This window comes from Mesoplodon bidens, assembly GCF_964165515.1.
Source record: "Mesoplodon bidens genome assembly, contig: HAP1_SCAFFOLD_1071, whole genome shotgun sequence".
Classification (NCBI taxonomy): Eukaryota; Metazoa; Chordata; class Mammalia; order Artiodactyla; family Ziphiidae; genus Mesoplodon; species Mesoplodon bidens.
This window is the reverse complement of record NW_027672450.1, coordinates 21,044-83,949: the sequence shown is the minus strand read 5'-3', so window position 1 is coordinate 83,949 and position 62,906 is coordinate 21,044. Positions and strand designations below refer to the sequence as shown.

The window sequence follows — 62,906 nt, the reverse complement described above, 5'->3', positions numbered from 1 at the left end:
GCAAGCTATGGGGAGGTCACCCTTACAAGGTTCACTGTATGGTTGTCTGATGGTATCTCCTCTCCTCTCCTCTCCTCTCCCCGTAGGAAGCGGTCTTGTACTGCCTGGAGAACAAGATTTGTGATGTGAACCACCGCGACAACGCGGGTTACTGTGCCCTGCACGAGGCTTGTGCAAGAGGTTGGCTCAACATCGTACGACAACTCCCTGAATATGGCGCCGATGTCAACTGCAGTGCCCAGGATGGAACCGGGTCAGTGGCGGTCTTGCTCTTGGCGTGGCCCTGCTGGGGCATAGGCAGTGGTTCTCAGGGTGTGCGGGGAATCCCAGAAGGAAAGATGGAGAGTGAGTGCCATGTAAGCACACTGATGGTGGAGTCCTCTAGAATGGAATCGGACAGATCTTTCTGGCAAATTTACATAGAACTTTAAAACTCTGTGACGCTCTTATGGACAGAAGTCCCTGAAAATGTTGAGCCTCCATGAATAATCAGGGTTGTTCTCTTTTAAGACCCTGGACTCTCCACCAGCGTCTGTTGAATCTCACTCTTGAACATATATGTGAGTTGAAAGTTGCAGGAGTACAGACAGGTCCAGTGGCAACTGGCTTGATAGGACCTGCCGTGTCCACCCACATCCCCGGGCCTGGCCCCCACTCTGTCCTTGACCTCGGTTTATTGGCCAGAGGCCCATGTCTGAGTCAGCCCAAACATCTTCCTGGTTGTACCTGGGATGCCACCACGAGGCAGGGCACTGGGGCTTTCCTGACGGTCATAAAATGAGCAAAACCGTAAGGTATTTGGTGGTTCGTGGTTTCCAAATCGCATCCTTTCTGGATGGGACTGCGGACAGTGTTCCTCACCCCAGCGGACACGGGCAGGAGGACTCTGTATCCTCCTGAGAACTCGCCCTGCCTGTCGACTGCTTCTGGGCGAGAGGGTTGATCACTCATCTCCAAATTGGTTTCCGGAGAGGTTCCACTTTGCCCCTAGTTTCTTTGACAAACTGCACTTTTTGGGTTTTGTTTGTAATGGTATAACAATGGCTTGTCGTATCTGCTTCCGTGATGCTGGGGTTCTTCCCCCCACCCCGCCGTATGTTACCTTCATACAGTCTGTCACTATTTAAGTTCATTGGAAACGTTTTCATCGTGGCCTGAGTTCCTCCTTGGGCCATGCATTAAGAGAGATTTGCATTGAAGAATGAGGCCTGAGATGGTCCCTTCACCTGTCCCGTAAAGGGTTATGTGTTGAAATAACAGAGTAATTTGTCGCAGCGACCGTACACTCACCTCCTCGGTGAAATAGCGCGCCTACGAGGCTTGGCCGCACACGCTCGATTTTGCCCCGTGTCCTTAGAAGCAAGCGTCGCGTGCACGGGTGTAATCCCCCGCACCTCTCCTAGGCCTCTCCACGATGCTGTCAAGAATGATCATCTCGAAATTGTCCGCTTGCTCCTCTCCTACGGTGCTGTTCCTACCCTGGCTACGTACTCAGGTAGAACCATCAAGAAAGTGAACCACAGCGAACTTCTGGAGAAGTTCTTAACAGGTACGGCAGAGGTCAAGACACGGTCTTGTTCAAGCATCTAGACGGTGACTTCACAGCCTTTCACCTGGGTTCCCCCTACCCCCACCCCCCATTTACTCTAAGTGACCCTTTACTGGGAAAAGCGGCCCAATGTTAGTCTGTCAAAGAAGAGATACATACTTTGAGTTTTGCGAGGTGGGGGGCTGGAAAACTCTTAGCTAGCCAGGCTAGCTTTTGTTTGGCAGGCTGGGGCGGTGAGGCGGGCAGTCCCTCAGGAAGGCGGGTGGACGCGTGGGGAGGTTTCAGTCAGATACCTGGAGGCGTGTGCAGTGGGACTTGTCAGGAGGTGACACCAGCCCCAGCGTGAGATGTTCCCGAACTCCAGCAGCATTTGCCTCTTACCAGCAGGCGTTATCCTGTTTCTCTCTCTCTCTCTCCCCCTCTCTCTCCACACTGTTGAAATAACCTGCAGGCTCCTGACAACGGTAACCCCGGTTGGTCTTCGGAGTTCTCTGGCAGCTCTGTGTGTGGTGAGCAGCCTTGTTCGTTTCAGTTGGGCTTGTGGGGGTGGGGGTAGGGGTGGGGGTGGTGCTGTGAGCATGGCTTGCTTGGGAAAGAATTTTTCCAGGGTCCTTTTTGGAGAACAGTTGGAATCTTGCTCCAGCTTACTGACCTCTCTCTTGTTTGCCCCCCCGGTTAGAACCAGATGATGAAAGTGGTTACGATGTTTTAGCAAATCCCCCAGGACCGGAGGACCAGGATGACAGCAACGAGGCCTATGGTAACCTATTGGAGTTTGAATTTTCCGAAGACCCCGTTTTGCCGTGTTATAACGTCCAGGTGTCCGTCGCTCAGGGGTGAGCGTGGCCAGCGTGTGGTCGAGAGCCAGCCCAGCTGCTCTGTGGGGTGGCAGGAGTTAGAAATCCCCTTCAGCAGATGAGGGTGGCTGGGTTGGGGGGTGAGTGAATTCCTCACCAAGTGTCCACCGACCTCACATAATGCAGTGGAACTTTTCCAGAAAAGTTTGGGGGGTGGGAGGGCTCCCCAGCCAACTGCCCTCATTGGAACACACCCCTAGAGCCCAAAGGACACGGGAGTCAGCGACTGCAATTGCACAGTTTCAGTCACTAAACTCTTGGGGAAGGGATCCTCCCCAAACGGCTACCATAGGGGCCTTCCAAGGCGCGTGAGGCCCACGGGACAATACTGATGTGTACCCTCTTCTCGTATAAGATTAGAGAAAGCCGTATGTGGCACCTGGGATCTTATGTGTCTTCAGATTTGCTTAGATCGAGTCTTGTCCCCACAGTCGGGCCACTGTGCCCCATGACCAACCCTTCGGAGTGAACACATCAGGAGACCTTGCTCTGCTGTGTGTTGACCCCGGTGCTTAAGGAGTAGCATCCTCCTTGGACTCTGAGGCTGGGACCGTGTCTGCCTTTGTGGTGACATTGTATTCGGGATAGAGATGATAAAGTGTGGCAGGGTATCAGGAAGGATTGTACCACCTCCCTTCTCGAAAAAGCCTCACTCCCGGCAGCATTGAGGGGCGGGTTGGAGGTGTGGGAAAGGCAAGGAAAGCCAGGTGACCTCGAGTGTTTCTCATGCTCTCTCCGTGAGGGCCGGAGGAGAGGAGAGGTCAAAGAGGTGTTTGCCATCTCCCTTGGGTTGGCATACAGACTGGTTTTCCCCAGTGACTAGAACGGGGTGCACTTACTTGGAGAGGGGTGACCTGAGTTGTGGCCAGAGCCAAGGCAGCACTGGGGTGGCCTGCAACGAGGCTGGTTCAGGGGCGCTGCTCCTGCTTTTGTCTAAGTTGGCTGATCCGCCCTAGGTGGTCTCTTAACACATGCACATGAGTCCAGAGTTCCCCCGCTAGAAGTAGATCTTCCGGGCTTCCCTGGTGGCACAGTGGTTAAGAATCCGCCTGCCAGTTCAGGGGACACAGGTTCGAGCCCTGGTCCGGAAGATCCCACATGCCACGGAGCAACTAAGACCGTGCGCCACAGCTACTGAGCCTGCACTCTAGAGCCTGCGAGCCACAACTAGAGAAAGCCCGTGCACAGCAACAGGCCCAATGCAGCCAAAAATAAATAAATAAATAAAATTAAAAAAGAAAAAGAAGAAGTAGATCTTCTAAGGACAGTGAGAAGTGGAGTGGGGGTGGGGTAATCAAAGTGGAAGTAGCAGGCCCTTTCCCCGCCAGGAGACCGGTAGTTCATAGTTGGGAGCGCCTCTCATTTTGCCGGAAACTCAAACCACTGTCCTTTCTCTGGTGTAGGCCTCGTAACTGGCTATTGCTTTCAGACCTGCTCAAGAAACTGCAAATGTCCTCCTGCATATTCCGCTGCAATTTTCCAAATGTGGAAATTGTCACCATCGCGGAGGCCGAGTTCTGCCGGCAAGTGTCAGCAAGTCTCTTATTCTCTTGCCCCAAAGACCTGGAGTCCTTTAATCCGGAAAGTAAGGAGCTCTTAGATGTGGTGGAGTTCACGAACGAGCTTCAGACTCTGCTGGGCTCATCCGTGGAGTGGATCCTCCCCAGAGACCTGGACTCAGACGACGCCTGGTGAGCTCGCCGGGGCCCGCCGTGTACAGTGTGTCATGGTGTTAATCCTTGTGCATATGTGTCATAATACGACTATTTCTGTAAAGAAAGGACACTATGAGACACGACTCCAGTCGGAAGGACTTCGAAACATGTTTTTTTCTTTTTAAACTTTTAAGTCAGTTTTTATGAAGTTGTTAATAAAGTTTCTTTACTTTTCAATGTACACATGCTTTGGAATATGTTTGTTTTTACTCGGAACAATTGTTTCTTTTCTTTTTTAAGGAGAAAAAAAAAAAAGGCAAAGGAGCTCCACACTTTGACTTAATTTCATACAAAGCGCCGACGACAGAGGCCATAACTGTTGAGAGTTGCTTTTGGGGCAAATTAAACCAGTAAAATTTTAAACTCTTCCTCCATATTAAAGGGATTGAATAAATTGGCCACTTTGGTGCACCTGTGTCCTGCGAATTGTCCAACTGGAGATGGAGGTTTAGAAAGTGAGTTTCAGTCTTGTTTAAGTCTCTTCCCATCAGACTGGTCTCGTGATTTCCTACACACCATGTTACTTCCTGTCTACCTTTCCTTGGTGTTGTTCATGCCTGGATTGTCTCCTGTACCTGCTCAAACCTTGGTCCATTCTCATTTGTACCATGGAAGTTTGTCATGCTGGATACTGTCAGAACTAATTTTACTTAAGTTTGCATTAAGGTGCAAAGCACACGTTTTGTATATTTTCTGTTTTTTGTGTTTGTGTATATTTTATGGTTTCGCTTCAAGAAATATTATGGGAAGGGAAATAGCAAGATGTAAAGAGCAAAAAAGTCATCATTCTCTTTCAATTGTTAGAACATCTATCTGCAATCATAATTATGATGCACTGTGGTATGTGTTAAAATAGTAAATACATGTAACGTCCCGTAGGAGCAGCAAACTCTGGTGTTGGTGAGGGTGTGTCATGGAAGTAATCACAAAGCAGGTGACTGTTGGTTGGGGTCCTGAAACATTAGTGTGCCTTCCCTGTGTCCAGTAGTGGTCTGGAGGGGTCAGGAAGCCTGCCTTTGAATTTGAGGGAACAGAGGGTTTGAGGTCCTCTCTCTTCTATTGCTCTAGTACACTGCATAGCAGCAGTATACTGGGTTTACAGTTGACGTTTAAATCGCTGATTGATCATTAAGATTGGGATGTATCTTTGGAAATGAAAATAGGAAGAATCGTATGCTTTTTCTTTTTTTTCTTTTTTTTCCTATATCTGAAAAGGTATGTAGTACTTTGCTGAGTGGTTGGGAATCAAGTTTGCAGTATTCAGTGTATTCAGTTTTAGTATCTAAATAGAATTAAACTGTTGCTGTAAAGTGGAATAGCACTTTGTTACTGACAAGTTTTAGAATGCATCTGTTCGTCAATTACCTGTTTGGGAAGATTGTAGTTAATGATTTTGAGAATGTGGCTATAAACCTCCAACTGACTCAGGAAAAGCAAATAAGTCAAGATTGACAAATGTATAGGCTCTTCATCTTTTGTGTGTGTGGGGTTTTTTTTTTCCTTTTAGTTATTTGTCAAGGTATAAAGAATTCTATCACACTTAAGACAAGTTAAGTAAACGTCACGGGGTGTATTCTGACATGGCATGGAGCAGATCCCATGGCCTAGATCTTAAAGGTGATTTTATGTTTAAACTTTCATGAAAACATATGTGATTGAAACACATTAATATATTGATACAGAGGGCAGTTAATTTTTGTCTTTTTGTGTGTGTGTGTGTGGTACTGTTGTGGCCTCTCCCGTTGTGGAGCACAGGCTCTGGACGCGCAGGCTCAGCGGCCATGGCTCACGGACCTAGCCGCTCCGCGGCATGTGGGATCTTCCCGGACCGGGGCACGAACCCATGTCCCCTGCATTGGCAGGCGGACTCTCAACCACTGCGCCACCAGGGAAGCCCTAATTTTTGCCTTTTGATACATGTGAGCGCAGCTTTCATTTTGCTGAAAGAATATGACCAGTTTTCAGTTTGGGATTCTACCATTTAGTAAAGATAGTCCACTTAATTTTAGAAATAAGAGATTTAATATATACTACCTAATAATACTTTTATGTATTATTTTACTGAAAACATTTATTGTAATACTGTGAAGAAACTATGCCATTCTAGTCTTCAAGACTTAAATGAATCAAGTGTTTATTAGCTGTTGTAGTTTTTAAACTAATAAAAGTCAGTACATCAGCAATTTGTAAATACAGTTTTTAAAATATGCCTTAACAACTTTACAGTGGTTATAATGACTGTATTTAGGCCTAAAGTTAGTTAATAATTTGACATGAAGGCTTTTTAATAGTTTGATGGTGCAGATCAGGGATAGGTAAACTCTGGCTGGTGGGCCAGATCCAGCCCGTCACCTGGCTTTGTAAAGGAAGTTTTTCTGGAACATAGTCGCACCCGTTGTTTACATGGTAGTTATGGCTCCTTTCACCCTACACCAGTGGGGCCGAGTAGTTGCAACAGTAACTGTACAGCCCAGAAATCTGGAAATGTTTAAATTTAGATTTTAAAAATTGAGAACTTCTTTGAGCCTATACAGGGCAAGTCCATTGACCCCTGAGGTAGAAAACAGTCAGGAACTTGGGTGCGGAAGCCAAATGGCCTAGGTTCAAATCCCCTTTCTCCCATTTCATAGCTAGTGACCATGGGCAAATCACTTAACCTCTATGCCTCCTTATGAGGTTTAAATGCACTTATTTGTATAAATAGTGCCTGGCACATACTAAGCGCTGTGTAAGTGATTGCTGTTGTTTCTGCTTGGAGTTTTAATAAGTTAATAGAAAAATGACACTAATGATTTTCCTTATAGAGTAACAAAGGCACTTTGAGTCTTTTACTTTTTCAGGAATGTAATAAGACTTTTTTCATTGACAGTCAGTGTTCCCTGTTACCAAAATTTACTTTATGAATATAAAGAATTGAATGTCTTCAAGACAGTACTTTTGCTTAAATGTCAAACTATTATTTTCCCAAGGCACATCAAACTGGCTCTGCATAGTCCAGGCCTCTAAAGCTTGTGTGCACACCCTAGGTAGCATGTGAGATACATTTTGTAAATATAGTTTTTTAAATAATGCTTGAGACTTCCCTGGCGGTCCAGCAGTTAACACTATGTGCTCCCAATGTAGGGGGCTTGGGTTCGATCCCTGCTCAAGGAACTAGATCCCACGTGCCTGCCATAACTAAGAGCCCACATGCCACAACTAAAAGATCCGGCATGCTGCAACTAAAGACCGGCACAGCCAAACAAACAAACAAACAAACAAATAAATAAATAAATCTTTATAAAAAATAAGTAAAATAAAATAATGCCTTAGGAGTTAGGAAAAGAAAATATTAGAACATTTTTACCTTTGTATTATTTTTAAAAATCTGTGTAGTTTATCATGTACATAAATTATAGGTATGGAACTTTGTGTATATAATTTGTTAATAAATAAGATGCATATTAAAAAGTTTTCTTATGGTTTGCCCAGTCAGGTGTTTGGAGGCCATTGGAGGACAGGATGATGAAATATAGGGCCTCAGCAAAGATAGAATTTAGAACCAATTCCCTGACTTAGAAGATAAGGAAAATAATTCATAGACTGTAATTGAGTTGTCCAACTTTGCATAAGTGTTCAGAAACAGGAAATGCAGTGGCTAGAATCTAATCACTGACCAAGCAGAATCTGGGTCACTGGACTCGTAAACCAGAAGTGACTGTTGGATTTCTCAGGTTGATGCTCCTGGCATATATGCTTGATCTGTGTGTATGTGTAAATCTCTGACATAATAAGCCATACTCAGGCACACCCTGTTTCCTTATTCAAGCATCTTAATTTCATCCCACTAAATCTTTGAAGTATCCGACTACCAGAAGGCATGAAGAAACCTGGGCTGAGAGTCTTCATTCCAGGAGACGTGATCTTGACTGCATGGCTGGTTTGAGGCGCATCACTCTGAACTGCAACCTGCTCATTGGTGACCTGGGTGCAAGTGCTTTGGCAGAATCTCTTAGTGAGGATTTATGGCTTAGAGGGAAATTCTAAAATTGAAAATATTGAATTTTTAATATGAAATATGCTTAGCTTTTGGCATGATACTATTGTGATAGGATTTTTTAAAGCCTCATTTTACTGATAGCTTTTATTTTGCTTTTCAACTTTCTCTCAGAGTTGCATATATCCTTTACAGAAAATAGAGAGTAACAAGAGAACCTATAATTTTAATACCCAGATATAATCACTGTTCATTTTGGCGTATATACTTTCAGTCTTTTTTTTCCTACAAATATATATGTACACTTAGGGATTACAAAAATAGAATTGTAGTATACTTGCTATTTCACATTCCTGCTTTTTTCACTTAATGATGTATCATGTAGTATTGCGTCGTATTGATGTCCCATAGTTTAATCAATTCTTTGCAATTCTATTTAGACAGTTTGCTTTTCCCTGTCAGATACAATGTGAATACGTTGTATATACATCTCTGTGTGCATCGGGATTACTTCTGTAGAATAAGGTACTACAAGTGGAATGACTTAAGTGTGACCTATTTTTAAGACATTTGATACACATGGCCAAATTACCACCCAGAAAGGCTATGCCAATTTGTAGTCCACCCCAACAGTAGATGTGAAGCCTGCCTCTCACAAACACTGGCCTGTAGCACTTGTAAAAAAATGTAAAACTACAAAAATGAGTACCTCTCCATTTTCTATGCAAGTGGGATTACTCCAAATTTTATAACTTTTTTCAATTAATTCAGTATGAGCATTTTAGCAAGTCAGTAAATTTGCATCTCCTACATCATTTTTTGTGATTGTTCAGTATTCCATTATATGAATATGCCACAGTGCACATAGCTTATCCATTCTTGTATATAAGCTTTGTCCAGTTTTTCAGTTACAAATAGTACTCTGATATATATCCTTACCTATATCTCTGACTATTTCTTTTGGTTAAATTCTTAGAAAGAGACTTGTTGGATCCAAAGGGTATAGACATTATTTAAAGGCTTTTCTTACAGAATCTTGGCTTCATCTGATAGGAGAATAACCACATTTTGTTTTATTTTGTATTCATTTGATTGACTGGTGAGGTTTACTGGCTGTTTGTATTAATTTGGCTATTTGGTTAATTATACCCTGTGTCCATTCTTCTGTAGTGAGAGTTTGTAAGGGTTGTATCATATCCTGTCAGATCCGTATGTCTGACTTGCTATTTCTGTGCGTCATGGGGGTGTTGAAAGACTCCAGTTATTTTAATGTGATGGTCCACACAACACTTAAACAAAAGACTCATGATAGTTTCCTTTCATGTAATATTTTTTAATCCCTGTGCTTTAGTGATGATCCCTTTGGTTTAAATGAGTAGGTTGTTCAGCCCCAGAACTACTAGAATTCATGATCAGTTTTTCTGGTTTTTGTCTGACCTTTTACTGCGAGGGTGCTTGACCATCATACTTTCATGATAGGTTTTTAGTATGTATTCTCTACTCACACATTGTTGAAAGTTTTTATTATTTGTATCCTCTTAGACTTGTCTTTTTTTCCTCTAAAACTAACAGTTATTACATTTCTTCTATTTTGTTTTCCCCTTTGAACTAGTTTCAAGTGTGATTTGGAGCTGAAGATCATGATCAAAAGAATGCAGTGCATTTCTGAGCTCCACCAGGTTTTGCTTGTGAGGTTTACATGCCCCTGCCGCCCTTGCTAATTATGAACTGAGATTCATTTTGTGATGCTTTTTGCTCATAGGTTATATACAGTTATTCTTCAGTTCTGTAATTGTAAAATATGTTGTCTGATTTATTGGTACTAAAGCCAGGGTTATCATTGCACATCCAAGAAGAGGTTTTTAAATTGGATTATGCATTATGTGTGTGCGTATATGTCTCTTTTTTTCCATAGCCAAAATTACAAACCTGCCATGACTTGTCCTGTGCAGGACTCTTCCACACGTGAGAAAACGAGAGTTGTCTATATGTTAAATCTGTAGAGTTAGCAAGTGACCTTTTGTCTTTCATCGAAAGCACTTGACCTGCAGCAGTGCGGCCTCACCAGTGAAGGAGCAAAGGCTTTACTAAAGGCCCTTGAAACCAACAGAACTCTGCTCGTTCTGGATATAAGAAAAAATCTGCTGGTTGGTATGTGGTCACTTTTTTTAAATTGATAAACACATAGCAAAACAAAAAGAATTTGTTCAGGTATTGACAGTTTTTTGAAACTTAATGTGTTTAACTTTCCTCATCATATCCAGTTGGCCCTTGAACAACGTGGGTTTAGGGGTGTCGACCCCTATGCAGTTGAAGATCTGGGTATAAGTTTATAGTCAGTGGTTTCACATCTGTGGATTCAACCAACCTTGGATCATGTAGGACGATAGTAACTATGTATTGAAAAGTATGCGTGTGTCAGTGGACCCACGAGGTTCAAACCCATGTTGTTCAAGCTTCAACTGTACTTTTCTAGTGTTGCACTTCCCTTATGTTTTTAGCAGCTAATGTACTAATTAAAGTGAATTATACTTGTCAATTTTTCTTATCTCTACTCTGAATAGAGGTGAACCTAGATACTAAGCCTGCTTCCAACAAGAGCATTCTTTCTTTCCTGTGCAACCTCTGAATTCTTGCCAGGAGTACTTTATTCATTTGTCAGACTCACAAGTAATTTTGTAATCATCTTCTGTGTGCCAGAGACGGGTTTAGGGACTAGGGATAAAGCAGTGAACCAGACAGACAAAAGTCTTGCCCTCATGGAGCTTACATTCTAGTGAAGGAGATCAGATAGAAATGAGTAAACAGATAAGTCATATAATTTTAGAGAGTAGGAAGTGCAAAAGTATCTTAATGTAAGGAGAGTGAGGGAGAGCAGGTAGGACTCCATTGGATAGGTTTGTTAGGGGACAGCTTCACTGGAGAAGTGGCATTTGAACGGAGACCTGAATGAAGAGAGGAGCAAGCCATGGAAAATGTAGAGTAAGCACATTCCAGGACAAGGAGGCAATGAGTATGTAGGCATGTAGGTGGGTGGAGTATTTAAGGAAAAGCAAGGAGGCCAATCTGGGCAGAGTACCGGGTGAAGAAGAGTGTGGTAGGACATGAGGTCAAGGAGCTAGCCAGGGGTCTGCTCTTGTAAAGTCTTGAAGGCCAGAGTAAAGATGTGGATTATTCTAAATGAGTAGAGGGGTTTGAACTGGAAAAAGGCATGATCCAAATCGTATCTGAATAAGGTGACCTGGTATAGAGAAGGGACCTGGGAGGATAAGTAAGAGGAACAGGGGGCTTCCCTGGTGGCGCAGCGGTTGAGAATCCACCTGCCGATGCAGGGGACGCGGGTTCGTGCCCCGGTCCAGGAAGATCCCACATGCCGCGGAGCGACTGGGCCCGTGAGCCATGGCTGCTGAGCCTGCGTGTCCGGAGCCTGTGCTCCGCAACGGGAGAGGCCACAACAATGAGAGGCCCGTGTACCGCAAAAAAAAAAAAAAAAAAAAAAAAAAAGAAGAGGAACAGGGAGACCAGTTAGGAGACTATCACAGTGCTCCAAATAAGAGATGTTTATGGCCTAGGTTAGGTTGGAAGTTTGCAGCAAGTGAAAAGTGGTTGAATTCAGGTTGTGTTTTGAGGGTGTAGCTCTCAAGACCTGCAGATAGATGTGAGGTATGAAGGAAATAGTAACAAGGAGACAAGTCGTTGATGATTATGTGTGCAACTCGGTAGTATCCCTTAGAAGAAGGGGGCGGATGGGAGGAGCAGCTTTTGAGGGAATATCAGGACTTGGTTTGTTATCTTGGATGCCCTGGTTTGATATCTTAGATGCTCTTTAGGTATCTAAGTGTCTGGACGGTGCTCAGACTGTACTTTGTATCCAAAGGTATCCAAAGCCACTTTAGATGCAAAATGTTTCAAGTTGACCTTTGCTGCTGCCAAAATAGTAGCCACTGTGGGCAGTCTGCAAGATGGCATCTTAGGTTTCTGAGGACGAAATTAGAATACACAAAGGGGGAAATAAGTGTATAATTATATAATGTAGATTTCATATTTAAATGTATGGGTAAAGCAATAATTAGTTGGCTTTGGGTTTTAAATGGAAATAGCCACTCATTGGAAAATAATTACTCTAATTTCAATTCATTTTACTTTAGATCATTCTGTGATGAAAACAGTTACCAAAAAAGTTCTCCAGATGGAAGGAGTGCCAAGTCAGAGGTATATAACATGTTTCAGTTCTTTCGGAAGAATTTCTCTTTAATGGCTTGGTTTTCTTTCTTTCTTAAAAGAAAATTATCAAGGTACTTTCTGCCATCTTAAAACTAAGATTTTAGTCAAATCAAATGGCTTTTCTGTTTTTGAAAATGTTGTGTGATGCTTTAATTTAGGTTCCCAGATATGCAGATTGAAAACCTTTTAACTTTTTATTTTCTGTAACATATTATCGTTAGTCACAAATAGTCTTTTTTTTTTTGGTGATAAGAATGAATAGTAGGAGCAGCATTTGTGAAACCAAATCTAACATGAAACTGACTCTTTCTTGTGAGTAAATTTGAATTTTGAAACAGCAAAACAATAAGGTTTAATAAAAAGCAAAATAAATTGTTTATGTTTATGATCTGCCAATTTCCCACAAAGAGTTTTGTGGTGACTTTAGTTATATACCAGATACATTAAAATCACCAGTGGACAACACATCTTTTATTCAGGTGCCCTCTGAAAGTTTTAAAACTTTGTTGACTTCATATCACTGAACGGTCCACTTTAAAATGGTTAAAATTATAAATTTTCTGTTTTGTGTCATTTACCACAATTTTAAAAAAATGTGTTGTTTGAAGGTTTTTGGGTTTTATAACGGTATTGTATTAGCATAAAAATGAAAAATTTAAAAGACCACCTCTAATCCCATTATCCTATCAAGCAATATTTACATTTTTATTTTCTCTTTCCTGCTGTCTATAAACATAATTCCACATAGCTTCAATATAATTTGCCATTCTTATCTTTTCATACTAAATTTAAATTCTGTGATTCATAGTTATACTTTTTACCATTGCATTCACAAGGTTTCATTGAGTAGGTTAATTTTTTAAATTGGTGAAAAATTGGAAATAACCTCAAATAAACTATTGTAAACATCTTCATAAATACAGCTTTTTTTTTTTCTACTTAAAGTTGTATGTTTTTGATTCTCTATTAATCAACTTGCTTGGACAATAGTATATTAAATAAGTTGTTAAGAGTGTTTATGAAGTCAAAAAAAAGCTTATGATCGTCTGCCCATTGTTATTTCAAGAGAGTGATATTTTAATAATCAAATAGTACATTCAAAGAAGTTAAGATTTGTGATATCACACTCATTAGATATTATTATTAAAAATTTATATCCTATGTAAAGCATTCTTAAAATAGCTACATTGACTTTTGCTATGATATTAGAAATGGAAATCTATATAAATAAAACATGTATATGTAAAACATATTAGGAATTCTGTAAAATTAGTACAGAATAATAGGGCATCATGGAATGAGAACAGTTAAACTTTTTTTTTTTAGTTAGCATGATTAAACAAAGTGGAAATGTAACTGAAGTATACAAGCTCATTGAGCTCTTTTAAGAGTAATTTTATTTCTTGGGCTTTTTTTTGTATTTGCCTCAGTTATTTGGAGACATAGAGGTAAGCCAAATCAGTATCTGGGTATATACCTAGATCCAGGTGAGTATAGGAGTGAAATAATGGTGTGAATTGTGTCACATTTATATTGTACTTATATATGCCTAATAAAAGATGGGAACTTTTATTAGAAATTTTTTAATCTCCTAACAAGAAAAGTGTAATTAAAAAAAATTTTAATACAAATGTATTTGCATTAGTTTCTGAAAGTAAAGGAAGGGTATACACATACATACCATATGCATACAAACATTTTTTTTGATGGCAATGAAGTTAAAAAACACAATAAAATATCACAAAATGAACTGAGCTCCTATATATTTTTAAGAGGCATGTAAATCACACAGGATCGTGTGGTGATTATCAATAAGCTACACTCTATGAAATATTTGTCCTATATTACCACATACACTCCCTTTTACCCTGCATCCTAATGCTGCTAAAATATAGTAGAAAGCAGCAGCATAGCACAGGGAGATCAGCTTGGTGCTTTGCGATGACCTAGAGGGGTGGGATAGGGAGGGTGGGAGGGAGGCTCAAGAGGGTGGGATATGGGGACATGTTTATGCATATGGCTGATTCGCTTTGTTGTGTAACAGAAACTAACAGAATTGTGAAGCAATTATACTCCAATCAAGATCTATTAAAATAAATAAATAAAATAACATAAAATACAGTAGCTTTGAAGGATAAATATAACCATTTTAACCTATGATGTTTGTTTTCAGTAAATTCAAATTAAATATTTAAATGTGAATTTTAATATATGGCTTGTTCTAAGTAAAATATTAACACGTAGGTCTAGTTTCTGCAACCAAATGTTTCCTATAAAGATACTTGCCTCTTTACTACTGAAATATAGGGTAAGTCTCCACATTTCACTCTTTCATCCAGTGGGTTTCATTTGGTTTTTTTTGTGTTTTCTATATGAAATCAAAGGAGCAGTGAAGGTTGACAGGCTTATAGGAGGGTAAAATTGACTCACCTACCCCTCAGCAACTTGCAGCCTTATAACTTGTATTGTTTTTACATAGAAAAATTCATCTTAAATTTAACTTTTGGTCTACTTCTGAAGATTCTGTTTGGCAGAAGTCATGGGTATATCTGTGTTCCTGTGTCCTTGAGACTCAGAAATGCCAAAGGTGTTCTACGATTCAGGAAACTTGAGTGTTTCTGCATGATACATAAAATGTATCATACTTTGGGATCTTTTTTTAAACTTTATTTTTGCATTTCTGCACATCTCAATACTTTTGTTTTAGTTAAAATAACTTGTTACTGTAGAGAACTTATATTTTTTTAAAATGCTGGCTTATGGAAAACCTTTGTACAAAACCGATCCTCTTTTTAATGGGCTTGGCATCATTGTCAAGTGCCTTTTTGATTCCTTTCGACGTGTGCACATGTGACAGTTGCTGTGTAGACCTTTGGTGCATCTTGATTCCTTGTTTTCATGCTTTGTCAAACGTAGTCTTTTGGCCGCAAAGAAGCCTGTAAGTAAAGGAAGGAAACACCCTGCTGGTAAAGAATGTTACCCTCCTGAAGCGCTACCACCTGGAGTGTCTGGTTTCCGGCCATTGTGTCCTGCAGAAAGTGCAAAAAGCAACAGGTAACCTGTTTGCATTCCCTGTCTTTTTCAGTCATTTAGAGTTCTTTATTTTGGAACTTGTATTATGTGGGTGGTCTCTGGTGCTTTGTGTAGAGGAAAAAAGGTAACTCACACATGGCTTCTGCCTAATAAGCCCTCTAAGGAAGAAAAATTAAAAGTAATTGGGAGTTTCAAGTTGTTTCTCAAGTGTCACAACAGAGGTAACTCCGTGGGAGTCTTGAGGAGACTAAAATGATCACCAATTGTGCATGTGAGGAAAGTTTGATTAAAGGCAGGTGTAGTTGAGCGAAGCCCTACAGCACAGAAGTAGGAATTTGGATACGTACGAATGGGAAAAAAGACATTTTAGGCATGGGAAATAGTTTAATGCAGAATGGATGAAAAATATGCATTAGACCTATTCTGAATCAACTGGCTTATTAACTCAGTAAATCAGATTTAGTGAGTCAAACTAGCATTACCTGATTTCTTATCCAGGGGATAGCTGTTCATAGTAATTTTTGTCACAGAACAGTAAATAAAATGGTTGAATTATAGCTTTAGGCTTGCTAAGTGAAATAGATGGCTCTAGATGATCTTCAGGTGACTTACTTGGTAGTAATCAGGAAATTGGGGATTAACAATTGCTTAAGAAAACAAAGAGAATTGACTTTAAATAGTACTTGAAGTAGTTCCTGTGTAAAATATCTGTTCAGTTGCTCATGTTAAATGGATGTTTCTAATCCCCACTGGACAACCGACTACTTTTTTGCAAATGGTAATGTGAATTGCTGTTGCATAAACTAGTGTTGAATCTCCAGTGTTTGCACTTGAGTTTCACAGCTCTGTGGTTTCCTGTCTTCTTCCTGAGACACTTAATCGCAGGTCCATCCTCCTCACACAGGGGGGTAAATTAGAGAACGATTAATATCACCATTTAAAGAAGAGAGACTGAAATCTCAACCATCCTGAACATAGGAGCTGAAGGGGCCTCTCAGCAGTTCCGAGAGTTATTACCAAGCCAGTAGGCTGAATTCTGTTCTGTTTTCTCCGTAGCAGAGCCCTCCAGGTCCTTGTTTTGAGCTTATTTACTTTTATACACAATTCTGTATGGATACTGTTCATACTACTAAATAGTTGTATTAACTGGGTTTAACTGGTGATGTATTTACATGAAGATCTAACTTCGTTTTGTTGCTATCTTTTTAGGGGCTTTCCATTCATCAAAGCTCGTGATGTACGTAATCAGTTGGTGGTGTGTAGCTATCATATTTATGATATATAGGGCTTGAATTGGGAAAGGTGGATGGTCATTCTTCTTGCTTTTTAAACTGACAGAGCCTTCCAAGAAGCATTTCCCTCTCTGAAATAAATCCATGTAAAACATGTTTGGTCGCTCTCCCAATGCAACTGTGTAGTTGTGTGGATTTGGCGCACAACTGGCAGCCTTGTGGTTATGTCTGTAAACAAGGAAGCCTGTTTTCCAGTCCGCAAATCAGCTGTTACCCAGTGAGACGAACTTGACTGCCATTTCTGACCCCTCACATGGAGCTGTCATACTCAAGAATATTCACATGTTTTCAAGAAACGTTGTTTGCGGGCTATATGTACAAATTCCTGATCTGAAAGCCAATATAAAGCAACATCTCCCAAACCTCTGCTCTCTCACCAAGGCCACACACATTCCCTCGCTTATGGCCTCGTGGCAAGCGAATACTGTCAGTATCAGACTCTCCTTCCCAGTGGTCTTGGGAGACTGCATAGTTGCTCTGTGAATGGCACCACTGCTGAGGTTGAGAGAAGAGCATTTTGGGTGTCAGTCCTGGCCTTGCATTCCCAGAGAGAGGGGTGTGCACCTCGTTCTCCTGTTAGGGTTTTCCTATGCTGCAGGGTTTGCTGCTTGTTGTCAAAATGATGTCCTAGTGACTTGTCTTCTGCGTGGTTATATAATCCCAGCACAGTTCTTTATGATCTGTAGACTTTTATGGGGTTGTGGCCAGGTCAGTTTTTAAATGTTTGGAAATGTCCTATTGAACAACATTGCAGTGGCAGTGAAGCTTGCTGGGAGAATTGTTGCCCTAGTTTTGGCTTAAGGGTGGTGAGAAGATGAAATTTTTGATGGGTCAGTTTTAGTTGTGTATGTGTATGTGATTTATTTTTTTAAATTCTAATGTCTGTTATTCACAGCTTAGATATGTTGACTTCCTGATTATTCATCAGTCCCTTTACTGATGTATTTTCCTCTGAAAAACTACATTTTCTTCCAGACTGTTTTTGTCTGATGGTGAAGAATAAATTTTTCATTTGCAGTATAAAGTTGATCTGAGAAAAAATGTTTACCTTGGATTTTACTTGGCTTCTGTGAAAGAAACGTAGTAAAATAATATGGGCAATTCCCATTACTAATCCTAACCACGTACAACAGAGGTCTGTACAGTAACATAGCAAAAATAAGTTCCTGTACTTTTACTTAGTCATTGCCTGTTTTACACTAAAGAGCAGTGAGAGACATTTATAAAGAATGATACCTCAGATCACTTTTGTTAAATGTCCTCTAATATTTGGATATTTGGTATCTGGCTTGTGTTGTCTTTTATACAATCTTGTCTTCTTTCTTTGCACTTTAGTGTAACAACTCTGTGGTTTCCTATCTTCTTCTTGTGACACTCAGGTCCATCAGAATTTCCTGTGACTGTGACAGTAGAGAGTCCTTCCTCCTCAGAAATCGAAGAGGTCGACGACTCCTCAGAACGTGTTCAGGAGGAGCCAGAGAAAATCCGTTTGAAACAAGAAGCATTGCAGGTACAAAGTTATCACTTTAAAGCTATAGAGAAGATTATTTTTCAAACGGAAGGCTGATTGCAACACAGCACAGCTTGTGTGAGGGTTCTGTTTTCTCCTCCCATCTGCGTTGTATCCCCTTGAATGGTTCCTTAAGCTTAGACCAAGGTGAATGGTGGACATTTGAACTCTAAGAAACTAAAATCAAAACATGTCGTTAGTAATATATTTTCCTTTGCTTAGAACCTTAGTATTTTAGATTTAGGGAGAAGCTTAGTGATCATAAGATAAGGAAATTGAGTTCTGAATGAATACAGTCAGCTGATTCAGTGCTCTTGTTTTACAGATGAGAAAATAGACAGTTCTAGTTGAACTCTCTTTTTATAAGAGGAAAATATGGCCTCATTTTAAATAAAAGTAAAGTTGAAAAACGTTTTGATGTTGATATTCTCCTTTCCTAAAATCAAAAATATCAAGAAGCTACATTCTATTGCCAAATAAACCTGACCTCTAATGTCATTCCATACTTTTGTTTGTATGGGCAGAAAAGAAAAATTGATTTTCATAAGAAATTTTTGCACCTCAAAATTAATATATTTATTTTATTTCAACTTTAATGCAGAGCTGAACATTTCTAGTAAATAAAGGAACACCATTTGGGGGGGACCTTGTCTTTGTGCTACAAAGTCCATGTTTAATTTTTTTTTTTTTTTTGCTGTACGCGGGCCTCTCACTGTTGTGACCTCTCCCGTTGCGGAGCACAGGCTCTGGACGTGCAGGCTCAGCGGACATGGCTCACGGGCCCAGCCGCTCTGCGGCATGTGGGATCTTCCCAGACCAGGGCACGAACCCGTGTCCCCTGCATCGGCGGGCGGACTCTCAACCACTGTGCCACCAGGGAAGCCCTCATGTTTAATTTTTAAAAATTATTTAATATGACTTTCTCTTCATATGAAACATGACACTTGACAGGTTTCAGAACTGATTATCCCATTATTGTAGGACTATGGGAATTACTCTTTGATTTTCAAAAGAGAAAGTTAGATTTTTATTTTTTAATTAAAATTAATGATAATATAGAGAACTTTTAAGAAAAGAACTTAGAAAATTATGAAATGTTAGAGTAGGAGAAATCTATAGTTCAAGTGGAGTTACTCCCTTTCGTTTTATAAATGAGCACCTACAATTTGTAGAACGTAAGTGGTTTATTAGTAAATGGCAGAGTATGACTAGACCCTAGAGCATCTAACCCGCATTCCTTGTTATTTTAGATGTGGTGTATTCATTTCCTTCACAAATAGACCACGAGATTGTATTTGTAAAAGCAGTAAAAGACACTGGGGAAGTCCAAGAAGTTTAAACACTGGGACCACAGAATAGCAGATTCAGAATACACTGAGAACCCTTTTAGCTCTTCTCTGTTTTGACAAGACACTACAATGATGGTATCAAAGTGTTTAAGTATATATGCCCACAACAATCAAGAGATTTCAACATAGTTTTGAAAGACAGAAGACAGGTGGAAGAGTGTGAAACTGAAGCAGTAAAACAGAGGAAAAGCATCACCTAGAATATGCACAGGGACCACGTGCAACTGAGGAGGATTCTGACCCCACCTGAAAAAGTAGCCCCATGCTCAGGTGCGCATGTAGGAGAGAGGGTGGAGTTAGTTAAAAGTGTGACCAATAGGGGAGCTCATTGAAGGGATGTGTTTGGAGGAGTGGACTCCCAGCCCCGCCCTCACCCTCCTGAAATGAGATGATTTCATTTTGAAAACAGTGAAACTGGTGAGAACTGGGGCAGCTACTGTGAGTTTTTACACCCTCGAAAATTGTGTTTGGGGGAGATCCTGTTACAGTTACTCCCCGCTTCTTCCTGCATAAGAAGCCAATCAATCGTTGACTTCAGGGAGCTTTCTGCGCTCATTCTTAAATAGAAAATAACTGTCATTTGCCTGTTAGTTGAGTAAAGCTTACAATATGAGAGAGGGGGAAAGAGTGCAAACATATCCTAGTAGGACCAGGGACAATTTAGGGAACAGAATAATTTAAGAAAAAACCCTAATTAGTATCCTGAGAGAGGTTTAAAAAGAGCTAGCAACTATAAAATAAGACTAGGGTATTAATGAAAAGGAGAATGGTCAGAAAGCAAGAGGGGTCTCCTGGAAATGCAAATATGGTTGCTGAAATAAATTCAGTAGGAATTTAAAAAATTTCTCAGTATATAAAAAAGAAAGACACAATGGAAAATGTGATAGAAATATGTTAGAGAGGCTGCATCTGGGAGATCCCACATGTTACTATTAGAAAGTCCAGACCCAGAAAAACAATGGAGGGAAACTGTCAAAGGGCAACAAAATTCCCCACAGCTGAAAGTAGACATCAGGCCTCAGATTGAAAATAGTTATGCAAGATGAGCAAGAATAGACTCATACCTAGGCACCCTTCATTGTGAAACTTTCAAATACCGAAAAACTAAATTAAAATAGAATAAAATACTGAGAGGATACATCCATCCCAGAGAGAAAAATACTGGTCACCTAAAAAAAAAGGTTAAAATCTGACTTTATCATACTTGTCATGAGCACCGTGGATCCTGGAAGGCATTAGAAAGATACCTCCAAAGTTTTTCAGGCACATAATTTTCACCCTAGGGGTTTGTATCCAGCCGAACTATCAGTCATACGTGGAGGCTGAAGAAGATATTTTGTACAGAAAGAAATTTGAAAAATTGACCTCCTGTGCTACACCTTAAGCTATTTATAGACATAATCCAGCAAAATGAGGCAATAAACCAAGAAGGAAGGTAATAGGGGATTCAGTGCAGATTGCAGCTAGTCTAGAGTGGAGAGGCTTCTATTGATTGTGTGATTGAGAGCTTAGAAACACCTTGAGGCATATTGTACTTACTAGGTGTTAGGCACTGTTGGAAGGGAGGAGGGAGAGGAAGAGGAGAAGGAACTTGAACTCCAGAGGAGAAAAGGCTATACGGACATAAAGCTGAAGCACACTGAACTATGGTTGATTTTTAACCTACTATTGGTGAGGAAGGGAAGAATCCACTTTAACTTGACACTATAGATGTCCCCCTTTTCAGTGACACACAGGGGTAATAACCACCTATCTAATTGGTTGTCCAAACCAGAACTTGTCCAAACTCCTTACACTTCAACAGTGTAAGGAGGCACTCTAATGCTGTAACATCAGGACAACAGGTATAAACTGGAACAGCCCAAGGTGGCTTGGGGTATGTGGTCACCCTGCACAAGGGCAGTGACACTGGCACAGTATGGAACGAGGTATAGTCTATACACAGAGACACAGTACATCTGCAGTGGGCAATATTAATTTCATTGTAATAATGGCAATACTGTCTTGGTTTGCAGCTTTTATTGTCAACTTGCATGTAATCACAAATAACTAAAGTAAACTATACTTAGTATGTATGAGTATTAACTTGGTATGTACTGAAATGTATTGTGTACTAGTATGTACTTAGTATATATTAGGCTCTAAGTGTTTTTGCATATATTAACTCATTTAATTCTCTGAATAGCCTTATGAGGTTGGTGCTAATATCATTCCCACTTTTGAGAGCAGGAAGCTAAGTCAGGGAAGGAACTTGCCCAGGCTGTACCTAATTTAAGGTTGGATCGAGGCTTTGAGTTTAGGCTCTCTGCCTGTTCTCTTAAACCTTACTCCGTACTGACTCTCAAGTAACAGAAGACTTAACTGCACATAGAACAGAATATAAATTTCAACTTTGACAACGTAACAGCTAGGTTTGGAAGGTAGACAGGAGGTAGAAAAAAGGGAAGATGGTATGAATGTCCTCATTTTACAAAGCGTGACGTTGAGAGAGTTTCTAGTTGATCAACAATGTAGGTTTTTAAGTATATCACTACAAGTCAAAGAGATCATGAGCAGTGGAATACCTCATGACATAACTTTACTGAGCAGTGTGGACATAAGTTAGAAAGTGAACAGATAATGCCTCCAATTTAGTGAGAAAATAGTCATGGAAGAGTATTACTTGGAAATGGAGAAGAATTCAAAATAACAATAGTTGGACCTCCCTGATGGCGCAGTGGTTAAGAAACTGCCTCCCAAGGCAAGGGACACGGGTTCGAGCCCTGGTCCGGGAAGATCCCACATGCCACGGAGCAGCGAAGCCCATGCACCACAACTACGGAGCCTGTGCTCTAGAGCCCGTGAGCCACAACTACTGAGCCCATGTGCCACAACTACTGAAGCCTGCGCGCCTAGATCCTGTGCTTCATAACAAGAGAAGCCACCGCAATGAAGAGTAGCCCCCGCTCGCCGCAACTAGAGAAAACCTGCACGCAGCAACGAAGACCCAATACAGCCAAAAGTAAATAATAATAATAAAATAATAAAAAATAACAATATTTGACGTAAACCTCGTAAAAAAGGAAATCCATACAGCCAGTAAACACAGAAAAGTGTACGACTTCATGAAGTAATAAGTGAAAAGTGAGTCAAAACCAAGGAAACTACATGTCAATCAGATTGACAAATACATAAATAAAAAGTCTGGTAGTATCAGGTATTGTAGACCTGAAGTACTATGGGAATCTTCTACCCTGTTTATACTGGAGTATAAATCGACACAACTACTTTGGAAAGCATTTAGCCCTCTCCGTCAACTGAAGGTATATAAAGGAGGCACTCTAATGCTGTAACATTAGACAACAGGACAACAGGTATAAACTGGAACACCCCAAGGCGCCTTGGGGTATGTGGTCACCCTGCACAAGGGCAGTGACACTGGCACAGTATGGAACGAGGTGTAGTCAGCAGCCCTCACCCCTGCCCTATGTAAATGCACCAGAATAATGGGTACAGCAGGATTCCTGTCCATGACTTGCATTAGCACAAACTGAAAACAAACCAAATGTCCATTAAGAGTCAAAAATTAAATAAATGATGTGTATTTGTACAGTGGGAAAACTATCCAGCAATAAAATTGAATGAACTAGAGCTACAGGCAGCAATGTGGATGAATTTTTTAAACCAATGTTGAGAGAAAGAAATAAGATAGAAAAGACTTCATATACTATGATCCTGTACATAAAGTTAGATGTTGACACAACTAAACTCTTTTGTTAGGGATGCATGCAGGTTAAAGGAAATGACTGTCAAGAAGTGAGGTTGGTGTTTAACCGGGAAGAGGGAAGGAGCTTGTGATGAGAAAAGGATATGGGGGGTTTTTGCGATGCTGACAAGTATCAATACTTTCAGCTTCGAGTAGTGCTTATGTAAGTATTCTCTTTTTATTTGTCACATTGACAGTTTTGTTCTGTGCACTTCTCAGTACACATATCGTATTTTACAATTAAAAACTGCGTAAAGAATCGGTCGCTTCTTGAGTGCTGGATGTGGGAGTGGGATGAGACCGTTTCATTTGAAGCCCTTCACTACTGTTTGCATTCGCATGTTCATTCATTCAGCATTAATTGCACATATTCTATGTACCAAGCACTCTTCTAATTTTATATGTGTTTTAACTCATGTAATTCTCACAAGAGCTCTGTAATATGGGAGCTTATCTCCATTTTATAGATGAGGAAGTTGAGGCCTAGAGTTATACAACTTGTCCAAGGTTATGTAGCTAATGGGTAGTGCCAGGCCCATTTGCCTCAGAGAATCTGAATATTTACAATATAATCTAAAAGAGAAATTTAATGACTAATTATAAGCAAAAAAATTGCACATTAAAGATGACAAGTTTTCATCTATCCAGTTAGAGAAAAACACACAGTCTGTCTTTCACACACGTACATCTTATATGTATGTGTGTGGCAGGGATTCTCCTTATTAAGCAATTATTTATTGACCGTCTACGTTGTGCTAGGCACAGGTGCTGGGGATAAACCTTAATAAAATACACCCCCTATCTTCAAATAACTTGCACTCTAAGTGAGGAAGTAAGCCAACAGTTACAGTAGAGGTTATATACCAAGTGATACATCGCTGATGGCACTGTAAAATCTCAGAAATCTTTTGGAAAGAAGTCTGGAGATAGGTACCTCAGAGCCTTAAAAATGTTCATTTGCTTTGATCTCAAACTCATTTTTATGGATTTATTGTAAGAATGTTATTCTCAATATGGAAAAAAGCCTTCATGCATAAAAACGGTTATTTTGTCTGATAATACTGAAAAGTTGGAAAGAATTTAAATCTGTAAAATGGTTAACCAGTAAACCCACTCAGTGGAATATTTTGTAGCCCACACAAAAAAATCAAGGTTATGAATCCCCTGATTATAGGAGAAATGATTGATTTCAATGTTAAATGGAGAAAAGTTGAACATAAAATTTGATATCCAATATGATGGGAGCTTTGTCCCAGAAAAATCACCCTAGCCAGTGTACAGAAGGGTGGAATGGAGAGCAGATGGCAGGAAGGAAAATTATTCCAAAGCCTTATCATTAGTCTTACTTAAGTAATAGAATATCAAGCAATTTTACTTTCTAACTTTTTTGGTTCCATATGTCCATGTAAGGGACATGAATTCTGAATACTTTGTAGGAGGAGGGTACACTTTTTCACAAAAATTGAACACTGTGTTCTAATTCCCTCCATTAGAGGGAGAAACTGTTGCATGTAATTGCACTTTGATGTGCTATTTAGAACCAGTCAGGAATTTTAGTCTACCTTCCTCTGACCGTGCTGAGGGTTTTTTGTTTGTTTGTTTATTTGTTTAGAATTTCTTTGAAATCAGTTTTAGAAGATTGATTAAACCATTATATTAAAAGTAGAGGAATTTTGCAATTTTTTTCCCTTTTTCCCCATTGAAAACTTGACTGGCTTTGGTAATGAAACATTAAAGAATTTGAAGTTCTTAGACTCTCAATTTTTTAAACATGTTCTGAATATAAAAATATATGTTCATTGAGCAAATGTTTGAAAACAATGAACAACTTCTTGAAGGAAATAAAAGCCACCTCTGCATGTACACACACCTAATCTGCTCTTTTGTCTTAAAAAAGTATCCGAAATATTTTGCCATGTCACTAACTACTCTTCTACATCAGAGAATTTGATTAAGCTTATGCATCATCTCCCAGGAAAAACGCACAGATATATTTTGAATGTAGCACTCCTGAAGCCCATTCATGAACTCTGGTTGAGACCTCTTGTCATTCTTAGTGGCTTCATAGCGCATTCCTACAGACGATGAGCTGTTTTTATTTAAACCAGTCCCAATTCGGAGGCTCTTAGCTTTCTTCTAGGGTTTGGTTATCAACAATCTTATGACATCATGTTGGTAGATAAATCTTTGCCCACATCTTTGATTTCCTTAGGGTAAACTCCTGATGTAGGATTGTTGTTAGGTACCAAAAGCTACTGTCCAGACAGTGATACCAGCTCCTCTCCCAATGATGGCAGGTAATAGAGTTCCTCATTCTTTAAGTGATTGTTCAAAGCAGTTAACATGTATAAATATACCTTACTGTTTTCATAAGTATAGGTATTATGATTGTTTATCACTGCATAAGAAACCAGCCCAAAACAGTGGCCTAAAACAATGACAATCATTTATTTTGTTCACGAACCTGGAGGTTGAGTAGAATATTCTTTTACTACACTCTTACTGACTGAAAACAATACCTGTTTGACTAGCTCAGAGTTCTGTAGGTCAGAAGTCCAGGCACAGCGTGACTGGGCTTCCTGCTCAGATACACACGGAAACATGTGGGTTCCCTCCTGAGAGTGTTAAAGCACGTGAAATTTAAGTGTAAGATATTGAGCCCCAAACGTTGGATGTTCACCATAGTTTGTGTGGGCCACAGAGCTGAAATCAAGATGTCAGTCTGGCTGTGTTAGCGTCCAGAGGCTCTGGGAAAGAATGCCTACAGGCTTCTTCTGGCTTGTTGGCATAATTCAGATTCTGCAGTTGCAGGACAGAGGTCCCCATTTCCTTGCTGGCTGTCAGTCGGGGGAGAGTTTCAACTCCTAGAGGCCTCGCTTGCATTCCCTGCCGCAGCATTGGACTTCTTCAGAGCCAGCAATGGAGAGTCTCCCTCTTGTGCCTTTTGTACTTCAATTCAGGAAGAGTTCAGGTCCTTTTTATGGGGTGCCTGAGTAGGCCACATCCACCTAAAATAATCTCCCTATCTTAAAAGATCAACTGATTTTGAACCTTAATTCCATGTGCAAAATGCCTTCACTACAGCACCTACACTTAGAGTTTGATTGGATAAGTGGAAGGTTTGTGTACTTCAGTAAGTGGTAGTCTTGGGGGCTCTGTCAGAATTCTGCCTATTGCAAGCAGTGTCCCCACTTCAAGGACCGAAGTGTCTTAGTTCCTAAAACTCCTAAGATAGTTTATCAGTGTTCATTTTATTTCAGTGACCTTGGTGAAGGGAAGACTACCACCTCCGTGAGCAGGAATGGCAGCCAGCTTCCCGAGTCCACAGTGTGGCTCTGCTACTTAGTGGTGTGACCTTGGCTGTGCTGCTCTACTTACTCTACTTCTCTGCCTCTGTTTCCCTCATCTGTAAAATAACATGGAGTTAGTGATGGTTCTTTCCTCGTAGGGTTGTTTTATAAATTTATTTTTGGCTGCGTTGGGTTTTCGTTGCTGCTCGCCAGCTTTCTCCAGTTGCGTCGAGCGGGGGGCTACTCTTTGTTGCGGTGCGGTGGCTTCTCTTATTGCGGAGCACAGGCTCTAGGCGCGCAGGCTTCAGTAGTTGTGGCACGTGGGTTCTAGAGCGTAGGCTCAGTAGTCATGATGCACAGACTTAGTTGCTCTGCGGCATGTGGGTTCTTCCTGGACTAGGGCTCGAACCCGTGTCCCCTGCACTGGCAGGCGGATTCTTAACCACTGTGCCAGTAGGGAAGCCCCCTCTTAGGGTTTTGATGATTCGATTATTTAATACCCAGGGAACTCCAGGAACAGTGCTTGACTGTAAATTGCTTTAAAAGTGATTACTTTTTTAAAACATGCTTTTGAATCTGCAATTATGCAATTCAGGTATGCTAAGCAGGTTCGTTAATAGGACTTCCTGCTATAAAGAGACCCACAAATAAAAATAGAATTTTTCTTTCTTGGTCGTAACTTCTTATTTCTGACTTACTATGTTATATGCATATGCCTTTTATGGTGGGCTGCCACAAATTTATGTTGGAAAGAGTGGAATTTAAATAAATCTTGGCAAATTGGATAGATTTTGATCATTCATTTCACTGGCATGGTATGATATGACCAGTAGCAGACTAAACTCTGAGTTCACTTCTGGCTCTGCCCATAAATCCTGATGAGACCAATAGCTGGAAAGGCTTTTGGATATTATACTATGAATTACTTATAATATTGACTCTGTTTGTTTAGGAAACCCTGGAGGAGTGCCTAAAGCAGTTAAAGGAGGAAAGAGTAATAAGACTGAAGGCTGATAGACGAGTCAGTGAGGTAAACACGTTTCATCTGCTTTTGAGAGTGTTTTGGTTTTATTTTGATTTGATTTTAAGCCATATACACATATTTTGTAAGCTTTAAAACTGTAATATGTTGCAAATTGGTGGTATCATATGGACTTTTGCATTTACTGGTATTTAGTGATCATATGATCTATATTCCAGAAAGCATGTTTTTAAAGATGTGAAAAGCGCGTTGTGTGTATGTGTGTGTGTGTGTGTGTGTGCGCTTTTATATGACATTAGCTTATTTCCTGTTCATGATTCTTTGATTCAAGAAGGCACTTTCTGTGCATGTATTGTATATACAGTAACATAAAAGACATGATGAGACTCTCCTGGCAATGAAGTAGGAAAGTGAATCATTTAAATAAATTTAAGATATTGGAAAACTTCTAAGAATGCAATGAAAGATAAAAATATACACTATGAGAATTACATTAGGTAATGTGCATGAAAGCAGGGCATAATCTAAAAAGTTCTATCTAAATATAATTTATCACAGGGTGAGTGTAGGGAGGACTTTTTGAAAGTGCATCCATTGGATTGGCAGACACTCATTCAATAAATGTTGAGCACCTGCTCATGTAAGGCAAAAGGGGCATCATGAACATTAACGGCCTTTCTGAGAAATACGAGAGTTGAGCTTACAGGGGGTTTTAAGTGCGTAGATGCTGAGCGGAAGGGGAAGAGTGCACGGGGGTGAATATGTTGAAGAAGCCAAAGAAAATATTGGTGATCGTACATTTAATAAATTGGGTTCGGTATGATTTAGGACTTTTAAACGTAAGCATTAGATATTTTACTCACTAAAGTTAATTCTTAACATTCAGCAGAGTTGTAATATGTTTTGTTCAAATCAGATTCTATAATTCACTTTCTAATTTAAGGGAAACTTAAAGCAGGTCATTTTCTAATGTGGAATGAGGCTCCATTATGAATTGAACCAGTTAGAAATGTGATCTTTTGTGAAAGATCATTAATAAAACAGTAACTTTGGTTTATTTATATACCACCTAAGTGTTATATAGGAAACTTTGTTGGGTGCCTGTGGGTTTTGGTTATTATGTGATATGGTCTCTGTCTTTACTGGCAGAGGGTTACATTAATTATAAATTAATTACATTTTGAGTGTTTTAGTTTTGTTCCTTGAAACTAGGCAAGACTACTTTTTGTTTGTTTGTTTTTTGGGTTTTTTTTTTGCGGTATGTGAGCCTCTCACTGTTGTGGCCTCTCCCGTTGCGGAGCACAGGCTCTGGACGCACAGGCTCAGCGGCCATGGCTCACGGGCCCAGCCGCTACGCAGCATGTGGGATCTTCCCGGACTGGGGCACGAACCCATGTCCCCTGCATCGGCAGGCGGACTCGCAACCACTGCGCCACCAGGGAAGCCCAAGGCAAGACTACTTTTGATGACAATGAGAAAAAATCATGTCAGACGTTTTCAGTCTTCTTGTATAGCTGGAACATGAAAATGCCCAGTTAAGAAACACAACTTTCTCTTTGTCTGAAGCCCTTCATGCCCACTCCTTGACAAGCATGATCCTGGATGATGAAGGTGTTTGGGGCAGCACTGAGAATTCTTTTCAGAAGTTCCATGCTTTCCTGGTTCTCCTTAAAGATGCTGGGTTAGTTCATTTCTCTTCATGGCCTTCTTCTCTTTGCGACTCTAATGGTAGTTTGCTGAGGAACTGGAGCAATTTTCATCACTTACGTGGCTATATTTAGCCAAATTTAGTGTAATTATAGGTAATATAGTTGACGTTTTAAAATGAGGAATTAAATTTTTTAAGAAATGCAAATAGGGAAGCCTGCTTTGGTAGAGTGGGGAGCCCATTATAAAAGAGTAACCTGTAGACAGAGTAATTAGTAGGTATAGTTGTTTTGTAAAGACTAAATTAAAGGCAGTTTTCATTGAAAATATTCGGGAATGCATAAGAATTTTCCTATCTTTCACTTCTTTTGCTTGTTTGATAAGTTTGAATTAAAGTTATCTTTGCCTTAGACATAAAAATGATTATTAATCTTCAGGGGAGATATAGGTCAGTGGTTCTCAACCGGGAGCAATTTTGCTGAAAGAGGGAATTGGAGATTGATAGTTGATGGAGTGGTGTTTTGTCAGTGAATGAATTGGTGTTGGTGTTGGGAAGGAAGGAACAAACACGTTCTTGGAAACTGAAGGAAAGGTGGTAAACAAGTGTGGGAATGGAGGTGTGACAGGAAGTGGACAGGGTGCATGGTACATATTGAAGCTTCTAGTGAGACAGTGGGATGTCTCCTAGAGGATGAATCTGGAAAGGGCTGAGGATTTGGGGGAGAGAGAGGCTTGTAGTCTGGAGTAGGATGTTGGCTTTTAAGATTTTAGAAGTAGGGCTTCCCTGGTGGCGGAGCGGTTGAGAGTCCGCCTGCCGATGCAGGGGCTACAGGTTCGTGCCCCGGTCTGGGAGGATCCCGCATGGCGCGGAGCGGCTGGGCCCGTGAGCCATGGCCGCTGAGCCTGCGCGTCCAGAGCCTGTGCTCCACAATGGGAGAGGCCACAGGAGTGAGAGGCCCGCGTACCGCAAAAAAAAAAAAAAAAAAAAAAAAGATTTTAGAAGTATTTCATGATTGTAGGTCTGGGGAAATCTAAACTGCTCTTCTGTGATTATAATAACCTTTGTCTTTTCTCCTTTCCTCCTCTCGTCTAGGCTTGGGCAGTTGGCCACAATGGCTGGTATAGATCAGTCAGATTTTCATTTACTAGGTTGTCCCCCCATGAATTCTCCTGTTAGTAGTCCACCTAAAGAAGAAAAGAAGGCACTTGAAGAAGGAAAATCAGAATCAAAACAGGGTGCCCCATAACAAATGCAAAATAGCCAAGTAAATGGACAGAACAGCACTTAATGATTCTAAGAGTGATTAGCAAAAAGGAAATGACCAAGTCAGGGAGAAAACAATAATGATCAGTCTCTAATAATTCACATGCTCGGGAGCTAGAAGACTCTGGAGTCCTTTCCAAATCTGAGATTAGTAAATGTGTGCCCATTTCATGATACTGTACTTTTGTAAATAAGGAGTCTGGAAGTTCTTGAGAAAATTTATGAGTTAAAGCAAACTATCCTTAATGAAGCAAGAAGACATTAGAGAAAATATTCCAGATTTTAAATTGTATAAATGTCTATTCTGTTCATATTTTATCTAGGTTTCTATTTGTATGCAGTCAGCTTACAATGAAGGAACACTAATGAAGGTACACGGACTGATATAATTTCTAAAATAAGTAGTCCAGACATAGCTAATAGGTAACATATTAGAGTGAATCACCTGGTTATGGGAATGGGAGGGGAAAACCTGTCAGCTTTTCCTCTAGCCTTACTTGGAGCCCCCATCAGCCCATCTCAGAGCGGTCTTGGGAACTGACAGCTTGAGAACACAGTCTGGTCACAAACTATATACGGTTTACATGTGCCTGGAGGATAGAAAAGACATTAATTATCCTACAGAATAGGGTTTTATTTTTAGTGAGGGAAAGGAAATGGGTAATAACTACCCCAATCACCAAAGTCTGAATACGTAGCGGACATAGCCTTGGATATAGCTAGGTTAAGCTGAGAATCACTTGGCAAGATATAATTACAAAAAAAACTGGCTCTGAAATCTTCTGATTAATCAATTGACTGTGTTAATAATAAGATTACAGAGTAACATTGAAGTTTTGAACTCTACTTTTTAATGGTTGGCTTTGTTCATCACTGAATTTTTGTCTTGTCTTTTGTCTTCCCCTCCACTTTCCGAAAATTACAGGTGATGCTAGGATTCCTTTGCCTCTCGACTCCTTCCGTGTCCCAGCGTCTACTCAGGAGGCCTTAGAAACTTCCAAAGACAACCTGGGGGTCCCAGTCACAGAGCAGCGGCAGGAGTCTTTTGAAAATTTCATTGCTAGAACATGTTCTCCTTCAGCAGACGTCATTTCTGCAACTGGAAGTCAAAAAAAAGAAGAAGAATTATCTAGAAATAGCAGGTCTTCTTCAGAGAAAATGAGCAAAGCAGGTGAATAGACCAAAAACTACTCTGCTAAGAAACAACCTGGGAAGGACCTGCATTCCTGCTCTGACTCACCTGTAAAGCAGAAAAGCAAAGGAATTGGGCAAAATAATTCTTTGGTTAATAAACCAATTAAAAGTGAGTCTTCGAAAAAACACATTTTTGTTAAGAAAGAGAGTAGAATAATGACTGTTTCATCAAAGACAACTAAAAGTAAACTCAGTGTACTAGAACAGTCTGAAAGTGATACTCTTGGATCTGATTGTGAATTTCAAGAAAGCATCCATACTCTATCACGCCTAACATAGGTCTAAATCTTTTAAAATTATGTTTTTGCCTTCAAATTTTCATAAATTTCTTATGTTTTTATTATAGCATATGGTGTTTTCAGTTACTTGACTGGAAGCCATTAGAGAAAGATTTTTTTATCTATACTTTTTTATTATAATGAAAGTTTGGGTGTACTTTTCCTTGTAACACTTTGCACCATTCATTCAGCTAGTGTTTACTGAGGGCTTCATATGTACAGTACTTTTCTGGGTGCTGTTGCTTTCAGCAGTGAACAAAATAAAGCCTTTACTCTCCTGGAACTAGCACTCTGTGGTGGGAGAAAACATAAACAACAAAGCAGGCTAAGGGTTAAAAAGAGATGGGAATAATAAATGGAATAGTTTTACCATTTGGTTAAACATCAAACTATTATAAATCACACGGCCAGAAGCCATTGACATATTTTAATTCATAATAACCAGAGAGCCTCAAACATTTACCAAGGCACTTAACCGTGTTTATGGATTACAGCAACGCTCTGAGGTAGGGAACTCTTACCATCCCCATTTTATAGATGAACAGTCTGAGGAGACATTATGTGAGTTGCCCAGAATTACACAGCTATAAGTAAGTGGGAAGTTGCAATGTGACCCGAACCCATGCTCTTTTTTTTTTTTTAATGTATGGACTTTATTATCTTTCATTTGTTTCTGATTTATGTGAATTTTTTCTTTAAAGATTTTTTCTGATGTCAACCATTTTTAAAGTGTTTATTGCATTTGTTACAGTATTGCTTCTGTTTTATATTTTGGTTTTTTGGCCTCAAGGCATGTGGGATCTTAGCTCCCCAACCAGGGATTGAACCCTCACCCCCTCCATTGGAAGGCAAAGTCTTAACCACTGGACCACCAGGGAAGTTCCCCTTATGTGACTATTTTTCTGGCAATTTTTTTAAATTTTATTTTTTATTGACATACACTTGAATTACAGTGTTGTGTTAATTACTGCTGTACAGGAAAGTGACTCAGTTACACATTTATGTACATTCTTTTTCATATTCTTTTCCATTACGGTTTATCACAGGATATAGAATATAGTTCCCTGTGCTCTACAGTAGGAACTTTTTGGGTTTTTTTTAAATACATGCACTTTTTAAAAATAAATGCATGTATGTATGTATTTTTGGCTGTGTTTGGCCTTTGTTGCTGCACGCGGGCTTCCTCTAGTTGAGGTGCACATGGTTCTCATTGTGGTGGCTTCTCTTGTTGCAGAGCACGGGCTCTAGGTGCCTGGACTTCAGTAGTTGTGACATCCGGCTTAGTTGCTCTCTGGCATGTGGGATCTTCCCGGACCAGGGCTTGAACCCATGTCCCCTGCATTGGCAGGCGTATTCTTAACCACTGCACCACCAGGGAAGTCCCACGTAGGACCTTTTTGTTTATCCATCCTGTATATACACCAGTTTGCATCTGCTAATCCCAAACTCCCAATCCAACCCTCTCCCACCCCCTCCTCCTTGGCAACCGCCAGTCTATTCTCTATGTCCTTGGTTATGTTTCTGTTCACACATAGGCTGTAACCAGGCTCTTAATTACTTTGTTATCCTGTTTCCTTGTTAAGAGAAGAAGGGTTTAAGGAAGGCACTGAGAGAAGCCAGTGACCACTAGAAGTGCAAAAACAGTGGGGCTGTCAGAAAGCACACCTGTCTCCTTCCCCCATCGTGAGCAGAATTTTTAAATGGCAGAGTATGTAAGAGTATGTGATGACATCTCTGGATTAAATTATGTCTCCCTGGTAAAACATGTACAGATAAGTCTTTAGTTCAATCAGAGTGAAAGGTGAGATCAGAGAAAAGCTGGAGTGTCAGATTTCTTGTAGAAGGTCCTGCCTGATTGTTACTAAGAGGGCTACTACAGTACTAGTTAGTTCATTAGTCATGGGTTGAGTGTTAGAGGAGTGAAACAATGAGCAAGATGTAGTGTTGGCCCTTTAGCAGTGGAGTCAGAGGGGAAGACGCACAGCAGATGTCTCATCCTGAACGTGACATGTTGTGACGGGCATATTTAGGGCGTTTAGTCAGTGTGGAAGAAGAGGGGGAGCCGTGAGGCAAAGAAAAGTCATCAAAAGAGGCAGTCCCTAAGCTAAGTCTTAAAGGACTCGTGAGAAACTGGTGAGTCAGCTGGTGAAAGGCAAGGATACTCAAGGCAGAGTGGACAGCGGAAGTCCAGAGCCGTGAGTGTGCGAGGGGTGTGTTACAGAGCCACAGGCACAGGCTCTGGAGGATCAGTGCAGTGTCCCCAGGCAGCGGCAAGTGCCCCTAAAGGAGGCAGCGAGGAGGAGGAGAGCAGGTCTTAAGCATCCATGTGCGTGGAGCTGGTTTCCTCAGAAAATAGCTAAGAATGGAAAGGACAAGTTCAGGTGGCATTTTAGACCACTGACGTCAGTATGGATGAGGAATCTGAAGAAGCCTGGAGATAATTATGCCCCACTCTTCTGAGGAGCAGTGCTTTATATTTTCAAGTGGGATTTTCACGCTGCCACCTCCTCTCCTATCCCTACTGAAAGGTTTATAGGCCGGCAGAAGGGAGAACCTGGCTTAAGTAGAGTTAATCAGGTTTCTTTACTGTACAGCTTCTCGGGGCTGCTGTAGGCTAATGTTCATTCTGGATCGTCACAGCAGGCGTATGGTACACAGCCATCCTCAAAGCTATTTGACCCTAGAGTCCTTTTTTAATAGAATGTCTAACAACTGGTTCCACCGAACAGCAATTTCGTAACTTCTAGACCAGGTAATAGCAAGAAGAAAGGGGTCTGAAATAAGGTATAGATGAAGGGAGGAAATAAGTTCTAATTGTATTTAGGAAATTACCAGCAAGACTTGACCTTGGGAAGTAAGGAAGAAGTAGGAGGCGGAGGCTGAACCCCCATCTGTGTGACTAAGGTTGGGTGGTGGTATCATTGAGTTTGGAAATAGGGGATAAAGAACTGAAGTGGGGAAAAGACTTTAGTTCTGGACATGTAGAATTTTGAAGCACCTGTAGAATTCCGAAGACAAACTGGTAGATAACTGGACATGCACGTGAAGACATGGAAAGATAAAAATTTGAATGTCCTCAGCACATATCAGCAGTCATTAAAATCATGAAAATGGATGAGATTTCAGAGAATTGTGAGTCCTGACAACGTTTAAGTGATAAGCAGAGAAAGAATTCTGGGAAGGAGAGAGGTGACAGAGATTCAAGAAGGAGGAAGGAGATGCCAGCGTCGTCCTTCAGAGACTGTGAGTGTCCATTGGATTTGGGCAGTTAGGTCCCCAGTGACCTGAGAGCAGTGCAGGGAAGTGGTGGACAAAAAGCCAGATGGCAATAAACTGAGGGTGTAGGGCTGCCTGTCGGGGCCAGGCGGGGCTAGTGAGGACAGTGGGAAGAGGCTGCTCTCAAGGAGTGTGGATGAAAAGAGAAAATGATGAGCAAAAAAGAATTTTTTAGAATGAGAAGGACTTCTATTTTACATGTTGAAATGAAGGAACCAATAAAGGAGATCCTGAAGATGTAGATAATAATTTAGAGAATTGGGGAAACACGGACATATGAATAAGAAAAAAACCTTGCACAGTATATAAAAATCACTTGTATCCTTCGAGCTGGATGGATACTGGTAAGTTTGGGAGGAAATAAAGGTAAGAAGAGATAGAAGTTAAAGAAGTTTATACTGATAGCCTCAGTTTTCTTTGACAAAGATTTTTCAGAGACACATATATACACATACATAATTACCGTTCGAAAATTCTTTCATAGTTACATGTTTTATTAATCATGTCTGAGAAAAGTCACTGATTTTCATTTTGTACAGCATTATCTTGTAAGGACAAGATACAGTGACAACTTCCATGCTTTTTGCATATCGGAGCTGACACTGAAAGTATCTGCATAATTGAATTTTCACTTCTTATTTATAATAAGTTTATCCTTAGGAGAATACTTTCATAGTGTTTGATCACAGATGAGTTTGGGCATTGCTATCACTCAATAATGTGAAGCATCTGTCAGGTTCTCTCCTACACTATATATTCATATTTTGTCCGTTAAGCAAATATTTATTGGCGGCCTGTGGGAATAAGATACACCTAGGTCCTCTTTCCTTGGTATATTCACAAAAGCCTCTGAAACTAAATTTCCAAGTCAGGCCATACTAAGGCCTGGCATAATAAGTTTTCATTGTTAACAGTTTTTTTGTGTTTGTGGGGGTTTTTTGTTTTTATTTTTTTGAAGCAAGGATAAGACACTGTCTTAACTCAGTAGTTGTCCATTCATTAATAAGTCAAAGAAGACATTGATGAAGCATGGTGTTTTGAATATCCTTTCCACAGAATAGGTAATGGGCCATCCTGAAACTCTGGTGAGATGCTTATCATTTTCAGATTTTGGAGTGGCTGAGAAAACCCTATTACACCTTGAATTATCACTAGAAACATGAATTCAGCCAAATAAAAACAGTGCCTCTGCCTACTGAGGTGGTCAATTTCCATCTCAACAAAAGTGACCATTTCCCCTTTAGATTAAAATCAAGAAAATCCCCTCTGTCCAGGATGCAATAATGGGGTGCACAAAAGAGGAAAACTGAAGCTATTCCCTCTTTACACCTGAACAGTGAATTCATTCTGATATCAAATATTTGTTATGATTCTGTTATGACCAGGTGCTTTATTGTTTAGAGATCAAGTTACTGTTCATTCTTGGTAAGTAAGAAAAATCCACGTTTTAGGACTCTGAATAGTAACTTTATATATATTATATATATATATATATATAAAATAAATATGTATATTATATGTAATATATATTCCATCTATTCAACAAAATTGTAACTTCCATCATCTCTTACGAATGATGAACTGTATTCACTCTTTGGAAAGGGCTTATAGGGAATTAAAGTCTCCATATACTTTTTATATAAGACCGTGGAAACCAAATTCTCAACTGGGAGCAAACTTAGGTTTTGCTATGAAGGTTTATGCTTGCCTGGCCTTAGAGTGGTAGGCTAGGAACTCAAGTTTTCTTCCTCTAAGTTACTTTCATTGATGCCACCCTGAAAAAATTTGGAGGGAGTGTTTTTGAAATAGCTTTATCTCAGTAACCCTTTAAAAATGCTTCAGGGTATGGGGAACATAACTGTCAAAATGTTCAAGCAACTCTTGTTGATTTAAGTGTAATTGATCAGGAGCAATACAGGAAGGAGCTGGGTACAAAAGACAAAAGGCGTGTGGCTATTTCATGTATTGTTTTTGGCTTATTGTACAAAACAGAGAAAGTCTCATACACTCTCGCAGCCAAGGTCCCCTACTGTTCTCTCCTTTTAGTAGAAATAAAAGAGAGCTCGTTTCTCAATAGCAGCATTCTATCCTTAAGTGGGTACACAGTGATATTCTGATGGTCTCTGGAGCAGAGAATAATTCTGTGGCAGCTCTGACCTCCAGTCACCGGGTTCTCTGTAACTTAGTCTTTCATGGCCAAGGACTATAATCATTATTTCGATTTATATTTAGCATCTCAAAATGGAAAGGATTCCATGGACAACAAAACAGGAAGTGATTTCATGAAGTGTTTTAGTATGGATAAAACAATAAACTATAAAAATACAAATCATCAGTGAAGCTTTTTCTTTCCGGAGAACTATATTCAGAAATTAATGTAAGCCTCTAAGGTGCGCATGTGTGTTTTTTCACCCATGATCATGTTTGTATGTGTGTGCATTCTACTGCTACAGGAGACATGCAAAATGATATCAGATTTGTACTGGTTTCTCCCAAGAACTGTGTGCTCGCAGGGTTCGTTCAGGAAGGTGAGTGTCCTACCACCACATCACAGTCATATCTCATCACCTTCGGCAGGAACAGTTGACACTTTAACCTCACATGCAGGCTTATTAAATTAGTATTACTCATCAGAACTTGCTTACTAATAAAACAAGCTGAATTAGCCACTGCAGAATCATATTTGGAAATTCAATGAAAATTTTACATTTTTAATAAAGGCCCAGAAATATTATTTCAGAGCAGGTGGTACAGAAAACTGTGGTCAAATTTGACATTCATTCATCATTGAAGTGTGGAACGTGACAGGTGAAAATTGATATTGATTTCTTTCCTCTAATATTTGGAAGAGTTCTAACAGGTAAATCAAATGAGATAACAAGACATATCAAGTCTCACTCATTTCTATGATCACATCCTCCCCACATATCACTCCTTCGCCTGCCATGTTTTGAATAATTCAATGCCCATAGTCTTTCCTGTCCAGTGTATTATAAGACACACTCAAGCTGGGTTTCAATCATATTAGACTGAAAGCTGAACATTTTAGGAAGGATTATTTAAAACCAAATGCGTCTTGAGCCCAACAGCCTTTGAAACCAAACAATCCTGGGAGTTCAGTTGGATTCAGAAAATTCAGTAATCCTATTTGATGTATGTTAACCATATCAATATTAACAACCTTCCGCTGGATTTCACCACTGATTTGAGAGCTGAGTTACTACTGGTCTTGTATTTTACCTAGTTGTGAAAGCACTGAGAGAGTTGTTCTTGGGTTGAACTTGACCCGCCTCTGGGAATGCTCTCTGTTCTATCCATCTTGAAAAGCTTTATTCAAGTGCATTTCTCTGCCTGCCTTCTCTTCACTTGCACCCCTTGGTAAAACGAAAGATGCTCAAATATAGATGTGAACACTGCAGGTGCTCTGCTTGGCAATGGTGTCTTTCAGCTTCCCAATAAAAAATTATATTGCTGACCACCCATTTGACTGAAAAGTGACTCATTTTACTGACAGATATCTGGATTGAGATGCCAAAAGAAATAGGTCATTTCAAATTTCCTTTTTAAGTCATAGCTTTGTGTTGCAACACTACTTGTTCAAAACTTAGATCATGAAGGTTCCTTCCTATGACCTCCAAATAATTAAAATGTTCTTCAATACGCTATATAAAAAGCAAGCAGAGGGGCTTCCCTGGTGGCACAGTGGTTGGGAGTCCGGCTGCCGATGCAGGGGACACGGGTTCGTGCCCCGGTCCGGGAGGATCCCACATGCTGCGGAGCGGCTGGGCCCGCGCGTCCGGAGCCTGTGCTCCGCAACGGGAGAGGCCGCAGCAGTGAGAGGCCCGCGTACCGCAACAACAACAAAAATAATAAATAAAATAAAGCAAGCACAATATTCCTAATTATCAATCTTTCTCTTGAGTCATATAGTTCTTGTAATTTCAAGGAAGAGAAACTCAAATGTAAAGTGTTACAATAGCCAAGCATACCAGCACTATTATCTAACCATTCAGCAATTTTCTCTGCCAAGTCACTCTGAACCTTAGACTACTGAGGATGTCTTCTTAATTAATTTTTAAGGTTCTCCTCTTTTGAGTTAAAAAATGGTCACAATTTTATAAGTAAAATTAAAGAAAAATACCAAAGAGAACATCTGAGATGTTTCCATTAGGCATTATATATATATACATAAATTTAATAGATATACATATATACATGCACTGGGATAAATCTCCATCTTCTGTGTCAGTCGGACATAGGTCCATTTTCTTAGGAATAGGGAACTCCTTTCACAATGGAAGTGAGGAAATTGGCTGGACCATCCTTCTTGAAAATAATTCTGTGAAGCCGCCATTCCTTCTAGCAATCTACTACTCCATCAGTGTGTAGTTCATCAAATTCAGGTCTTCTGAAGCCAGGCTAGAAATACAAAGTGAGGTGGACGACTAAGGTAACTGACCAAAAAGGAGGAAAGGAAGAGGAGCAAAACAATTTCCCAATTTCATTCTTTCCCATATTCTCTGTGCCTGACAAGGGAAAAAATATTCGGGTCTGAGTGCCTCTCATTCTTAGCCATTGTTAGTTCAAAGTCTGAGAAAAAAAAAAAGGTAAAAACGAAAATATGGAGTCCAGAATTCCATTAGCGCTCTTGCATGCAATATCACAACTTAAAAGGCCTTCCAAAATGGTGGGATCAACTTTTAAAAATATAGCCCAATCTTTTCAATCTAAACAAGTAAACACTAAAAATATATTTTAGAAATCCAGCAAACACACTAACCACAGTCAAAGCAATGGAAGGCTTATGGCTTACCAAATGACAGTGGCTGTCTACAAGAGAGAGAAAGAGAATAGTCCAAAATTCTATCTGACCTGGCAGAGCTAGGAGGGTGCCCTGGTTAGGGTCTTTCATATACAGTTATTCAAGCTCAGACTTGATCATCTGTCAGGGATGCTACAGTAGGGAGAGTTTTGCCCTAACTGTGAGACTCAGCAAGATCACTTCCAACTCTAAAACCTACAACTTTAATTTAATCACCAACACGAGCCATCTTTAAGAGCGACCTCAAATAACTCCAAATCTGTTCATCTACTCACATATTCTTTACACAGTCAACAGACCTCGAGTGATTACTACATGCCAGACACAGTTCTAAGACCCAGAATAAGGGATAAGAAAGGTAACAACCTCTGTCACTGGGGGGCTTGAGTTCTTTGGGAAGAAGTTCATCTAAATACAAAGAGACACCAAAGATAATATTTGGTTTGATTATTATTCTGTGAAAGAAGTAAGGTAATCTGTTAAATTGGGACTGAGTTAGGCTAGTAGGACAATCAAGGAAAAAATATCTTTTAAGAGATGAGTGCCAAAGAATAGAAAGGAATCAGTTATGGAAAATTTTTCTGGAAATAATATTTCCAAAACATGGGAACAGCGAATACAAAGTCCCTGAGGCAAGATGAAGCTTAACTACAATCAAGGAGCAAAAAGAAGCTAAAAGGTTAGGTCAGGAGATAACCACACAGATTTACACCAGCTGGTCCCTAACTTCAAGTCTACGTGGGTATATTCTTCAGGTGAGTTACATATATATCATCCAAAAAACACAAAAAAAATGGACTCCAAAATTACCCTGGAAATTCTGAGTGAGATTCTTTACAAAGGCACAACCATATTAAAGATCACAGCCATCATTCTCCAAACTCCACTCTGGGCATCACTTGCAGGCATTTAACGGGGGTGTTTCATATCCTCTCTAAGATATTGGGCAGGAAGAACAAACACCCTAGCATGTCTGCACTGTGCACCTAGTGTCTCACAATTGAAAAGTAGCCGGAGCTCACCCTGCTGATGGCTTTGCTGGGTTTTTTTAACCATTTATTAAGAGTCCCACCTCTTTTAAGAACTGGGATATATTTTTTGAGGAAATAAACTACAGGAAAATTCAACTGACAGAGATCATACTGTAGTTGACTTTTCTGTTCTTTGTTACATTTATTCGTTGAGACAAACGTCTGTTCTTAGTCTTTTTTTAATGGCTCTGTTAAATAGAATGGACACAGTACACTGCACATACTTAAAAACACAATTTAAATTCTGAAATATGCATATACCCATGGAACTGCCAACACAATCAAGAAAAGGAACATATCCATCACTTGCAAGTGTTTATGCCTCATTCATAAAGCCCCTTTTTTCCCCTCACATTCCAGCCCTCCACATCCCCAAGTGAGCACTGATATGCTTTCTTTCATTAGAGACGTGTTTGCATTTTTCTAGAAATTTAGATAAAGGGATTCACACACTGAGGACTCTTTTATCTGGCTTCTTTCACTCAATGTAATTATTTGGAGAGTAATTCATGTTTTGGTGGGTGTCAATAGTTTATCACTTTGTTTTGCTGAATAGTGTTTCACTGTATGGGTATACCACAGTATATTTCTTCATTCTCTTGTTGATGGGTGCTCGAGGTTGTTTCAATTCTGTCTATTAGAAATAAAGATGCTATGATGATCCATGTACAAGTCTTTGTGTGCACATATGCTTTCATTTTTCTTGCGTAAATATCCAGGTGCAGAAAGGCTGGGTCATACGGTAGGTGTACGTTCAACTTATGAAGAAACGGCCAAACTGCGGACTGAAGTGACTGCACTCTTGCCCTCCCACTAGCATGTAAAAGCCGCGCAGTTCCTACACTGCCTCACCAGTACTCGGTGTGGTTGGACTTTTCTAATTTTAGCCATTCAGTAGGTGTGTAGTGGTATCTCCTGGGGCGTTCATTTCCATAGAGCTAATAATGGATTACATTGAGCAACGTCATGTGCTTATTTGCGTCCGTACACCTCCTTGGCAGGATCTCTTTTTAAATATTCTTACCCATATTGTTAATTAAAAATTTTTTTTCTAATTACTGAGTTTTGAGAGTTCTCTACGTGTTAGAGGCACAAGTCTTTTCAGGTGTATAATTTGTAAATATTTTCTTCCAACCTGTGGCTTTTCTTTTATTAATAATGGCTTCCAAAGATGAAACCCAATTTATTACTTTTTTTCTTTTATGGATCTTGTTTTTGGTGTCATCTCTAGGAAATCTTTGCTTACCCCAAGGTCAAAAAGATTGTGTCCAAGTTTTAGAGATTTATGTTTTGATCTACATTTAGTTAATTCTTTATATGGTGTGAAGTAGGGATCAAAGGTCATACTTTTGCATATGGTGAACTAGGCACTATATCCATGTACGACATGCTTCCAGCACCATTTGTCAAGAAGACTATCCTTTCTCCTCAAAATTGGCTTTGCACCTCTGTTGAAAAATCAATTGTCCTTATATGTGTGGATATGTTCCTGGGATCTACATTCTATTTGATTGACCTATTATATCTGACTCTTGGTTATAATATATTCTTTCACTGATTTCTTTTCACTTGCTCATGTAAATAGTCTCCCAGTAATATAGCCTTACCATATGACTGGACATACCTAGATATACCTGAAATGCATTTGATAAATCGATGGAACTTGCACTCAAACTAGGGTTACTTTCCAAAAACTCTTAAAATGTTGAGGTGTAAAAACGATGTACTCTACAGCCTTCCTGCCTCAACCAAGTGTATGTTAACACATCCCCACACAAGCTATTTTGCATGTGTATGGGGCTGTAGAGTCTGGGGAGTATGAGAGTGGTATGTGCTGTCTATCCCAAAAGATCATCATAGGAGGCAAAGGAAACATTAAGGAAGTAGATAAGAATAGTCAAATGCCGAATGTTAACATATTTCTTATGCGTTTTTAATATTTACATTGAGATAAATAAGTAAATTATTATAAAATAAAATACAAAACTTTAGAGAAGATTTCAAAATGCTCTTTTTTGCCAGATGCAACAAGATACTAGGAATAGAGGGATTTTCTGGAACCGGCTTATCTTTCCTTTTCTTATCACCATCGAGTGATGGGGTTGTATTTTATTCAGTGTATTGTACATGTGGGTGTGAAGAAGATGGAAGTTGTCTCAAAAAGAGAAATGAGCAAAGAATATATGTCGTCAACTTGTCTAAAACACTTTTTCATGTTCTGACTCATTTTTCTTTGTATTGGCATTTCAAGGCATTTTGTTTTTTAGTGACTATTAAAAAACCTTGATAATTTCAGTGAAATCCCATGAAGATAATATAAACAACAGTAATGGAAAATGAAAAGATGATAATAGCAACCAGCACTGTGCTATTTCTTGTCAGTGTTCTTTGCTATTTAGAATAGTAACAAATCCCATATTAATTTGACTTTTTGAACTTTGGCCTTTACTTTGGTGGAAGAAATTCCTTACACTTTGCTTATTATCTGTTTGCAATTAAAAACAATTAATGACCATACTTTGATATGATCATCTTAGAGTTGTATAGAGGGAGGATAGTTATGCAACTATTTATATATCTATGGGTTCAAGGAAGTTTAAAGGCTTGATATTTTTATCCTGTGGAAAGTAGCCTCCTTTCCCAGAGGGAAATGAACATATACATGTACTTAATGTAGTTTAAACTAAAGCAACACCTGTTCGTAGAGGCACCTTCTATTCCAGGTATGTTTAGGTATAGGGAAGGGGAACAAGAGCTATAACACATAATTTTTGTGTATAAGAAGTTTACAGGGGCTTCCCTGGTGGCACAGTGGTTGAGAGTCCGCCTGCTGATGCAGGGGACACGGGTTTGTGCCCTGGTCCGGGAGGATCCCACATGCCGCGGAGCGGCTGGGCCCGCGAGCCATGGCCGCTGAGCCTGCATGTCTGGAATCTCTGCTGCGCATCTGGAGCCTGTGCTCCGCAACAGGAGAGGCCACAACAGTGAGAGGCCCGCGTACCACAAAAAAGAAAAAGAAAAAAAAAAGTTTACAGTTTAGGGGGGTTGAGGGCACTCAATGACTCAATGCGGATGAGCCTGATGCAGGTTACGAAAAGGTCACCCTTGAATAAACTCTGCTTTAGGAAAGACCAGCCTACTCTTATTCTGTTAAACTCTTTAATGTGGTGCTCAATATACCTGAATATCAATGTCAAAGGCCACTTTAGAAATGTTTCCAGGGGTGCTAACAGCCAACAAGTTAATATGATTCCTATACACTTAACACAACTCACCAGAGGTCTTGAATTCGGTGAGCATATTGGCCTCCTTTAAGAAAGATCACCCGTGAAACTTCGAATGCTAAGTGCTAAGAGAATGAAGTAAGTAATAAGTGATATTCAGGTTCAGAGGCGGAAGAGAAAAGACGTCTCACCTTGAGTAGAACATTTTGTTGGATTCTCCAAAGTGGCAAACAATAAGGAGAACACTCAATAACTAAGACTGAATAAGTTGAGAAATAAGATGAAAGCCTAAGATGGAGGTCAAAATGGCCCCTAGATTTAAGGATACATTTAGGCTGAAAGGGAAACTATTGAAAAAGATGTAGAAAGTGCTAAATATTTCACAAAAAATTATTAGAACAAAAAATGTATTAGAATAAACTTAGCAAAGTTTGTTTGCAGAATATGAAATCAACATACACACATCACTTGCATTTCTGTACATTAACAATGAACAATCTGAAAAAGAAATTAGGAGAACAATTCCATTTACAATACCATCTAAAAGGATAAAATACTTAGCAATAAGCTTAACCAAAGACATGAAACACTTGTACACTGAAAACTACAGCAGTATTGAGAGAAATTAAGGAAGACATAAATAAATGGAAAGACATCCCATGTTCATGAACTATTGTTAAAATGTCCATGTTACACAAAGCTATCTACAGATTTAATGCAATGCCTATCAAAATCCCCTGTTTTTGCAGAAATAGAAGAAACCACTCCAAAATTGATATGTAACCACAAAGGACCCTCAATAACGAAAGCAAACTTGAAGACCTCACACTTTCTTTTGAAATGAAGTTTTCTTGTTATTGTGGGTTAAAAATCCAGTCCTAAGTCTCCATAAATTATCCTCCTAAATTTATATTTTGGTTCATTCTCAGTGACAGGGCTTTCAGTGCCTGAGTGGTATTGAGGGCCCCTTCAATATCTGTAGCTTGGGCTCCTGTCACTGACATGGTGTGGGTATCTCACAGCCTTGGCTGTTTTTACCAGTTTATCAAGTCCCAGATGAACCATGCTCAGAAGGGCCCCACACTTGCTTGGTTTCATGCTCTGATATTGCTGTCTTAATATTCTTAATGATTTTATCTTTGAACTTACGTTCTGTAAGTAAAGTTTATGGGACAATAAAATATACGCATGAGCAGAGGAGACGTGTGCAATATGTGTGTCTGCCACCATTCCTGCTGCCCCATTCACATCTAGTTTTCACCCTGCTTATGGTGTGCTTTCCATGACATGCTTATTTGGTACCCATTTGGAGTCTTGCTGTGTTCCACCAGAATTCTGTGCTACTGGTCACATCCAAGACTAAGTGAAGGTGTTAACAGATGTGGAGGCCATGCTTTCCATTTGAATCTGAACTTACTTCTAACACAGAAAGAAAGTGTTGTTTTTTAAGAAACAAGAATGTCCAAGGAATCTTATCATATCCTTTCTTACTCGTGTTACTTCCCAATATTAGCCAAACAGTCTGCTGAAAAAGATGACATGTATGAAAAAGAGAAGAGAGAACAACCCACAGAACCCATTTAGGACTCATCCTAATCTAGTATGATGTCATCTTATCTCAATTCTATCTGAAAAAATAATTTACTTGGGCACATTCACAGGTTCCAGGTGAACATGAATTTGGGGAGGACACTATGCACCCCAGTGCAAATACTTTCAACAAGACTTTTTCTTTGCAGTTTGAACAAGAGGCACTATATTTTCATTTTGCACTGGAGCCCACACATTATGTCACTTGTTACTGTTAGAGCCCATGTTGGAAAATGGGGCTTCATGACATAGCCAAGTGAGTCTGTCAACTGAATTCTAGAGTTATCCAGACTTACCCACTTTGTTGCAGCAAGTTGGTTCCAGGCAAAGCCAGGTGAGAGGGGCATGTCCACAGTGGAGCAGAGAACTTCTGTCTCTCTATCACCAGACTCACTCCCAAGAGGAAGGAAAGAAGAGCTTAGCAAAGCATGGCCAGTTATTCTTCCCAACTTTGCCCGTCAGGTAGGTCACCTCACCTAGCCAGTGTCAGTGAACATAAGAGCAGGGAGGTTAAAAGTTACACTAATCAAATTCCCTTCACATGCTGGTACCCGTAAGAATGAGAAGGGAAACTGTCACTAATGCTCCCCTGGTGTTTTCAATCTCTTAACCCACTCAACGATGCTTTTAAGCCTATAATTAATGGAATATGGCTCTCCCTTCAGGAAAGAATAGACCTTTATCAGGACAGCCCTGCTCACACTTTTATGGGGCTACTCGTTTGAGTGGCCTCCAGGAACTGCTGGTGGATGCCTTAGAGTTTCATCCCAGAAGTCTCTGATATGGGTGAGAAATTGCATTAATTCAAATGAACTCCAAGGCTACTCATATACAATGATCAGAAACAACTTTTTGTTCTACCAGCCATCCACAACATAGCTAACCATAGACATTTGATGAGGTCAAATGACAAACTAAGATTAAATACATAAAAGCATCCAGTAATACAATTCAGAAATCATAGAAATGTTGCAAATTTGTAAGTACACCTTTGCCAGTATCAAATTCTTCACAGACAAATTAAAAGGGCACACATGACACGCTCTTATGAATTAAGGTTCCAAAGTATTAAATCCCAATTTTGAAATCAAGTTTCCTTGTTACTGTGGGTTAAAAATCCAAAGTCCTAAATGTCCATAAACAATACTCCCAAATGTACATTTGGTTCATTCTCAGTGACAGGGCTTTCATTGCCTGAATGGGACTGAGGGCTCCTTCAGTATCTGTAGTTTGGACTTCTGTCACTGACACGGGTGTGGGTCTCTCAGGGCCTTGGCTGTTTTATCAGTTTATCAACCCTCTCATGAACCATGCTTTTAAAGAGTCTAAAGAGTTACTAAGATACAATTTGATTTTACAGCACTATCCCCAACATTTAAAAACAATCTCAAAAGCAAGCCAATCCCCCACTCTTAGAAGAGTGAAACTAGGCACATTTTTGTTCCCGGAATCCAGTCAAGACTTTGATCAAAGAACATAGCGGAAACTCAATGGCATTTGAGAGAAAGAGAAAGTCTCTTTGGTTTTAGCCTCACTAGAATGTCCATTAGTCTATGCCATTTAACTGAAATTTCTGACCTGCGAACTTCGAACCAGGAGGAAACTTTTAGCTTGACATTGATTTGTCACTATGAATTTGCCATGTGCAGTGCACAGCCCTGAGCATCTGTCACACATGGACTCTTGCGTTATCCTTCCTCTTTGATGACCTTGTTGTTTACACTGCAGTACTGAACTGTTTATGGGTTCTGTCGAGTGACATTACACCTCCAGGTCTGAGGCGTAGATTTGACAGTCCTATGCCGCCATGGCCATTTTCACTGCCTCCTGCTATGGAACTACATAGACCAAAGGCGGCTGCCTTTAGGACAACATTTCTTTCTCCAATATAATTGACAAATCCAGTGTCAGCTTGGGTCCACATGTGAAGGGCGTCACTTGAGCCTACGGTAGACCATATGTGTCAGTGCCGACAAGTTCTATAAAACATGTTTTCCTTATAATTGAGTCTTTGTCTCAGTCAAGCCTGCTTGGGAAAAACTGTACCTGAAGAGTAAGGCAAGGTGGACGGCTGCCTGAGACTTTCCTGCCCTGTAAACTCCTGCACACTCTCAAGTCAAGTGCCAGGTAAAGGTCTCTGTATACTAAAGACCCTCCAGGTGCCTTATTCATTCCGCTCCAGGTATTGCTCAGTCACCTGCAACTCCCTAATGCCCCTTTTCTTTATATCAGACCTTTACTTAAGTGGCTCGAAAGAAACAGCCACTCTCCCACACCATAAGCTGCAGCCATCAGCCAAAATCAAAGTATCTTATGGCTGGTGTAGTGGGTTGGATGGTGGCCCCCAAAAGGATATATCCATGTCCTAAGCCTTGACTGTTACCTCATTTGAAAAAAAAAAGGGTTTTGCAAACGTCATTAAGGATCTTGAGATGGGATTTCCATCCTATATTAGCTGGATGGGTCCTAAATAGAATGACAATTGTCCTTAATATACAAGAAGGGCAGAGGGATATTTGAGACACACAAAAGAGAAGATACAGACACAGAAAGGGGGTGATGTGAAGACACAGACCAAAACTGAGTGATGTGGCCTCAAGCCAAGGAAGCTGGCAACCACCAGAAGCTGAAAGAGGCAAGGGATAGAATCTCCCCTAGAGCATCAGTAGGGAGAGCAGCCTTGCTGACACCTTGACAGCACACTTCTGGCCTCTACAACTGTGAGATCGTAAATTTCTATTGTGTTCAGCCTCCAAGTTTATTAGTCTCCCAGCAAGCACGGCACATTTATACAGCATGCATTAAACGTTTTCTAAGCTTCAGCAGTTTACTGCACAAACCTAAATATTTTCAAACAGTCAAAGGTTTCAACATCCCACCATACATTAAAGACCAAGGCAGTAGACTACCTTCCTTGGCAGTAACAAAAGATTTTCCACATGGACATTTTCCTCTCCAAAATGTCTGCTCCTTTCTTTTTATTTCTCAGTGTTCCCAGGTAATGCACCAAGTGTCAGGAACTTCTAATTACCTTTCAGCAAGTACAATGCCTTAATTCCATTTGGTTTGGAATAAATTAGGAAATAAGATAAAAGAGAAAAGATGGAGGGCCGAATATTCCTGTTACTCTTGATAACCCTGGCTTGAGAATCCAGTTTGAATGAAATGATCACATAACTGAACCGCAGAATTGGGCAGATTTACTAACTAGTGATACACAGAATGAGAGAAACAGAAGACACTCACACTCTCAAGGGAGAGAACAGAATTAGTCAAGACAAGCATGCTCACTTAATTCTTTTCAAGCTTTCTATATGTCACTTGATCACCCTGGGGCAGAGTCAGTAAAAAAGCAGCGCTGATAGGACCCTACGAGCTCTCTTGACAGGACTGAAACATCAGGAGCAGGAAAGCAACATTCCCTCACTCCCCACCACCGCCACCCCCAGCAGTAAAAATATGATCATCCACATAGACAATGTAAAGAAATCAGAAACTACGCTAACTCTGATTCACTCTTAGTATACCAACAGCTAATCGGGAGCCTTGTGAAAAAACATCTTGATTAGTTGCTAATAAAACTCCTTAGGGGCCTGGGGGAAGATGGCGGAAGAGTAAGACACGGAGATCACCTTCCTCCCCACAGATACACCAGAAATTCATCTACACGTGGAACAGCTCCTACAGACCACATTCTGAACGCTGGCAGAAGACCTCAGACCCCCCAAAAGGCAAGAAACTCCCCATGCACTCTGGGTAGGGCAAAAGAAAAAAGAATAAACAGAGACAAAAGGATAGAGACGGGACCTGCACCAGTGGGAGGGAGCTGTGAGGCAGGAAAGGTTTCCACACACTAGGAAGCCCCTTCAAGGGCAGAGACTGCAGGTGGCAGAGGGGGAAAGCTTGGGAGTAGCGGAGGAGAGCACAGCAACAGGGGTGCGGAGGGCAAAGCGGAGAGATTCCCGCACAGAGGATGGGTGCCGATCGGCACTCAGCAGCCGGAGGCTTGTCTGCTCGGCCACCGGCGCGGGCGGGGCTGTGAGCTGAGGCTCGGGTTTCAGGTTTCTGTCGGGAGCACAGGGAGAGGACTGGGGTTGGCAGCCTGAACACAGCCTGAAGGGGTAAGTGCACCACGGCTGGCCGGGAGGGAGTCCGGGAAAAAGTCTGGACCTGCCGAAGAGGCAAGAGACTTTTTCTTCCCTCTTTGTTTCCTGGTGCACGAGGAGAGGGGATTAAGAGCGCTGCTTAAAGGAGCTCCAGAGACGGGCGCGAGCCGCGGCTAAAAGCGCGGACCCCAGAGGCGGGCGTGGGATGCTGGGGCTGCTGCTGCCACCGCCAAGAGGCCTGTGTGCGAGCGCAGGTCACTGTCCACACTCCCTTTCCGGGGAGGCTGTGCAGCCCGCCACTGCCGGGGTCCCGGGATCCAGGGACAGCTTCCCCGGGAGAGTGCACGGCACACCTCGGGCTGGTGCAACATCACGCCGGCCTCTGCCGCCGCAGGCTCGCCCCGCACTCCGTACCCCTCCCTCCCCCAGGCCTGAGTGAGTCAGAGTCCCCGAAGCAGCTGTTCCTTTAACCCCATCCTGTCTGAGCGAAGAACAGATGCCCTCCGGCGACCTACATGCAGAGGCGGGGCCAAATCCAAAGCTGAGCCCCGGGAGCTGTGCGAAGAAAGAAGAGAAAGGAAAATCCCTCCCAGCAGCCTCAGAAGCAGCGGATTAAAGCTCCACAATCAACTTGTATCCTGCATCTGTGGGATACATGAATAGACAAGGAATCATCCCAACTTGAGGAGGTGGACTTTGAGAGCAAGATTTATGATTTTCTCCTCTTTTCCTCTTTTTGAACAACACAATAAGTGAAATTAAAAATACTCTAGATTGGATCAATAGCAGAATAACTGAGGCAGAAGAACGGATAAGTGACCTGGAAGATAAAATAGTGGAAATAACTACTGCAGAGCAGAAGAAAGAAAAAAGAATGAAAAGAACTGAGGACAGTCTCAGAGACCCCTGGGACAACACTAAACGCACCAACATTCGAATTATAGGGGTTCCAGAAGAAGAAGAGAAAAAGAAAGGGACTGAGAAAATATTTGAAGAGATTATAGTTGAAAACTTCCCTAATATGGGAAAGGAAATAGTTAATCAAGTCCAGGAAGCACAGAGCGTCCCATACAGGAAAAATCCAAGGAGAAACACGTCAAGACACATATTAATCAAACTGTCAAAAATTAAATACAAAGAAAACCTATTAAAAGCAGCAAGGGAAAAACAACAAATAACACACAAGGGAATCCCCATAACGTTAACAGCTGATCTTTCAGCAGAAACTCTGCAAGCAAGAGGGGACTGGCAGGACATATTTAAAATGATGAAGGAGAAAAACCTACAACCAAGATTACTCTACCCAGCAAGGAGCTCATTCAGATTTGATGGAGAAATTAAAACCTTTACAGACAAGCAAAAGCTGAGAGGGTTCAGCACCACCAAACCAGCTTTACAACAAATGCTAAAGGAATTTCTCTAGGCAAGAAACACAAGAGAAGGAAAAGAACTACAATAACGAACCCAAAACAATTAAGAAAATGGGAATAGGAACACACATATCGATAATTACCTTAAATGTAAATGGACTAAATGCTCCCACCAAAAGACACAGATTGGCTGAATGGATACAAAAACAAGACCCATATATATGATGTCTACAAGAGACCCACTTCAGACCTAGAGACACATACAGACTGAAAGTAAGGGGATGGAAAAAGATATTCCATGCAAATCGAAATCAAAAGAAAGCTGGAGTAGCAGTTCTCATATCAGTCAAAATAGACTTTAAAATAAAGACTATTAGAAGACACAAAGAAGGACACTACCTAATGATCAAGGGATCGATCCAAGAAGGAGATATAACAATTGTAAATATTTAGGCACCCAACATAGGAGCACCTCAATACATAAGGCAAATACTAACAGCCATAAAAGGGGAAATCGACAGTAGCACATTCATAGTAGGGAACTTTAACACCCCACTTTCACTAATGGACAGATCATCCAAAATGAAAATAAATAAGGAAACACAAGCTTTAAATGATACATTAAACAAGATGGACTTAATTGATATTTATAGGACATTCCATCCAAAAACAACAGAATACACATTTTTCTCAAGTGCTCATGGAACATTCTGCAGGATAGATCATATCTTGGGTCACAAATCAAGCCTTGGTAAATGTAAGAAAATTGAAATTGTATCAAGTATCTTTTCTGACCACAACGCTATGAGACTAGATATCAATTACAGGAAAAGATCTGTAAAAAATACAAACACATGGAGGCTAAACAATACACTACTTAATAATGAAGTGATCATTGAAGAAATCAAAGAGGAAATCAAAAAATACCTAGAAACAAATGACAATGGAGACACCACAACCCAAAACCTAGGAGAGGCAGCAAAAGCAGTTCTAAGAGGGAAGTTTATAGCAATACAATCCTACCTTAAGAAACAGGAAACATGTCGAATAAACAACCTAAACTTGCACCTAAAGCAATTAGAGAAAGAAGAAGAACAACAACAAAAAAAACCCAAAGTTAGCAGAAGGAAAGAAATCATAAAAATCAGATCAGAAATAAATGAAAAAGAAATGAAGGAAACGATAGCAAAGATCAATAAAACTAAAAGCTGGTTCTTTGAGAAGATAAACAAAATTGATAAACCATTAGCCAGACCCATCAAGAAAAAAAGGGAGAAGACTCAAATCAATAGAATTAGAAATGAAAAAGGAAAAGTAACCACTGACACTGCAGAAATACAAAAGATCAGGAGAGATTACTACAAGCAACTCTATGCCAATAAAATGGACTACCTGGAAGAAATGGACAAATTCTTAGAAATGCACAACCTGCCAAGACTGAATCAGGAAGAAATAGAAAATATGAACAGACCAATCACAAGCACTGAAATTGAAACTGTGATTAAAAATCTTCCAACAAACAAAAACCCAGGACCAGATGGCTTCACAGGTGAATTCTATCAAACATTTAGAGAAGAGCTAACACCTATCCTTCTCAAACTCTTCCAAAATATAGCAGAAGGAGGAACACTCCCAAACTCATACTACAAGGCCACCATCACCCTGACACCAAAACCAGACAAGGATGTCACAAAGAAAGAAAACTACAGGCCAATAACACTGATGAACATAGATGCAAAAATCCTCAACAAAATACTAGCAAACAGAATCCAACAGCACATTAAAAGGATCATACACCATGATCAAGTGGGGTTTATTCCAGGAATGCAAGCATTCTTCAATATACGCAAATCAATCAACGTGATATACCATATTAACAAATGGAAGGAGAAAAACCATATGATCATCTCAATAGATGCAGAGAAAGCTTTTAACAAAATTCAACAACCATTTATGATAAAAACCCTGCAGAAAGTAGGCATAGAGGGAACTTTCCTTAACATAATAAAGGCCATATATGACAAACCCACAGCCAACATCGTCCTCAATGGTGAAAAACTGAAAGCATTTCCAATAAGATCAGGAACAAAACAAGGTTGCCCACTCTCACCAATCTAATTCAACATAGTTTTGAAAGTTTTAGCCACAGTAATCAGAGAAGAAAAGGAAATAAAAGGAATCCAAATCGGAAAAGAAGAAGTAAAGCTGTTACTGTTTGCAGATGACATGATACTATACATAGAGAATCCTAAAGATGCTACCAGAAAACTACTAGAGCTAATCAATGAATTTGGTAAAGTAGCAGGATACAAAATTAATGCACAGAAATCTCTGGCATTCCTATACACTAATGATGAAAAATCTGAAAGTGAAATCAAGAAAACACTCCCATTTACCACTGCAACAAAAAGAATAAAATTTCTAGGAATAAACCTACCTAAGGAGACAAAAGATCTGTATGCAGAAAATTATAAGACACTGATGAAAGAAATTAAAGATGATACAAATAGATGGAGAGATATACCATGTTCTTGGATGGCAAGAATCAACATTGTGAAAATGACTCTACTACCCAAAGCAATCTACAGATTCAATGCAATCCCTATCAAACTACCACTGGCATTTTTCACAGAACTAGAGCAACAAATATCACAATTTGTATGGAAACACAAAAGACCCCGAATAGCCAAGGCAATCTTGAGAACGTAAAACGGAGCTGGAGGAATCAGGCTCCCTGACTTCAGACTATACTACAAAGCTACAGTAATCAAGACAGTATGGTACTGGCAGAAAAACAGAAAGATAGATCAATGGAACAGGATAGAAAGCCCAGAGATAAACCCACACACATATGGTCACCTTATCTTTGATAAAGGAGGCAGGAATGTACAGTGGAGAAAGGACAGCCTCTTCAATAAGTGGTGCTGGGAAAACTGGACAGGGACATGTAAAAGTATGAGATTCGATCCCTCCCTAACACCATACATAATAGTAAGCTCAAAATGGATTAAAGATCTAAATGTAAGGCCAGAAACTATCAAACTCTTAGAGGAAAACATAGGCAGAACACTCCATGACATAAATCACAGCAAGATCCTTTTTGACCCACCTCCTAGAGAAATGGAAATAAAAACAAAAATAAACAAATGGGACCTAATGAAACTTCAAAGCTTTTGCACAGCAAAGGAAACCATAAACAAGACCAAAAGACAACCCACAGAATGGGAGAAAATATTTGCAAATGAAGCAACGGACAAAGGATTAATCTCCAAAATTTATAAGCAGCTCATGCAGCTCAATAACAAAAAAACAAACAACCCAATCCAAAAATGGGCAGAAGACCTAAATAGACATTTCTCCACAGAAGATATACAGACTGCCAACAAACACATGAAAGAATGCTCAACATCATTAATCATTAGAGAAATGCAACTCAAAACTACAATGAGATATCATCTCACACCAGTCAGAATGGCCATCATTAAGAAATCTAGAAACAATAAATGCTGGAGAGGGTGTGGAGAAAAGGGAACACTCTTGCACTGCTGGTGGGAATGTGAATTGGTACAGCCACTATGGAGAACAATATGGAGGTTCCTTAAAAAACTACAAATAGAACTACCATATGACCCAGCAATCCCATTACTGGGTATATACCCTGAGAAAACCATAATTCAAAAAGAGTGATGTACCAAAATGTTCACTGCAGCTCTATTTACAACAGCCCGGAGATGGAAACAAGCTAAGTGTCTATCATCAGATGAATGGAAAAAGAAGATGTGGCACATATATACAATGGAATATTACTCAGCCATAAAAAGAAATGAAATTGAGTTATTTGTAGTGAGGTGGATGGACCTAGAGTCTGTCATACAGAGTGAAGTAAGTCAGAAAGAGAAAGACAAATACCGTATGCTAACACATATATATAGAATTTAAGAAAAAAAATGTGATGAAGAACCTAGAGGTAAGACAGGAATAAAGACACAGACCTGGGGCTTCCCTGGTGGCGCAGTGGTTGAGAGTCTGCCTGCCGATGCAGGGGACACGGGTTCATGCCCCGATCCGGGAAGATCCCACATGCCGCAGAGCGGCTGGGCCCGTGAGCCGTGGCCGCTGAGCCTGCGTGTCCGGAGCCTGTGCTCCGCAACGGGAGAGGCCACAACAGTGAGAGGCCCGCGTACCGCAAAAAAAAAAAAAAAAAAAAAGTTTCCGGATCAACCTGAACCTGATCATTTGGGTAACCCTAAGGCAGGCAGTTCTTGCAGTGCTTGTTTTAGCCTTATAAAAACCTGCTTGTGTTTATCTTCCCAAGCAAAGGATTCAGGAACTAAATCTTTAATAAGTTCACAGAGTGGAAGAGGTAACAGAAAAATTTGGAACCTAGAGCTTGCAATAACCAGCTAAACCTAGAAATCCACAATGCTAGCACTTAGTTGTGAGTCTAGGAAGTTCCTGTATCAGCCTAATTCTCTCTGGAGATAGCTGAATTCCTTCAGTGCTTAGATTACGTCCTAGGTAATGAACAGCGTCTACGGATAATTGTAATTTTTCCTTTGTTCTTTCTCAGCTAACTGTTGCAGCAAATAAATGGAATCTTTTATGAATGCCTTATGGAATCTTTACAGTAGCTGAGTACCGCAGGAGGTTATCTCCATATGGTAAAAAGGCTGATTTCTCAGGGAACTAGAGGGTACTTAAATCTTGGTGAAGTACTTGGGAGGAAAAAAGAAGGAGTCCCAGTGAAGCCTTGAGGCATAGAAGTGCAGGTATATTGTTGATTGTTCCAAGTAAAGCCATGTAGATATTGGCTGTTGGGTCTCCGGGATGCTGAAGAAAGGTGAACAAAGATCTCCAACTGTAAACCATTTCAACTCAGTTCAAGCTTGTGACACAAGGGTGGCTAGGTTTGGAACAACAGGAAAACAGGGAAAAACTATTTTTATTAACAGCTCCCAAGTCCTGGACAAATCGCCATCCTGCCAGGTTTCCAACCAGGCAAGATTGGCATGCTGCAGGGACGAGTACACGAATGATTACCTCCTGGGCAATTAGGTCTTCTACAATAGCTATGGGACCTTGTATGACCGCAGGCTTTAATAGCTGTTGAGGAAACCTAGGGAGAGGTTTAGCTACGTCTATCTGAATCTTTGTAGGTTTGCATTTTTTTATTCTTCTGATGTTAACACTGTCAGAAGTAGCCCCCAAATTTGCAGGCATCTCCATCCAATTAGGGAACTTTTGTTGAACTTCCGCTTTTAGGTCCAGGACAGATTGTAAGGAACATAACTGATCAGGTTCACGTTGATCAGGAAATTTTAAGGTGAGATCTCCACTGGAGGCAAAATGTACTGGCCCTTTGAAGTTAGAAAAGAGATCTCTACTGAATAGATTAACTGGGGCTATACTGCATAGCAGAAAGGAATCTTGGTTGAGATAAAAATTCTCTCTGAACTGTATTAGGTACTCCCACTATGGAAACATCCTCTTTACTCAGAGGCACCTGTTGTTCTTTGAGGGTGGGATTTAGAGTAGAAAGCACAGCTCTGGTTAGGGCTAGGGGTAGGGTGTTAAAGGGTTAGGTAATTATGTTTACAGTTAGGGTTAGAGTTTAATGTAGATTTCAAAGTAAAATATGAGAGTGGGGTTTCAAGTAGAAAGCATAGCTCCAGTATCAACTAAAATTTGGCCATTTTTCATTATATTTTCCTCTGGGCTGTTTAAGGTCATTGCTGCTAATAGTTTACCAGAGAACCTCTGGAGTTCTGCCAACTAGGGGAGAGGGTCACGGGGGGCCCTCCCTTTGAGACAGATATCAGAGCATTTGTGAAGAGTTTGCATAGGACCTTTGAGGACACCTCTTTTTCCAGTGTCCTCACTGATTACAAATGAAACATCAACTTTGGGTCATCAAATTGATCATGGACCCCTAGGAGGTTGTAATGGGGGAGGCCCAGGTGTCATTTTGTGTCCCTTGCCTTAGAGCTGTTGCAACTGTAAGGCTATGAGCTTGGTGGATTTCTGTTTGTGGTCTTGCTCCAAGGTCCTTTCAAAATGCTCAGCTATAGTCACGAGTTCAGTCAGGCCTATAGCCTCCCACCCTCTTTTCTGCCCTTTTATCAATCCACTCATCTCAGAAGATAATCCACTTACAAAGAGGGCAGTTAAAGCAGGCTGAGTGGCCTTTTTATTCCTTGGAACACCAACTGCTGTAAAAAGAGAGCTTCCAAACTGGCTCTAAAGTCTTCCACAGATTCACCCCTCTTTTGTTTGTATGAGTGAATAATAGAGCAATCATTAGGCCAATTAATAATAGACCAAGTGTGAGCAGGGAAGATTTTAGGAATAGCTTATAAAAGGTTAGTTGTTATTCTGCAAGCCTTTTTAGGTTGAGGATCTTGAATATCATCCTAGGGATTATGTCATTTTGCTTCCCACATCCATTCTGGGGCTTCCCCCAGTCCTACCAACATGTGTACAAGTGGATAAAGATCTAGCAGTTTGGGGACATACGCCCTGACAGTGACTCTAAGTTCTTTAAAAAATGTTGGGGGTTCCTCCAAGGTTTAGAGAATTCTTTGACTACAGCTCTCAGTTCAGTCTTTGACCAAGGGGTAAAGGACACCTGAGGGGGCTCACCTGCAACCTCAGGTAGTTTTACTTTAAATGGCAATTGTTAAATATTCTTTTTGGAATAGAGAAGTATTTCAGACAGGAAATGAGTAACACAAGAGTCCTCGGGTGACAACGGAAAGGGGGGGACAGTAGGAGGTGCGTCTGCAGTCACATCCGTCCTACGGTCTTTTGTCTCAGGTACCTTTTGTCCCTTTAATTTTTCATTAGCTTTTTGTTCTAAGTCTCTAAACGAAGCTATTTTGGAATCTTGAAACCGTCTGTAAACTTTTACATACCAAGTAAAGCAGGCATCTCATTCTCCCTGTGCAATCTGTGAACCCTTGCTCTCTAGTGGTTTCCTTAAATGTACAATCTTGTCTAACTGGAACATGCCCCACAATGACCACTGTAATTCTAGATCAATATTAGTATAATTTTTCCATCTTTCTAAATATCTACAACCTCCAGGACCATAGTTCTTAAATATAAAATAAGCAGGTGTGCCAGAAGCTGGCATTCTCAACTCTTGGGCGATAAAGGATCTCATTTCCTTAGCTAGCCTTTGTCAACCCAAAAGAACACACAAAAAACCTGCGCCTTAATATATCAGCAGTAACAAAGAGATGTTACTATGTCCTGGACAAAAGAAGGCCTGGTATGCACCACCACCGATTCCCAGGGATCCTTGGACTGAGGAAAAAGATCCAAACGGCAAATCCCAAGGAAGGGGGACTGCAAACTGATTCCAAACAAAATGGAGAACTATAGCCACCACCAACAGCTCCAAGCATGGAAACTGGGGGCTGATTCCAAACAGATGGGCAAGTGCAGACTACACTGTCAGCAGTGCCCAGTGTGGAATCCAGGGAACAAAATTAGGGGCTATGGTTTACCACTCAAAAAATATACTGGCAATAACCAAGAGATGTTACTGTGTCCTGGGAATTTCCATCTGAAAGGCTAGGGGTTTGGCCTCAAGGAGAATCCTCTACCAGCCAAACTGACCTGCCCTGTAAAGGAAAGCCAGTTAGATTGGGAGCACAAACGCAAAGAGAATGGAGCTCAAACCAAGAGGAGCTTACCAACAACCTTCAGGAATGGCAAGAAAGACAGTGAACTCAAAGGAGTTGTGGGCACCACACCTGTTCCTCCTTGTCCCAAATGTTATCAGAAATTTGCTTCAGATCCCATCACTGCCACCAATATATTTACCTTTTTCTTTTTAAAAAGATAAGCATTTAATCATAAAATCATCTTGTTAGCAGTAGCAATCATAAGAGTGAATTTTAGAAAAGTGCACATACATATTTTTATACAGAACATTTCTGGAGGGATACATATTAAACTGTTAGTGGCCACCTCTGCATGCCCCCAATGTATTAAAAAACAAAATTTAACGGAGTAAATTGGAAGATTTACTTTGAATTTTGAATAAATTGGCCTTATTAAACGATTCATGAATCAGGCAGCATCTCATCTGATAGAAAGGGAGATACTCCAACGGGTTACACAACATGGAAGGCTTTCTTTTTTTTTGGCCATGCCACATGGCATGTGGAAATCTTAGTTCCCCGACCACGGATCGAACCCATGCCCCGTGCATTGGAAGCGCGGAGTCTTGGCTGCTGGACCACCAGGGAAGTCCCAGAAGACTTGTATAGTAAGGAGGGTGGGACAAGGAAAGAAAGTCATCATCAAGGGAAAAAATGAAAGTTCACTGGAGGAAAGTAAAACTTCAGGTGACAACGGCGTCTCATTGGCTAAACTGCGGAATTTTCTATTAGCTATTTCTATTTTCTATTTCTTGTTGCTGGCCAGGAAGGAAGTCTTCCCTCCTCCAGCTGGGGTAGTAAAGTGGTTGCACGTCCTCTTTGGGGTCAGTAAATGACCTCTTCCTGTTGGGGTAATTGATGATGAGTGGCACGGCATGAGAGCTCCCTCTACGGGCCTTCCAGACTCCAATTCTAGTGCAGGTTTCCTTTTGTTAACATTCACAGCATGTTTTTGGTTTTTTTGTTTTTTGTTTTTTTTTTTCGGTACGCAGGCCTCTCACTGTTGTGGCCTCTCCCGCTGCGGAGCACAGGCTCCAGACGTGCAGGCCCAGCGGCCATGTCTCATGGGCCCGGCCGCTCCACGGCATGTGGGATCTTCCCGGAGCGGGGCACGAACCCGTGTCCCCTGCATCGGCAGGCGGACTCTCAACCACTGCGCCACCAGGGAAGCCCTCACAGCATGTTTTATTGGCAGGAGGAGTCACAATGAGGGAGAAAAGGCCACAAGACTCACCATAAAGAAGGCTCAGAAATGCTTGGGTGGGTCCAAGGCAGGCACAAGGTGGCTGTGGGGTCAGCTGGTGGCTACAACGATCACATGGTTCCCTCTGATGGGTTTGCAGCTCGATGTGGAAGAGTGAATAAAAGGGTCAGTTCATGCTATCAGAGAAACATGAAACTGAGATAAGCTTCCCACTGCTAGAAGCATCTTGAGCCTTCAGAAAAGAACAGAGAACATGTCTAAAGGGTTTGGGAACATCAGAGCCACATCTCCTCAGAGTGGGACTCCCCAGGCTCTCCAGGTCTCAGTCCCCAATTCTCCCTCAGTGACAAAGCCTCCCTACCTCTGTCCTTGTCAGCTCAGTGATCCCTAGAGGTCCTGCCTATCCGTGAGGACTTAGGTTTCCATGAGACAGGTTGGTTGAGACCTAGTGATACAGTTGACCAGCCTGATATGCAACAGTTCCCACCACCCTGGGGCAGGTGGGCTCAGGGACACATGGCTCTAGACCCCATGTGGAGGGTGTCCTTGCACGTCCGCTGTGCCACAGAAGAGCCAGGAACGTAGCTGTCCAACTGATTCTCAGGGGGTTTTCCTGGGAGAGCCCTTGGTCATCTGACCTCCTATCCAGGAAGCCCCATGACTTTCTGATTGCTGCCTGTCATGCCAACAACACACCTGTGAAGGTTCTGCTCTGCATGGCCATCTGTCCGCCAGGCGCCCCCTTCTAGGGACCCAGATGCTAGGACCACACAAATGCTGAAGGAGTGTCCACCTGCCTAAGGTACAGACACCCCTGTATCCATCTGCATGATTTCTACTGGGAATCAACAACATTTGTGGGGATTCTCTGGCCCTAAAGAACAGACCAACCTGATAGGAGCAATGCAATGATTCACAATTACCAGGGTCAATGCACATATACAAGGGCCCATAGCCCCAGATGCCCCACTCACAATTCACATGAGGGTCCCATACGTACCCACCGATGCCCAAATATTCTTGCTTCATACATACACAATCCAAACACGCACATCAGTGGTACGCTGCTAAGTGCTTGATAAAAAGCTCTCCGAGAAAGGCGGGAAAGACTTCACTTATGGTATCTACATGGTATAAATATTCCCAGCAGGACCAATTTCAAGCTACCCACCTGACATCACTAAACACACAGCTGGGAAGAGATATGCACCATTGACTCTCCCAAGACAGTATGAACCAGTTCCAGCACATCCCATAACTTTTCCTGTGAATATGTGCACAGAATCCACTTACACCCCAAGGAGAACTCTCAACTCCCACCACAGATATATAACCAAAAGGACACCACATACACATTTGTGTTTGTACATAGATATATATATATATATCTCCTGAACACACACCCTCACCCTGAATAAATACACAAACAGACCACCTCTTACTACCTAAATTTTTACAGATGAAACCTTACTCACCCTGAATATTCACATTCCACTCTCACAACTATATATACACACACAACATGGGCCTGAAAACAAACATGTGCAACCAATATGCCATCCAGATGTACACACTGAGTACCTAAGCACACAGGGTCACCAAGTACACAACTGTCTCATGTGCAACCCAAAAAAAGACCCATGTGCAATCCCACGGCCCTAAAATACATAGACTGCAGGACTCCTGCACACACACAGAACCCACACAGCCTACTGGTTTCCAAACACACAAACTAAACTCTCACGTCCCACAGAATACATACCCCAGAAGCCCCAGGAACTCAGACACACACACAGACACAAATAATCTATACTGATCAAATACAGCTGACCCTTGAACAGCTTGGGGGTTAGGGCGCCAACCCTCCATGCAGTGGCTCTGCATCCATGGATCCTGTAGTAGTCCTGTAGTAGTTACTGAAAAAGAAATCCACTATAAGTGGACCCGTGTGGTTCAAACCCATGTTGTTCAAGGGTCAACTGTCCATATAAGTCCACCTCACTAATACTGAGAACACACATACAAGCAACACCACTAAATTCTTCAGGCATTACATTTTGAAATAGACACATAGAGGACTCGAAGCCTCCTGCTACACTCACAAATCACAAATACACACATCCACAAACTACTCATGAGTATACACCCCAAATGCTCAGACACACTCAAAACAGAAAAACACCGACAACCTCTGCAGTCTTACTAAGATACATACACAATTCTCACACACCTATGGACACACACATGCAAATATTCCTAACCCCTGAACATATGGATCCCCTCCCAAACACTATACATTATGCTACCTCTCCAGAATACAAGCTCCCCACCACTACTCCAACATACAAACTGTATATGTGTGTGTGTGTGTGTATATACATTTCTACCCTCACCCTGAATATATAGACAGACCACCTCTTACTCCTACCAAACACATGTATAGACACCCTAGCGTTCTCCAAAGAAATACACTTTGAATACTCCTAACAACTCCATACCTTATGAACAAACTCTGATAATGCATGCACCTGATGATGGACACGCACACGGATTAGAATACACAAGTAAGATACATGGAAATATCTCCAGCAAACCATTTATGAAACAACTTCCATATATCAAATTATCCCTAGCTATCAGGAGCCAGCTCACACATACGCAAGTACTAACAAATACCCGTATCACATATTTCTAATACATACAAATGCAAT

At 40.7% G+C, this 62,906-nt stretch overlaps 1 pseudogene across 1 annotated transcript; it reads left to right on the top strand.

Annotated features, from left to right (window-relative positions):
• Window positions 1-4,503: 4,503 nt before the first annotated feature.
• On the top strand, window positions 4,504-33,035 carry LOC308610189 (centrosomal protein of 78 kDa-like; annotated as a pseudogene). The gene is made up of 13 exons: window positions 4,504-4,576; window positions 5,629-5,738; window positions 7,962-8,136; window positions 10,135-10,248; window positions 12,246-12,384; window positions 15,248-15,375; window positions 16,564-16,613; window positions 18,026-18,156; window positions 27,493-27,570; window positions 29,037-29,203; window positions 30,263-30,434; window positions 30,757-30,804; window positions 31,343-33,035. The product of its transcript is annotated as a centrosomal protein of 78 kDa-like (transcript).
• Window positions 33,036-62,906: the final 29,871 nt, after the last annotated feature.